The 72,089-nt window shown below is 47.4% G+C and overlaps 2 protein-coding genes across 2 annotated transcripts; one reads left to right on the top strand and one right to left on the bottom strand.

Annotated features, from left to right (window-relative positions):
• The first annotated feature begins 32,276 nt into the window (after nt 1-32,276).
• Nucleotides 32,277-34,676, top strand: LOC142579458 (uncharacterized). The gene has a single exon (XM_075689646.1). The coding sequence runs from the start codon at nt 32,574-32,576 to the stop codon at nt 33,546-33,548; it is 975 nt and encodes a 324-aa protein (XP_075545761.1). The 5' UTR covers nt 32,277-32,573; the 3' UTR covers nt 33,549-34,676.
• Nucleotides 34,677-45,549: 10,873 nt separating this feature from the next.
• LOC142579457 (uncharacterized) lies at nt 45,550-68,200 on the bottom strand. Its single transcript, XM_075689645.1, has 2 exons — nt 68,153-68,200; nt 45,550-47,431 (listed from the first exon to the last, which is right to left on the bottom strand). Exons 1-2 carry the CDS (start codon nt 68,159-68,161, stop codon nt 45,842-45,844), a joined length of 1,599 nt encoding a protein of 532 aa, XP_075545760.1. The 5' UTR covers nt 68,162-68,200; the 3' UTR covers nt 45,550-45,841.
• Between the last annotated feature and the right edge of the window lie 3,889 nt (nt 68,201-72,089).

Raw genomic sequence — 72,089 nt, 5'->3', positions numbered from 1 at the left:
CCATGCCATCTACGTATTATTACATCATCTCTAAACACAATACCACCACCTTGTAACTTGTCGGTACTTTTTTTTTTCAGAATACGAGTCAACATGTAAATATATATATGGTGTAAAACACGAAAAAGGTGTATATAGTTCAATGTGTACAAATATTGTGTACATGCGTCATCTCCTGTGTGCAAATGCAACACTGCCACCCGTCACCGTATCAGTGTTATTGTAGAATATATGCAGTGACACGTGTGTTGCGTGGCGATAACAAAATGCCAAAACGGATGGATGAAGACCTCTCTAGTGTATCTGGTGTGATTGCTGATACAGTAAGTCAACGTCAGTCGTCGGTTATCAAGCCACATCAAGGGAATGTGATTTCTGAAAATGACGACATGGATCACATTGTGCGAGCTTTCAACGCCGACCCAACTATCAAGGAAATGTTGCTGCTCTACCCAACTGGATTTGGGAAGACGCGTAAAGGTGCATTGCTTATGGAAACTCTATTGGATGCTGGGATGATAACCAAAGTTATTGTGATAGTACCGAGACCCGCATTGATTGGTGATACGGAACGCGAATATCAAAGAGTTTTTGGAACTGATATTTATCAAGCACCTCGTAGGAGTGAACATGTGATGTTAACGGGTAAACTATTAAGTGCTGTTAAAGCCTGTTCGATAATCACGCCTCGCGCCGGTTTGTCTGGTTGTAAACAGGTTACATATGGAACTGTGTTACCAGCCCAAAAGAAAACGGCAAGAACCCGGAAAAAATATTGCATAAAGTCTCGAAGTGACGGCGATAAACTAGACGATGACTATATGGTTAAGCAAACATCGCAGCAAAAGCATCGGCAAGTAAATGTGAACTCAACATTCTGTGGTGCGTCGTATAACCAGACGAAAAATGTTGTTCAGATTTATACGAGAAAGGAGTTTGTTAAACGTATTCATGAAGGGGGTGTTTGCACTACAGATGAAAATGTGGATGTATATGGATATTTCATAGACGAGTTTCGTACATTAATTTCTAGGTCAGATTTACTACCTGACGTGATAGCGTTGTTAACGTCAAGTGAAAATTCATCCGGACCGTTAAATCCGCTACAACAACAACAACAACTTCAATTTTTGCAAAAGCAGCTTGAGCAACAAATGTTGATGCAACAACGAATGCGCCGCGGGAAACGTCAAGCCATGGGAGATGAAAGTCTTAAGTTCTGCTTCCACACCAACAACGTCGACATTATGTAATGCGGCAGAATCCAGTAAAATATTTCATATGAATAAGAAGCGGAGGAATTCTACTATGGACGATGACGAGGGGTATAAAATGTTAGCCAAGCATACTATTCAGATGCTCGCCCATAACACAAGAAATAGGATGTTTGTATGTGGCACGGCTATACCTTTTTTTACCAAATATGATGAGGAATTGATGCAATGGGTAAACGTCTTTGATATGTCAATAGCGAAAAGAGAAGATGCCGAAGCATACCTTGGAAAGCGACTGGTCGTTCCAACGTCTTCCATTTTTACGGCATGTATACACGACTACTTTAAAGTTTGTGAATGAAACTGGTGAGCGGACGATACCGAATATAGTTAATGTCAGAAATTTACTACGGGCGTCCCAATTTCCTACTATTGGCTGTTGTTGTCCAGAATGCAGAGCACGTAGAGCCTGTAACACGGAACCGTATAATTTACCTTCAAATCTGACGCCAGGGGGTCGCAAAGCGTACGCAAGGACAATTAACAACGCTTCGGATGCACGTGTCGTACGTCGACTTTTGTCAGAAACTGCCCAACGCCCCAAAGACAAGCATTTCGTGGTGACTTATAGATATGAAATGCGGGAAAGAGCATTGGACGCCATGCGCAGACCCAAAATTGAAACGGCTCTTCGCAAATTCAGCTGGAATGGAATGGAAGTGTTGTTTGTGCAGCCAGATGACCCGTCGTCTAGATAGGTCAGAACTAGAGATATATACAATAATCGTTATAATGGTGCCGCTGTGATGGTTACGAATTTTTTTCTTTTGTGGGGGTCATACATTACGGAATGTCAATCACATGCGCATTCTGGGAGGATTCTCAACGTACGAATATGCGCCACGATGTTTCAGACACTGGGACGCGTGTCTAGAATGGGCTCGCATACGGGTAGAGACTCCGTCGTAAATTTGTATACGTATCACGATAGGGCTCATGACAATTGTCGTAGTAAAGCTATAGCTAGAGAAAATGTAATTAGACGAGCAGTGTGTCGTATGCTAAATCAACGAGAAAAAGCTAATGAGGAATTGCCGTCTCCGTTTTCGCGACCGTCCGGATCATTATCTCTGCACAGTATGGCTCCGGTACGAGCGGACCAGAGTAACGACATGCAGCTGAGTGTAACGTGCAAATTCCATCAATCACAATATTCATATCACGTAAAGAATGCTGGTTTATGTTTATTGGATTATTCCATTAGCCAGAATACCATTCAATACAAGAAGATGAAGCAATAGCACGGGGAAAAACGAGCACAAGAAGATGCAAAACTCGACGTGATGATAACCCGCCGTGGTTGCTCAGTGGCTATGGTGTTGGGCTGCTGAGCACAAGGTCGCGGGATCGAATCCCGGCCACGGCGGCCGCATTTCGATGGGGGCGAAATGCGAAAACACCCGTGTGCTTAGATTTAGGTGCACGTTAAAGAACCCCAGGTGGTCAGAATTTCCGGAGCCCTCCACTACGGCGTGCCTCATAATCAGAAAGTGGTTTTGGCACGTAAAACCCCAAATATTAATTAAATTAAATTATTCGACGTGATGATACGTTTTTGCACAGACAATGGATTGAAACCTGGAGATATTTTTTTTTCTTACCATGTGATCTTGATGCACAATATGGCAACGTACTCAAAAATACAAGACCCTTCAATGTAACTGAAATTTGTGATGAAGATGATGATGACAATGATGATGAAAACGAGGAAGTCATGGATAATGTTGATGTACAAATCGAAACTTCAGACGAGGGAATGAAACGAAGAAAACGTGGCAAAGTGATGGTCGCTACAAAGGCGAAGCGTCCACATCAGTCAAAACGTCATCAGTCATCGTCAGGCGTATGTTGTTAAGAACGGCCCGCTGACGTGCAAGTTTTGCCAACCAGTTGCGACCGCGGGCGTCATCTTTTCCTGGAGCGTCGCCGCAAACTTCTAGCCACGGCGTGACTAAGTCGACATTGTGTCGAGAACGATACGCGCGTCCTCCACTCTCCGTCGCTGGAGCCGGGTTCGACGAAGCAGGCTTTGTGCCTGCACTCGCCACCGCCTCCCTGGTTGGCCGCGAGCGGGGAAGTGCCGCGGGAACGTCGACGAAGACCCCTTCCTACGCACCGTTCTTGAAGTAAACCTCGAGTTCTGCGAAGACAGTCGGACCTCGGCGGGCTCCGTGAACCTGCGTGCGTGCGTGTGTGTGTGTGTGTAAGTAAGCCCTCGCGCAAAGAGGCGGCCGTTTCCGTCACCTGGGTGTCGGGGGAGGACCGAGTGTTTATAAACCGCTGCTGTACGGATGCTCAGTACGCTTTCTCTCGCAGTCATGTTAGACTGATGAACTGCATGTAAATACTGCAAATAAACCCATATTCCTCGTTCTCGATGAGAAGCAGTCCTTCCCTTCATCAACGTCCTTAGCATGGATGAGTTGGATGACGTCATGGGCCAGCTACCTTCTAATTCATGCCGGACTCCAATCTTGACAACGGATTACTATAGCGATGGGATTGAGCCCCCAATCCTAACAATGTGTACAACGCCCATCTCACTTTGAGTCTAAAATAATATGCAGATACGCCTCTCTTTGTCCCGACTGCACCGCAGTTGATCTCTCGTGCTCTTCTATATCTCTTTCTCCTTAGCGATTAGAAGCCCCATTTTTTACCAAGACATCAGAGAAACGCTATCACTTGTCACCCCCGCCAATAGCATTGCCATACTCATCATGATAGTTTTGTCATAGTTTTGTCTGGAAACAAAAGTTTCCCAGAATGCTCTCCATTACCTTATAAGTTCCTGATCATTTCATTTGGTTTGTTTCCTTTCTTTTTCATCCTCGGATTTACGTTTCCTTTAACCTCGATGTTCGTTCCGTTTATCTGTGAAGCAGACATTCTGTACCCTGTCCAACGGCACTTTTTCTAAAATTCAGCTAGAATATTATACCAGCTTGCGCTATACCCCATCCTGTCCTCTTAACGATTCCTAAAATTGCGCTTTCAATTCTCCTTTTCATAGCTGGCTATGCTGCCGCCAAGTTGCCCATCAGGCTTTTTCATTACCCTCAGTGCTTCAGACGGCTCGGACTACAAAGTCGGCACTTAATGAACTTTTCTTGTAGTTGTTGTTGTTGTTGTTAGCGTAAGAGGTAAGTTGGTGCTAGCAAGACACAATGATCTTTGCCTCATGTAGAGCTCGTTGTATTGACCTCTTATAGAAGAAGAAGAAGAAGGAGAAGAAGATCAACTGCCTCCAGGGCTAGTTCGCCGTGCGGCTGATTACGCGCTCCACGCAGATATGCCAACTACAGCTGCACGTAATCACGGTTTCACGATGTTGATGATGATGAACCTCTGTCATAGCTCTTTAACAACGTCCGCGAATGCGACCATAACTATGGTATCTTCTTCCTCAGGCCTACGCTGCTTTAAACCACGTTCGCAGACATGCTCAAGTCGCGTCCGCAGAATCGCGTGCACTGTCAAACACGCCTCGTCGAGTTAAAAAATATACGAAACAGAAAGGACGTCACTGTAACTGCGTACAAGTGGCTAAAAATGATAGCCGCGGGTATATGCACATCAATCTTCAGTTTAGAGAGTGGCATGTATTGTCATTTAGCACATACCATGTTCCTGGAAGAAGAGGCACGCGAGGAAATTCGTCGCACAGCATGTATGTCAGGCCAATATTCGTAGCAACGCTGTACTGTACCTGTAAGCGCGAGCTTGAAGGTACAGGCTGGGTTTCAACTGCTAACTGTCCAAACTTTCTGCGACTGCATGAATCGCATTCTAGAAGGCACCAGACACCGTTTATCAGTCAGTCCACTTCATTTTTTTTTTTACTGTCCATTGGGCCCGTTTTCATACGCCACAGTTGGTTTTTTCGCAGGCACTACTTGAGCGCTTGAATGTTAAACTCTGTGAGATAACTCCAGCAAATTCTACAACCGTCTCTCTAGAAATTATTTTCAATAACGTTTGCCCAAATAATGTAAAAATTTTATCTTCACGAATTGTCAATGACTTGCTTGGTGATCACTTCAGGCATGTTCAGACCAACGCTATAATAGCGACAAATGCCTCGAAGAGCAATGAAAAGGCAGATGTAGGAATTTTTTTCTCATTAACGAGATTGGTCCTATTCAATTGGGTTTCCTGATTTTGCTCCTACCTATCTAGCAGAATTCTTAGCTGTAGTTTTAAAATTGCATAGATTGAACTCCTCTCATTCATCAGTAGCTATTATCGCCCTGTCATTCTCTCTATGCTCATCGCTTACAACGTGTAGTGACTCAAAAATTTTGCAAGCATTATATCTATTGGCTCCGTCTCATTTGTGTTTCTTTCGTTTAATTTGGGTGCCTGGACACAAAGGTTTGCATCTGAATGAGTGTGCCGACATATTGGCAAAGGCTTCCCTGCGTGGCCCTTTAGTGTCTGCCGCTCCACCGACCAGCTATATCCCTGCTGCTAGGTTTCGGAGATTAACAATGATGAACGAGTTGTATAACTCTAGCATTGCCTCACATTCGGACTACTATTACCTGCTGTTCTGCCCACCACGCAAATGAGAAGTTACATTAACGACGCTGCGCTGACGCATCCCGGCACTAAATTTCTATATACACAGGGTTGGTTTGGCGGCATCGTCTTTGCTTATACAGTGTCGGGAACCGGAAACAACTGACTATGCTTTTTCCTTGCGTGCCGACGATTTTGCTCAGTAAGAAGGTTGCTCAAGGTCGCCACAAACAAGCTTGGTTTCAGCATGAACACCCCGTTCCTTCTTTCATTTGGAGCTTCCTTGTTGGGGTACAGTCACCAGAATGTTTACACACTGATGAAAGACTTTATCCTTGGCATCAATTCGGTTCCTTCCTAAAGCAGTAAACTTAATGTAATTATTTATCTATTTTTGGATTCGCTTTGGCACGATGTGCGTCCCACTTTGAACAACGAACAGAATACGCCCTTCCCTGGTATTTTCTTTTCTGAACCTCTTTCACCTATTTTCTGCAAACCACCCCATTCTTGGCCGATCTCCCACGGTAGGTATGTGCCACTTGTGCAGAGGAACAACAACATCACCACAGATTTGCTGGGTATTTACTCTTCAATCGTACATTACAAGTTCCGTTCGTTATCGCTTCACGCGACCGCTTAAAAAGAAAGAAAGAAAGAAAGAAAGAAAGAAAGAAAGAAAGAAAGAAAGAAAGAAAGAAAGAGAGAAAGAAAGAAAGAAAAGAGAACGAAGGAAGCAGGAAAGTCGTCAAATGAAACACAAAGCGAGGCTTAAGGTGCATCGCCATTTTGAAATAAAAATCGCCCTGCTTGCGTGTACGGCAGTCTGAAAAGTCATAAGTCGCGAGCACTTGTTGCGTGAGGCTGTCACAATGGCTGGCCGTTATTCAAGTGCGTTTCCAAATAACCAAAATACAGCACTAACCAGGAACAGAACGTGACTAAGACGAGAACGTCAACAAAGTTTTTTTCTAAAAAAAAAAAAAAGAACTCCATTCCGTTGCTGAGTCAACGTGCACTTTCTAAACCAGCGCATGTCTGTGAATCTTGTGGGTGGCTTGTGTCGGTATAAATAGTTCTGGAGCCGAGAAGCCCGTCGCCACAGCGAGCAAGCATGTGTGTGGGCGGACTCGGCTGAGAAGAAAGGCGCATTTATACTACTCACTGGTGGACCCCTCATTAAAATATATATTCAAAATAACTCTGGAAAGTCTATAGATGTTTGGCAGTGAAGTATACAGAATGTTCACGGGCAATTTGTGACCTCATAGCCTTGCAGATTTTGTTGACAAATGTGACTTGAGTGTCTTCGAACTCGTTTGGAAGTCCATGGGCCGCAGCGAACCGAACGAAATATATACTTATTATCAGCTTTTGTCTGTATGTGCTCTCTGTAATCTTCATACAGTCGAAAGGTCAAGGCTAAAAAGAGACATGTCTACTTCAATCTATAGAAAATCTGTAGGCTGTGTCAATTTATCTTTGTAAGGATCGGGGTGACCACCGGGATTGTAAGCTGTGTATATATATATGATCTAGGGTAGATTCTTCATCGTACCATACAAAAACGCGACTAGATATGATTTTGCATAAATGTTCTTATATGTTTGTTTCTCCCAGTAATTGCGACAGTTGTAGGAACACCTGTGATGATTGTGAAGATGAGTAACATGATAATACTGACGATGATGACGTTGTCGTCAGCGCCACCGTGCGGCCCTGGTTACTAAGGTTCAGTTCCATCTATATAACTAACCAACTCTTCAGGATATGGTCTCGTTATGTCCTCGATATATCCTCGATACATTCTCGATATACCCTCGTGCAGGGAACGTATGAACAGATATTAGGGACATGTGGTGAATAGCTTAAGCTATAGTGGGATGAACCAAAACACTAGACCGGAAGAATTTGGAATCTCATGGCAATATGTGCTGTAAGGCTAGTTGAGTGACTGATTGATAGTGTTTTATGAGGATAGTGCAGGGATTCGGAATAAATTCAGTATACTTATGCTCCGTCCCACTATACTGGAGCACTGAATTCGCAACCGGATGTGGAAGTGACCTCGTGCTGATCAGCCATAATACGGCATAGCCTATGAGATAACGCGGCGGTTCTGTGGTAAAAGCAACACTCGCACAGGCACTATATATAGAAGCGGAGATTGTCTTTGAGTATACGCAAGCGCACACACTCCATGTTCACAACGCCCGTTTCCCTCCGAACGGAACTCATTAAAGAACGCCTCCATAGAAATGCGAGTCTTGCGCTCAGAGACAATCGTAAAGAAGGACACCAAGAAAAGCAGCAACATCTTTAGTTACTTCTCCGCAGCAACAACACCGCCGCGTGAGGCAGGACGCAACACGTCTTGCACGGCAAGTGTATAGTAGACCACGCTGAAAGCATCGTAATTATTTTTCTCCGTGATTGTGACAGGCGAGAGAGAATATACTTTGTTAGAAACGCCAGACGCTGCGTTTCAGCGACTGCTTATATAGTTTCCCCGCACATCGTAAACTTGGGCTCCAGAACTGTAGCTACGGCAGGCACTGCAGGTGCGGTCGATTCGCTGTAGTTGAAGAAGTTGTTGCGACATTGTGCGAAATATCCATTTCCTTCACGCTGAGTTAAGTGCCATTTACGGAGTATATACGGCATATATGTTCAGGATTTCTTCTGATAAGGTAAAAATTTGTGTGTTCCAGGCTGGACATGCGTGTGGTGCATGCTACGTGTAGCTGGATGTCCAGGGGGCAAGAAGGTGAGTGCCTTATACTTCAAGAGATGCATTGAAAACATCCTGCTCGTCTTTAGTAGACCTTTCATAATCGCGATTACCTATAGTGGACTTTCTCACCCTAGTTCCCTATACAGCGGGCTCGAGACGCACCCCAGCCGAATGCTGCATACCTGCCGAGTTAATACATCTGATCGCGTCTAAGCCTGTATATTATAACCCCGAAACGCCAAGTATAGTACAACAAAAAAGAGTTTTTCGCGCCGTGTCGCCAAAGTCCGGAAGGCGGCGGCAGCTGCATTTCCTCCAGGAAATGTCCTCGGGTCCCCGCGGCTGCGGCGACGTTCGCGGCAGTGACCTGTCAACGCAGCATGAGCGCCCCGTCGCCGATGCCGCCGCCGTGCAGCGTGGACTCGTTGCTGAGGGTCAGGGACGTCCAGCACGGGGCGAGCTCGCTGCTACCGCACCGCTTCGGGTCGGCGCGCGGACGATCTCGCCCACCGCTCTAGTCGCCGGCATCGCGTGCCTTCCGCCTCGGAGGAAACGTACGTGCATCACGAAGCGGAGTTGCGGGCTCCCCCCCCGACGTCCGCGATCTACAACGAAGAACACCGGTAGCACGACGCCGACTCACTCACGCACGTCCGAAATGACGATCGCCGTGCGTGTGTATGAGTGGCCTAGCTGCCTCGGCTTCTGCGCCTCATCGCGCCCAGGCCTCTCTTCCTTCCTTCCTTTCTTCTTCTTCTTCCACGCCGTCTTTCTCTCGTTTGAAGCTCGTGCCTCGAGAATCGGGAAGCGCGAGTCACGGAGGAAGTGCGCATATAGAACTGCCACCGCTCGCACTGGCCGCCCCGTCGCCTGTCTTGTCCCATCCTCTTCCACCAGCTGGATATACTCCGCTTGCTTGTTTGCCTGCGCCACTTATGCTCAAGGTTTCCTCTCCGCTGATTATTTGCGTATGCGCGCAACTGGGTGCTCGCAAAAGTATTGTACATGCACTCACCGTGAAGGAGAGCCAAAGAAGAGGAGGAGACTCTGCAGGAGTAGCAGAACGCAGGCCTCGAATAAGGTTCCTGTTGGCAGCCTGCGATTCGAGCACGCATCCATGTTCGGAAGACTTCAATGTGTACGTGCAGTGACATGCGGTGACTGCAACCGGGCGCCACCGCTCCCATACTGACGAATACCCATATTTTTATTACCATTGGCGATATTTGCGAGGGCTTGTTCGTATTTCTGGAAAGGGATAAAATGGCATGCCTCCACCCCAACTTCGATGTTTGTTTACCTACCCCACCCTTGACTTTGAACGGCGGTGCACCACCTCGGTCAATTCTTTTCTTTCTTAGCGTAAACTGCTTCTTAAGAAATGGACACTAAATGGGAATGCGAAGTCGAGCTGTATTCGTACATTGCGCTCCTGAAATACCCGAAGCGTCGTTGTAGTCGTCAGAGGACTGCTGATGAGCCAAAAAAAGAAAAAGGGCGCCAAAGCTGAGACGCGGTTCAAATTCCCGCCCTGCAGATTCTGGAGACGTCGTCAGATTTGGATGGCGTCTGCTGGAAACCCGTGAATGACTTACCAGTAAACAAAAATTAAATTGCATTTTAATGGAACCAAACACACGAACAAGTCAGCTTCAACCACCTTTCTTCATAATAAATGGCCAAGAATGGGGGGAAATACTTTGAAATCCCTGACGTGTTACTGGCTGTATACCGACGGAGCGATTCGGGCTCGAAATTCATAAGAGGGAAACTTCGCCCTTAATTTCATCGGCTAATGAGCGACCCTTTCCTCAAAATTAAATGCAAATCAAGTCTTGAAGAAATGACGGGAATCAATCCCGCGACCTCTTGCTGAACAGAATAACGCCACCGCTACTGAGACGCCATGGCGGGTATGTATATATTTTCTTATAGAGAAGCTGTTAGCCTCTAGTTTATCGAGACTTCTCGAGGGTGCTCACCCTAAAGCAAACGGCAGCTGTCCGGAAGGCATTGTGTTTGCATTTCCGCGTAACAGAATTATCTTTTCTCGTATACTCGAAGTACAATCCACTGCTGTCATGTCAGCAGGTTGTGTGTAGGTCGTACTTTACGAATTTTCTGAGGCATCGTACTTTGAGAAATTCGATTAGTTCGATAACACACTTGCGCTAGGCGGAGCGCTTACAAGAATGATGACGTATGGATGGATGGATGGATGGATGTTATGAGCGTCCCCTTCTGAACGGGGCGGTGGGTTGCGCCACCAAGATCTTGCTATTATACTGCCTAATGACCTACCTAGGAAACAAAAAAAAGAAAAAAACCCCTATGAACTCCCACAACCAAAGTTTCTGATCCCCCATTGCGAACTTTGATTTTGTACGTCTCCGTTTTTTGTCGTTTCCATAGTTTTCTTCCACCAATACTCCCATCGCCTCTAACTAATCTCTATTGCGGACACGTTTACTTTTCCACTGCTCTCGCTGAACCGAAGGGCTTCAAGGAGACCAGGGGGGCCTAAATCGACCGCTGGGCAGACGTCTTCACATTCTAATAAAACATGCTCCATCTTTTCCCTGGCTTTACCGCAGTATGCCATGCTAACGGCGCCGCCACCTAGCGGCCGCGGGCACTGATACAGACCTCAAGCGGCAGCTGGAAAAGGGCTCTTCAGTTCAGTTCCCGCGTAACAGGTTTGTATTGTTACGAAGAGAAAGCGCGATGCACAAATGTATTTACAACTACTTAGATGGGGAAGAGTTAGTGGCATTCACGCAGGCTGGTACGAAGGTCACAGCTGCAGTAGACAGTCTTCCTCTCCGTCTCCCTCTTGCGCGCACGGTCCTGTCCAAATGCACCGTGACAATATTTCTCGTACATTCGAATAACGATCCGAAGTTATCATGTCCGCAGCTTGTGCGTATAAGTCGTATTTTACGCATTTTCTGACGAAATTTACTTTTAAACGTTAATTTAGTCCAATAATGCTCTTGCGCTTGGCGGAGGGACTAGAGGCAAATGAGGATGTATGCTGCACTTCCGCACGCGTGCGTGCGCGCTTGACGCATGCGTCGCTCGTGGTGGTGGTGCTCGTGTAACGTATAGTCTATAACGTCGGTTGGGCCTTGTTTTAACTGGCGCACGTCATCCTTCCGGATCGTCGCGTGAGTACGTTAAACGCAGGCCTCCGAAAGCCCAGCTCGAGGGTAGCACGAGGAGGGGGGGGGGCGGGGTGGGAAAGAGAAGCAAGACACGGAAGAGCTCAGCGCTCCGCGCTCCGCGGCAAGAGGCCGAGTAATGAAGCCGCGAATCGTCGTATATTAGGCACAGCTCAATTAGCGTATGCTGCGAGATGCCGTGAGAGGGAGGCAGGAAGGCCCCACGCTATTGCCGGGAGCAAGTGGACGCTGAAAGAAACAAGCTGGAACGGCCAGCCTGCTTAAAACGGAAACAAACAAAACAAGAAGTCAACTGACTGCAGCAATTCATCCCGCTATGCACTCCTTTACTGCGACAGCAGCAGGCTGTCACAACGAGAGTGCTCAAGAAGTTATTTGCCATTTACTCAATGGCGTTGATCATTGTCCGCTCCAGTATCACCCGTCGCGGCCTGCAATATACATGCACAGACGCCACTATATACTCTCGGAGTCTGCGTGGCGCGCAAAACGCCACGGCCATGCGCTGATACGAGGAGACAGCGGGAAACGTGAATTTATGCACACAGTTTTACTCAATGTGTGTACAAATTTTCGAGGGACATTACGGAGCAAGGCTGTGCATGCTTTGGACTGGTAAAGAGCGTCCCTTCGAATGTGTATTTCCGTTTTTATGGCGGAAAAAAAAAAACATTCCGCATACTATCGGAAAAAACGGTGGCTAAACTCCCACCGAATTTCGCTTCCGAAAGGCCGCGCCGCTACGTCCCAATGTGGCATCACGGACTTCAATGTACGTATCGTGTTCTGGCAGTTTCGGTGTAAGCTCAGGCTGATCAAGCAGATTGTCGAATTTTTTAATTTAAAAGTTTACCAGTCTATAGCTATGGCTAGGGGCGTTTGAATATTGAAATCTCCGAACAGAATTTAATACTAACTTTTCAGAAGAACAAGCTTCCAAAATCAAATCGACTATTAAATATTTTATTGTCTTAAACATAGTTAAATATATATTAGCAGCGCGTGTTAATTTGGGCTAATTGGTATATTTTGTCACACAGCCGATCTCTCTCTCTCTCACACACACACACACACACACACGCGCGCGCGCGCACACACACACACACACACACACACACACACACACACACACACATATATATATATATATATATATATATATATATATATATATATATATATATATATATATATATATATATATATATATATATATATATATATATATATATACCGAGTGTTTCAGCTACCACTATCAAAAAATTTGATTTGCTGAATACAGTTCACTGCCTGCCTGCCTGTGGCAGACAGCACAATCTTAGTCCACGTGCTGGTCTACTCGACGAGGAGGACATTACTTGCACAAACAATTGAAATACATAATGGACTAATTAAATAAAGCACTAATTAATATTTTTTACTGATTACCTTATGGCACATATTGCAATTTACAAATTACAGCGGGTGGGACTGCAAGGCATATCCACTGGGAAGAATTGTGTGGATGACACCACTGTCGAACTATTAATTCCCGAACTTTCCGGAGAAATGCATTGGTGTTCCAGTTACTTTTATGTCTGAATGCATACAACGACGTTTTGTTAAGAAGGAAAGTGGAACCACAGTGCATTATTGCCCCAAGTCTGATGGCGCATATACATACATACATACATACATACATATATATATATATATATATATATATATATATATATTACAGACGGACGTAATGCCCTTCACAACTAACCGCCTGATCAACTGAGGGGCTTCCCACTGATAAAATGATAAACAACTTTCAGTTATCTGGTGCATCACGGCAATAACGGTAAGGAAATAAGGGGAGGCAGCAAGTCCTCAGGCATGCACGCAGAGTGTTATGTTCTTAATTGCCCACACGTTTTTTTACATCATCGCTCTGCAATGTAACTTTAATGGTCATAGTATATACACGACTAGTCATTGTGATTACTTTAATACTAATACGTTTTCCACATTTTACAGCGATTCATTTTTAGGCCTCTTTACAGCCGTGTTACAGCTACCACTCACAACTCATTTCTTTTTTTTTCTTTCATTGACAACTCACCATTTTTTGCACGGCGCTCTTTAGCCATATTTTGCCCCTTCGCCAATAAAATCCATAAATCATCGTTATCATCATAATCAAAGTGTTGTGTTCGCTGAAGGACAAAGGTATGTACAACGTACAGCACCGCGCGTTGTTTTAAAGGGATACAAGCGTAGTGAGAGCCAAACTTAAAAAAGATTGCTTCGTCTAAATCACAACAAATTCGTAGCCTCTCCAAGAGCGCGACATTCTTATATCGAGTGACTGGAAAATCATTATCATAGAAGTTATCTGCACCGCCCGCATCCTCAAGCACGGTTGCTAGTGCCTATACAACTGCGGCTCTCCTGCACCAAATTAGTAATTCGGAACAGTTCCCACTTATGGCAAATCAGTTCGGCTGGAGCTCGCAAGGAGGACGAAGGTCGACAAAAGGTAAATATTGTAATCCACTCAACAGTACCACGCAACCGCGAGGGAAACCCGTACCGGTTTTTCAGGCAGAAAGCTTCGTATAGTTTCAGAAAAAGTTGTCCTGGTCTGGAGATCGAACCCAGGACCAACATCTTTGTGGGGCGACCCCCACGTACGTCGGTGTTCTCTCTATGGACTCCTTTAAGCGCCGCTACCACTCATTCTCGAACACAAACAACTGCAGTCGAATCCGGTTATAACGAACAGGCTTATGCTGTAAAAATAGTTCGATTAACCTTGACACGCCTATAACGAACCTAAACGGAATTACGGGATGCGTTCGTTGTATGCTGATTCGTTATCAACACTGAGGAAAACAAGTGAGGAAGGAATCCATTTTTTGGAAACTAAACTATACGCGTAGTGCCCTGTAATGCTTGTCAGTGCCTGGAATTGTTTCTCAGCGTTGCTCAGAACGGCGAGTCGAAACGGTCTCGCTTCGACGTGCTTCTAGCACGCTTCCCAGCATTCTCACGAATGACCATGCTTGATTAACGTGCCTCATAATCAGAAAGTGGTTTTGGCGTGTAAAACCCCACATTAAAAAAAATTAAATTAATGCTTGATTAACCGCTTCACGAGAGCTTCGCTTCAGATAGATACTAAAATTTGCGTTGGATCTGCACATTTTTTTTTGTTTTTACGTTATTATTGCTCAGTAAGTTTCGCGTGTTCGATATGGAGAAAAACTGGTTTTTATCACGGTTCGTTACATTTGGGTTCGACTGTATTCGACAGTTGTTTGTGGCAGTGAATTTTCGAATGCAAATCGAATAAAAGACTACAAAGGCTATCCGATTCCTAACCGTAAATTTCTCTTAAATTAAAAAAAAATACAGGAAGGAGAAACGACTCAAGGGAAACATCCGGAATCTCGGCGCACGAAGCTCGACCGAAAGGAAGGAACAATGTTACAACCATGGCGCATGCGCATTCCTCACAATATCTCGCAAGTGAGGCTCGCGACTGTCCCGGCATGAGACAGATGGGCAGACATCTGCACTAGTTCTCACAATAGATAGAAAAGAAAAAAGAAATACCAAATGGGAGGACGGTGGCGGAGGAAAAGTCAAAAGACTGCCTTTATTTCTTTTTTTCTGCAAGTTTGAATAAGCATAACGCTCGTGGCCCAACAATGCTATTCAAACTAGCGTGCACGACCGACCGGCACGGCATACTGCGAGTCATGGGAATAGCGAGTTTCCCGCGAGAATTTTATTTTCGTGTGCGGGAAGCGTGCCTGAGGGTCGAAAATAACCAAAAAAACATGGCGCGGCTTTTTTTTTTTTTTTTTTTTTTCGAATCGCCGGAGACGGCGACCTCGCAGAGTGAGTCGCGTGCATTCGCGTAAAACTGGAAAAGTATTAATTGCCAAACAAATTCCGCCTAAAAAAAGCGGGCACTTTCCAAATCGTGCATTTCAAGTCCCGTTGGCTGCTGTCGCTTCCTTGCATCTAGCTTATCGTGTTCGCAACTAATGAGCACCAACTTAAATTTTTTCCCTTTTTGTTTCTCTCTCTCTTTTCTTACTTTCGTCGTCTGCAACGAATCGATTTTTAGTGGGCGCTTTAGCTAGCTGCCGTCTGCTTTGCTTGAAGAAATGCTTGAACGTTCTTAAAATTCTTCGGTATTGTCATTTCTAAACAAACTAATAAAAATGAGCCCGAATAAAAAGAATTAAGAAAGATGTCTGCCTACTAGCCACTTGAATTTATCTTCTTTTTTTTTTAACACTACAAAATTAATTCAATTGATAGTTTTTCACATGACGTCATGGACGCAGCCTCTCACCGTGCTAGTACCCAAACATGGCGGCCACGATGACATCAGTGCACCATATTATCACGTGTACATCATTTTGCTTTTTGACAGGAACCGATTTTACCGGATTATCACTGTTCTCCACTTGTTGCAGGATGCAAAACGCGACTTTCGTGCTGACGTGCTTTCAAGTCGTTTTTCTTTTTTTTTTATGCAGCTTCTCGACTTGTTAGTACTCCAAGATGGCGGCCACAATGACGTCAATGCAAACTATCTGTATGGTTCAACGATTTTTCTTTTTGGGAAAGCATTTCCGCGTTTCCACACGTACTTTAATCGGAAGGATGACCAGCCAAGGCTTCCTCTCAACTTCGTGCATTTCCTCGTACACGCAGGAACTGCGTAAGCAGGCTACGCAGCCACGGGCGAGGTTCGTGTAAGATGTAGCGGAAGGATCTCGGAAGCCTCTATAAAGAGCGCGCCATAATTCAACGCGCCCTCACTGGGTCGAATGCGATGCCCATACGTACGCGCGCGGACACCCAGTGGGAACGATGATCCCGAAAGCGACTGAAGCGACCCTCGCCATGTGTCGACAGCTATCGCATTGTTCGAGAAAGAAGTAGAATACTTGCAAAGCAAAGAGGGAGAGAAAAAAAAAGAAGTAAAAAAGCGCTATCGAAAGTGTGCGGCGCTCCTAAATATAGGCCACTCACTTTCGCTCGCAAGGCGTGAGATTTCGAGGTTGTTAGGCGCAGCTCTTCACCTGTCGGTCATCGGCGGCTTCCCGGTAGCGCGGCATGCGTCCGCGCTGAAGTTGTTTTCCCCGCCGACAGAACGAGAAGAATGGAATAATAAAGTAGGAAATGGGGGTGGGAGAGGGAGGTTAAGGCGGGTGAGGGCTCAAACTCAAGAGCCGCCGTTGCCGTATACAGCGTGAGGATGCATGCGACTCCTCGACCGTCTTTGCCCGTTCAAATATACGAGGGTGCGAGCGAAGTCAGTGAAGCGATGATTGAAGGGGAGGCTTGGCGGTGGAACAAAGAGCAAACGGATCCCAAAAGGACGCGCCGGCCGCGGCGGCTTGGAGGTTGGCACTGCGGAGGCGCTGTAAGGCGGAAGTAGACAGTCGCTGTCGTATTTTTTTGTTTATGCCTTTGTGATTACGGCGCGGCCAGTCGCGTTCCCCGGAATGACCGGGTCTGCGCTAACGTCGACGCTGCCTCGTTGCTCGCGAGAGTTTCCACACGGTGGTGCTTTCTCGCGCGTCTAGCTTTCTCGCTTTATCTTTGTTTACCTATACGCATTCAATTCCACGCATGTATTCAGTAACGCGGGATTATTGCGCGGTAGCGGTCTCCGTGACTAGTCAGCTTCGCCCTTACTGTATGACGAAACGAAACGAAAAAAATAAAGAACGTTGCTCACTGTATCCGATTCTAGCCCCTGCGGAAATGTGCAGCTGGGAGCGATATGACACATTAACCACTAAGCTATATACCGCGCAACCTTTGCGCTTGGTCATTTGGGCGGGGATTGGTGAGCGTCAAACAAGGACGCCGAGCGTTGTCGCGCCTGTGCATGTGTTTCGGGATCACCACCAGGCAGTACTGTAACGGGCGAAGGCAAAGTTATGCGCACCTCAAGTAAGAATTTGCTCTTGATGTGGTTTAGACTACTCGGAAATAAGATGGTTCCATTCGGGGCATTATTTCTCCGAGAGTCTCTCCCCTCTTGGACACTCTCATGTACAGGGTGTCCCAGCTAACTTTAGCCAGAGTTTAAAGATATGCGAGCGCCACGTAGCTGTACAGAACCACGGTAATGTTGTTTGCCGTCGCTTGGAGACACCAGTGCTTCTTTCTTTCATTCTGCCTTATTAGATAATTAGTCCTAATTAATTAATCAACTTCTCAAATATTATAATTAGATGAAAAGTGTCAATGAGAAAATTGTAGAGCTGCATGAGAAACTCCCGGTACAGCTTTCTGTTGCTCAATACGGGCTACATAAAAGCGTTTTTCCGAGCGTGAAAGAAGCCCGCAAATACACCCAAAATTGCCGCGCGACTGGCCGCTCGAGGCGCTTTGCGTGTATTCGCGGGCTCCTTTCACGCTCGGAAAAACACTTTTATGTAGCATGTATTGAGCAACAGAAAGCTGTACCGGGAGTTTCTCATGCAGCTCTACAATTTTCTCATTGACACTTTTCATCTAATTATAATATTTGAGACAGATAGAGAGAGAGAGAGAGCAAATGATAAATGAAATGCAGGGAGGTTAACCAGGACTGAGCCCGCTTGGCTACCCTACACTGGAGAAAGGGAAAAGGGGAGGGAAATATTAAAAGAAGAAGAGAAAGTCCACTGGGGATATCGATCGGCCACTCAGTCTGAATCACAGACGCTGACTCAATCCTGTAGCTTTCAAATATCGCAGCAGCGCTTTTGTGGCCTTTTGTAGCTGCGATATGCGAGGCCATGGTCCCAAGATCTTGTTGAAAGTCAGCGGTTTTATATATAACTGCTTTAGAGCGGTGCAGAGGACATGTCTTTCATTTTCAAAAGATGGGCAGTAGCACAGTGGACGTTCTATAGTCTCCTCGACACTGCAGGCATTGCATTCGGCGCTATCAGCCATTCCAGTCAAGCACGTATATACATTGCTGAATGCGACGCCAAAGCGTAAGCGGCACCACATTGTTTCCTAATTTTGCGGAAGCCCATTTAACAGCCGCAGCTGTATAGATCGGTCAAGGGATTGCAATCGATGTTGGGTGAATTCAGGTGTGTGCCACTTCTCCAATGTCATACGGTGCGCTGGCTTGCTTGAGTGTTGGGCTGCGTCAGTCCGCGACAATGGTACATAAACAAGGGATACTCTTTCGTGTGCTTTCCTAGCAGCTTCGTCAGCGAGGTCGTTGCCGGAGGTACCGCAATGGCCCGGTAGTCACTGAAAGACGACGTCGTGCGCTTTCGCGATCATATGATGATGCATAAGCTGAATAATTAATTAAGGCTAATTATCTAATTAGGCGGAATGAAAAAATAATAATTTGAGCATCTCAAAGCGACGGCGAACATTACCTTGGTTCTGCCCAGCTACATGAAATTCGCATATCTTTAAACAATGGCTAAAGTTAGCTGGGACACCCTGTATATGAAGATACTTCATTAGTCGTGGAAGAACTTTCAATTGTCTCAAGGCGCTTTTCACGACAAATGCGTTGTACACCGTGCCCTTTTTCATCCCTTTCATTCTGTTTCAAAATTTCTGCTATATTTGGCAGTAAGTAAGCGCACTTACTATTCCGTTCGACTATCAGCCAACTTTCCCATACTGCGTATGCCACCCGCCCCTCTCGCCCGAATAAGTTAAAAGAAGAAAGAACCGAACCAAACCAAACCAAGTCATTGCGGGAACCAACAAAAGTTGCCCGAAAAGGACGGCTTTCCTCCACTGCACTTATCGCCGAATGGTATACAGAGGGCCTCCGAGCATGGTTGGCATACGCCCCTCAGCATAACTCGATCGCTTCTTTTTTATTACGCAATGAAGTTACCTGGATTTCGCATTGTAAGATGTGGGGCCGAAAGCCTGTCCTGAGGAACATAGTATTTGAATAATGGAAATTTCATCGCACCAAGAATATTGCAATAAATAAAACGTATATGTGTCTCTGCGGTGAAACAGACTTCGTATCCGCGCTCCCCTCTACTTCTGCATTACTCAGCAAGAGAAAACGATCAGCAACATACCTAACTAAATAAAGAGCTTTGCGCGATCAAAGAATCAGGAGTGATGGTTAGACGAAAAAAGAAAAAAAAAACCACTCAACTGGTGAAATCGGTGCTCTTTATATCTGTTCCTGCGCTCCTTTTGTAGTTTGAAACAATGCCGGCGCTGGTTACTGTCCGGCCGCATGAAGATGTCAGCCAATTCTCGGGCTTGTAATCTCTGAAATGCGGAAGCCCGAGTGAGAAGAATTTCGGCGTAAACAGCGCGCACGAGAACCGGGACCGTTTCTGCTGGCCGTCGCAATTTTCGTGCACACTGCTTGCAAGTGAGGCTCGGATGCACGCAATATTGCCGCTCGACCGGCTGCTCAAAGCACTTTGCGTCCATTCGCAGGCTTCTCGAAAAAACACTGTTATGTACCACGTATTGAGCAACAGAAAGCTGTGTAGGGAGTTTTTCATGTTGCTCTACGATTTTCTCGTTGACAGTTGATTAATTAATTAAGACTGCTTATGTAACTAGACGGAATTCAAAAAGAATTATCCGAGTATCTCCAAGCGACGGCAAACGACCTTACCTTGGTTATGTCGAGCTACGTGGCATTTGCATGTTTTTTTTTTTAAATCTTGGTGCGTGACAGGTGGGACACCCTGTATGAAGTATGAAGCGTGAAGTCGGCGCTTGGTACTTAAACGAAGATCGCGTTTGACATTTAGTTTCTCGCTCAGGTTGGTAGCACTATAGAAAGCACGGGGGACCGATGGGATCATTTTTCTATGATGACGACGATAATCGTCAGTTTAATTACACACACACAGAGTAAAAACGAATCTCTTGACGCTGGGTTATGCACTAAACTAACGCATGTGCACACGCAGTTAGTAATATGTTTGGATGCGTGCGATGCTCTCAATCTTGCGAGCGGGATCAGTTCATAATTTAATATTCTTCATTACGTGTATGTACTCGTTTTGGTGAGTTTCTTACATTCTGCGTTATCAGTCTTCAACTTTTACCTCAGTTTCCTATTTCTCAGGTCTTCCTCTACAGTGTCCTAGCTCCATTTTTCTTTTTAGGTCAACTGCGTTTCTTCTTGTGGACGGAGTCAATTTCCAGGGCTTCCTTTTCGGCGTAACTGTCGTCTCTGCTCTTGAACCCTTGGCGAAGTTTCCGGCAGTTCGACCTTTCCCGTTCCAAGCTGTCTCTGCCTTCGTTACTCTACGCGCATCCATCTCGGCGGCCTCGTTTCGACCACTTTTGACCGACGCAAACCAGTTTGTAATTTATGGAACACACCCAGGTAGGAACATCGGCCAGTCCATTGGCGATTTTCTTTTCATTGCATGATGCCATGTTTGTCCTGTCACACGAAGAATTTCTCAGTTTATTGGGCAGCGGTATCAAATAATCACGGCCGTGAAACACCGAGCGCATTCGTACAACCGTTTTCATACATTCGAATTGACTCTAAGTACCGCACGCATTGGTGGTTACAGACAGAAAACGGCAGCGTTCGAATTCCAAGATGGCGACACACAAAACGTTTGCGTAGTCTATATACAGCTGAGCAGCCGACTGAAGAGTGATGTACGTCTGCAAGCGTGCTGTCTGGAAGCTGCTGTCATCCTTCCTTGTCTTAGTCCTGCTTCGCAGCGCACTGTTCCACCGTGTCTCGGGTATACAACAGGAATACGACAAGACATTATTGCTTTCTTTCTTTCTTTTTGTTTTCCTTGAGATACGTTTTCCAGTCGAAAACTCCTCCGAGACTGAAACAAAAGAACGGTGCGCGTTTCAACCGACGACCTGGTACTTTCGCTGCCCATCGCGCACGGCATCTCTCGTAGGCAGCGCAGTCGCCAACGTTGACACGCACGAGTTCCCATTGCGCGCTCTCGCTCGGCTGCCCATCACGGGACTGAAAACTGCAGTGGCATGTGCTCTTCCCACGGTCGCCCTGTCACGAAACGTGCATGCAGGGGGGGGGGGGGGGGCGTCACCGTTTTCGTATGCACCGAGTTGGCGTGCACAAAGGCTGCGCAACCTTTATAGCTGACTGTCCATTCGCTGTCGTTTTCGAATGACCGACCTATATGAAGAATTCGCCTCTTGACAAAATCATTCAGAACGTAACCTTTTTTTTTTTTTCCTGCGATATTTGCATTTCGCTTCGGATGCAATATTTGAGGAAGAATAAGTCCTATTTGCTGTCGCTTTACTTAGGTTCTCATGAGAGCTTGTAAATTCCAGGGGATCCGTATTCACAAAAAGACATTACAATAAAATCATTCGTAAGATTAAATTCCAGTCAGTCCTGCTTCCGGACATATCAACAAAGGCGGCCGACAAATAGCAAATAGCACTTACGTACGAAGATATTTGTGAATTCGGGCCCAGTTATATGGTGCAAATGTACAAAGCGCGTGCTCATTATTCCTGCTAATTCGTTCATCAAGAGAGGCCTGAGCAATGACAGTGTGACATCTTTGACAGAAGCGCCAACTTTGACGGTGCTTCGTGCAGCGTTACAGCCGTACTCTCTTGAATATTTTGTACTTATTTTATTTTCTGGTTGCCACGACTGTGATGATGATATATTTCTTTGGCACGGTGTATAAATGTCCATAAAGAGTGAAATAAGCTATAGCAGCTGCCCTTGTGAAGCGAAAAAAAAGTATAAAGGATAAATAACAATTATTTGAGAATCATAACGTTCAAGAGCAGAAAGAGCACCACTTCGACATGGAAACAAATATTAAACAATTAACTGCTCAGCACGTAAGAATTTATATTTCTTTACGTTAAACAGTTGCACTGTCCAGCGCATAAGAATTTACAAGGCTTAATTTCCCACTTTTTCCTCAATAAAAAAAAGGAAGAAATTTACTGAAGCACACGAACGTCATGTCTGCGGCAGGAACCTAATACCACTCGCTCAGGGATGTCACCTAATTGCTCGGCCCCATCGTCTGCCTAATTTTCTATATTTCGCTGCTAGACAAAATGTGAAAGTAGTGCTGCATGTGACAACAAAGACGCAGGCAGAATAATGAAACGTGCTTTAGTGACAATAATTTCTTCCTGAGATTCGGTGAACAATGAAAAGTCTGTTTGAAAGCGCGTAGGGGTGATGGTCAAAATGAAACTGCGTACTTCGGCGTCCTTGCCAATTTTCTTTTCTTTATTTAGTTTTGGCATAGACGTTCGCTGGCTAGAACGTAGCCTTGACTTCGTCACGGTCGTATCACTTCTCTGAGACTTTTATTCTCTCAACTGTCTTTATCCCCCATCCCTTTATTCTTTTTCCCCCGCTCCACGAAGGTCCTGTGGAATAGACAAGGCCTTCTCACTAATGAACAACTTAAACGAGCGGTCTGCCCAAACAGAGGCGTATCTCAGCGCTGGGGTTCTCAGCCAAAAGGACCCGAGCGTCTTACATGAGAAGAAGCGAGACTCACGACGCAAATCGCAAAAAAAAAAAAAAAAAAAACACAACTCACACGCAACCAAACAAGAGGAGCCATCAAGAGGCGGTTTATACATGCGCTCAGTCTCTTAGAGTCCCGATGCACCGCCGCGCTTTCTCCCCTGCAGACATCCAGCAATGGATCTACAGGGGGTCACAAAGCATTGCCCGGTTGGGCGTGCAGGGCTGAACCGTTGTAACTCTCGGACGCACGCGCATCTCTGCAGAGTGGGGGTACCCCGCCCGCCATGTTATTTTAAATAGAGACATTTGTTCGGTGGTAAAGCAATGGGTGTAGTTGTTGGGGTAGTCTCGGGCGGGAAGGGGCAGATGCGTCTGCTCGCAGGTACACTCGGGCACTCGGTGTAGTTCGTATACGCGTAGAGTCTACCTGCGTGTACGCCTCGCGAGGCGATCGGCTCGCGCGGGCGATCTCGCCGGAGGAGCGGGATGGCTAGCCAGTGGCCGAAATGGGACGGCGATCGCCGTCGTCGCCGTCAGCGGCGGGGGAAGGGTAGAGCAGCCGGGCCCCTGACCCAGATGAAGCGGCCCGCGCGCGGCTGACGCGTATAAAGAGCGTCGTCCGCGCCCGGCCACCCCCAAAAAGCGGCAAAGCAGCCGGCTGGCTTTCTCCCCTCGCTCCGGACTCGCACCGCGCGCCGCGCGCCAGCATGGGCCACGTGAGTATATGAGCGCCGCCAGCCTCTGCGAGCTCTGCTTCACCGCAGCATTCGTCGTCGCGCACTCTGGATATGTCTTCGGTGGACACGCGCGCGACTCTCGGGAGGCGTCGTGTTTGTCAGAGCGGGGAAAGTGTTCGACGGCGAGAGTGGCTCCGAGCTTGAGAGTGAGCTCCGTGGATCGTGGTTCCCGTCTCCGTGATGTGTGCGCGCGCGCATGCACACCCACACGCACACGCACGCGCGAACACACGCACACACCTACTTTCCAGCGATCCCCTTACGCTGAATACGCCGGCTCTCGATAGTCAGATCAATGAAACTAAACAGCGTCAAACTGGGATCGATACTTTGGAAGGAAGGTCACCCATACATGAACTTGGAAGACGGATGGCTCCTCGTTTTGAGGCGGCCGAATAGTTCAGGTGTCCGCACTGAGAGAGACAGTTAAAGTTTCCTCGGCAGTTATAAGAATTCCTCCTCCAACTCTTCTCGCTTTGTCCCACACTAAACCGCGATCGGTGATATCGCGCAGCTGTTATTGAATGTGGTACTGGTGGGATAAACCGATGCGGAGGTGCAAGATGGAAACTGAACCTGGCGATGGCAATAACTGCGACAGACCACAGCGTACAGAGTCTGGAGAAAGTGTGCCTGCCACTTCACTTTCCATCGGCCGAAGCTGTCGCGTGGTGCACTGAGCTGGTGCGTTGGTGCCGCTATCGGCAATTTGAAGCACGAGGAAATCGTGTTTTGGAGCAGTAGCAGCGAGAACTGCTGTAATTTTAATGCCTATTAATGCATGAGATCGAGCGCACGCCCCGGTGGATTCTATACATCTGTGCTGCTCAGTTTTAACGAAAGGATGCAGCTTTCTAAACTGCGGCCTTTCAACGCCGTAGCGTTTTTTTTTCCGGTTTAATTGAACGACAGCGGTGTTCTTCGAGTTATTGCCTTACGCGCTTTAGTGCCTGGGATTAGTCTGGACTGTCAAATTCAATCGAAGCGTTCGTCTATGGCTGAAAGGATTAGCCAACGACGGCCTTCATTTTGGCCGTCAACGCACAGCTTGCCGGCTCCGCGCTTCGCCCTTTGCTTAAACAACGCAGTCGGGAACGGCGGTCGAACTTTTATGAACTTAGACTTTTGATGCAGGGCAGCTAGCCCTTATCACCATCGCCGCTGCGTTTTTCGAACGATGAAGTCGCTGAAGACGCACCTAAGAACAGAGCAAGGCGTCGGGACACCTCGAAGCTCTTCTCTCCGTTCGCCGTCGCCAGAACCGTGGACTGAACGCGGGCAACTTCAGGCAGGCACGTGCTTCCTCTACGAGCCGATCGGGGCAGAGCGTGGTGAAAGGGTATACGGCGCCCGCTACGATCAAGTACTGCGAGTCGTCCTTGCCAGTTAATAATGTATGCGCTGCCCACCGCATCTCGACAATCCAGCTTTAGGAGCTTGCGCAGCGCGTTCACTTCGACAACGCTGCCCCCTCGGTACGTCTACAAAAGCGGCTTCAGCGCATTGGTTGCGATGGAAAAAACGCAGCCACGTTTCGTTGACCCGTCTTGGATGAACGCGCTCGATGCTCTCGTTTTCGACGTCAGTTTGCGTTCCGCGATCAGTTCTGCATCGAGTAGGCATTTCTTAACGACGTCGCCAGCGGCCTTGCCTTGTTTTGCCTTGTCTTCTTCTTCTTCTTCTCTATTTAGTTGTTCGGGTGTCACTGACCGAGCTCCACCTATATGCAGACGTATCCTCTGGCAGGCGCGTGTTTGTAGCAAAGCGGGGAACCTATAATTAAGATGGTTTGCTGGAAAAGCCGGAAAAAAAGAAGGAGGAGACCCCCATTTGGCAGTTTAGAAAAAATGCGGGATTGTTTGCGCTGTAACGAAAAATAATTACCCAAATGAGCTCTTTCACATTGCGAATGCTCCAAATGCGTAAAACTTAATTTTTTCAACTCTGGTAGGGTGGCAGAACTTTTCCGTTGAGGGGGGGGATTTAGTTCTCATTCTTTACCGTGGGACAGCGCGTAACTTACCAAACTATTATGAGGAAAACTAGAGCTGATAAAAGCTATGTGGCGGTTTATCTAGTTAAAGGAAAACAGACGTGAAATATCCGTGGTAGATACCGCGGTTCTGTCACGTCAGCATGCATTACTTCAGCAGGTGGACTTTACTTGCCAGACAAATTCCAGAGTGATTATCGATCTAATTACCCATTTTTCACTAATGAACTTTGTAATTAGCATGTACCAAGTGCGACATTGAAGCCAAATATTAATGATGCAAAATAATGTAGTAGAAAAGCTATCTTTAGCACAAATTTCGAGAACCACGCTTCCAGTGAAATGCATTGGTGTTCCTGTTAACACTTAGTGGCACACAATCTTACACAGTGCCGGCGAGTGTTAGCTGGAACGCCAGTGCATTTCACCGGAGACATTGAGGGTCGCATTTCTTCAAGCTGGCGCTGAGCACAAAATTTGTGCTAAATGAATATTATATTTCATTACCGCCCGATCTTCAATCCCCCAATAAGGACATGTGCTTTGAAGCGATTAATTACGAGGTTACTTTCTGAAATTTTGTTGATCAGCTAATCTCACTCTGCGATTTGTCTTGCAAGTGGCGTTCAACTCTTCAACCGCCGCGGTAGCCTAGCTGCTATGGCGTAACATTCTGCTACCACGCTCGAGGTCGTGGCTTCGACTCCCGGCTGTCGCGCCGCACGCTCATGTACTTGCTCGTTTAGCAGCACGTTAAAGAACCTGAGGTGATCGAAATTATTTTGGAGCCCTCCGCAGCGGCGTCCCTCACAGTACCAGAGTTGCTTTGCATGGGACATTAATCACCGTGAATCGATGAATAAGTGTCCACCCCTTCAAGTAATCCAGCTGACGTGGCAGAATAGCGATATCTACCACAGCAGACGTTTCATTATTCTGTTTCCATTCATCTAGATAACCCGGTATATAGAAAATCTGACGAGAGCGACGTCACGGAAATGCGGCGACGCTGTCGCCACCTTTCGACAGAAAAGAGAGAGAGAGAAAAAAAAAACCATTCAAGACACCGATTAGCGAGAACGAAGAAGAATCGAAGTTTCAGTGTATTGTCGCCTGTTCGTTACTAATGCCTTATGCTTCGTCACGCCTCATTGTTCAAACACACACATGCCGTCCGGCGACGTAAACCGAAATCAACGATCTAAGCGAAACCTGCCACTCTCGGGCTGCGCCACTCGGAGGAAGTTGAATTTCGCGCTTGCCCAACCACTATAGCGCATATGTCACATCGACTGTCGAGTCTCATCTCGACCAGCCAGTGAAATCTCGCACATCTCGCAACTGAATGCGCACCGCAGGGTAAGAACTCGAATCGGCGCTAAAACCGGCGGCCGAGCGGCAGCTTTATAAAGCAGCACGAACAGAATGAGCCACACTTACGCACGACGGAACGGATAGAGTGCGGCGCGTTCGACGCCCGCCCAGCCGCGACAATCGCATAGCGTCGCTCTAGGTCACCGCGCTCGTGTCCACTCCCGCCGCCCTCCTTTCTATTCTTTCGTTCTTTTTTTTGTTTCGGGAGCAGATTCTCTTAAATGGGCGACGGAGGAGACGCACTGTCGACTCTTGCCTCGTCGAGAGGGAAAAGCATTGCGCGGTGGCCGTGCGATGCGAGATAGGAGTGCAGAGGCTGCTGCTGCAGCAACTGGCGCGCGCTCTTGCGCGTGACGCACGCCTTTCGCTTTCCGCGCTTTCCATATCGCGCGTCCGCGTCTTTTTTTTTTTTTTTTTTCCGCGTGCCAGCTCTTCGAAGCCCGAGTCGCTGGCCGCCTACGGTGGCAGCCCTTGTCGTACTCGTCGTGCGTGCTCCCGTATGCAGTACGCGCGGCGGGCGTTTCGGTGTGAATTTAACTAACTGAGTTTAACTAACCAGTTGTGAAATTAATTGCTTTGGTTAGCGGACAGTCCTCACTCACGGAGTAAGCCGGTTCAGACGCGTATCTATACACTTGGTAGGCATCTCTGGTTCGGCACAAGCATTGAAATATCTGTTAATGCGCGTAATGCGCGAGTGTTACTGTTAATAACTTCTAGCCCTCTTCCCCCTCTTCATCCAAGCAAAAAACAGCAGATAGAGAGAAAGAAGAAAAGAGAAAGCTTTCCTTGCTTACTGCTGAAGTCAAAGGAGAAGAACGCTTTAAAAACGCCATTGTGTATCGTGGCCGATTTTGCTGTCGAATATTTCGATGCAGGTGCCATGGTCTCCGCATAGCTACGCGAACGTGCTTTAAATATTTGCAGACTTCTACTCCGCATTTGTAACATGCCCTCCGAAGTATTCAATTATAAAAGGTAATTAGCGATTTTTCTTAACTTACAATGTTAGGCAGTGATCAGCGCACCGTTTCAGATTGCCCCTGGCTCGAATGATGTGTCAGCGAAATTAACTTCCATACGAGAAGAGAGAGAATAGGGAAACGAAAGGTGTAGAGGTCAACCTCACGCGCCCGGTTCGATATCCTACGTATATAGGGAAGATGGTTAAGAGATGGAAAGAAAGAAAGGAAAGGGAGCACCCAGAGGACCGCTTCATCAGGAGAGGTACATGGAGCTTACGATTAGTTAATAATTAATGAAACAAATTCTGGCGTTTTACGTGCTAACTACGATCTGATTATGAGGCACGCCGTAGTGGAGAACTCCGGATGAATTTGGACAACTTAGGGTTTTAACGCTTGGGGCATTAGCGATCAACGTGCACCTAAATCTTATTAAATGAGTGATTTCGCCTTTCGGCCGCATCGAAACGAGGCGTCGGTATTGAAATGCGGTATCGAGCTAGCGGCTTCCGAGCAATCTGGCTCGATATGCCGCATCGCCCCGTGCCCATATTCTTCACCCGAAGCACTGAAATAAATCTGCTGATCTTTACCTCATCCACATGAAGCCCACATCGCCTAAGGAATTCAGGAGCAGCCGAGACATCCTCCTCCCGAATGTCCCCTGTTCTCGCGGGAATACTACGTTATAACCTGTTCATGTGCTCTGTGCTGATTTAGGGTTTTAGTTCTTAAAGAAAAAAGAGTGTAATAAGTATTCGCGTACGTGCGGGCATGCGCATGCAACGTTAATATTCAATGCGCTGACAGAAAAAAAAAAAAAAACGTTAATCTAAACGCGCTCCGTGTCCACACACCTGAATGAGTGCAATTTGGCGTCTGCGAGTGGCTCCCCTCATAGTACGCGTCTGCATTCTGCTCACAGTTATTTGGAAAAACGCGCGCGAAATCCGTTGGCCACGCGTCAACGGAAGATAGGAAGTTTGACGATTACCTCCCTATAACGTAAAACTATTCCAATTTGTTTTTGTTCCACTCTCCTGGCGTCAAATTTGCGTAACCGGCGACGCAAGCATCGGGCGGTGACCCGCACGGTTGTCTGAACAGACCAATCAAACGCTCTCCTCGTTCATGGGAGGTCACTTTTGCTTGCTTGAAAAAACGAATAACATTGCCTACACTGAGCGGCTTGTCTTATATAATTGGCTCACAAGAGGCGAGGAGCATGCTCAAGCGGAGAGGGATTCGATGAGGCGGAGCCACTGCACTGAAAATCGATAACCGGATGAAAAGGGTGGTGCCGAGGTCTGCGATCGGTCTGCTTTCCTTTACTTAGCTTGCGGTGGCTGGTCAGAAATCGCGGCGGCATGCAACGGAAGCTTAAGGATCACGCTAAAACGGATCCTCAGCAAAGAATAATTGGCAGAAGGAGGTCATAAACGTGCCGCAAGTGCTCAAAAATGTTACACGGCCACGCAGAAAGTTTTATTATACGCAAATAAGCCCATGCTTTCCGGCAGATGCGAGTAGCCAGTAGCTGAGCGATCGGCGGCAGCCATCTTTTATTCTTTCGGAACGGGGCAACCTGCGGCTATTCAGAAGAAATTTCACTTTTCTTTTTCAGCATATTAATGCATCTTTAATGCGTACACGTCACTTTGACGCGGTGAATTTTTGAGGTTTTGTGATGTCGCGTGACAGCCAGGTGAAGTGGGTGCATCCCGAAAACTTTTGACCAATAGCCGAGGGCTAATGGCGAAGAGGTGTCGAATCAGAAATAACTACTTTTGTTTTATTTGGTCAAATAATGCATAATCAGTCTGTACACGTGATATCAGTAAGGGAGCTATCGTGGTTTTCATGACGTTGCGTGACCGACAGGTGAAGTGAGGGGTGGTCCAAAAAGTTTTTGACCAATAGCGGAGGGCTGATTGCAGAATTGGAATTGAAAAGTTTAGAATAACTTTACGTTATAGCGCCCGAAATTGATGGTTTCACCCGAACCAACGTGCACACAGGTACAATCGACACCAAAAGACCATCCTCGCGTTCTTGATTTTTCTTCCATGATAAGAAAAAAAAGAAGAAAAAAGAAAAGCCCCGTAACGCGATATTGACATTTGCTGAGTTTACCTAGTTCCGTCTCTCGTGGCGTCACGGTCGAAGCTTCCACGCGCCTAGTTCAGCCCAAGCCTAAGTAACTTCTAAATAAGTGTCGCTGCTGTCAGACCCCGTTAACATGGTATGCCTGCCTATGCGCTAGCCTGTCACGCCAGAGGGTGGTGCCTCTTTAACCGCTGCCATTTCCAGTACTTTTATGAGGAAACGACGCAAGCTTATAGCTGCGTGCGGAACCTTCCCCACTCTTGGTGAGGGAGGTTCGCAAACTTCGGCTGGAGGCGTGCAAGTGGAGAATTTGGAACGTATATACACACCGCGGCGACAAAAAAGTAAACAAAAGAACATTGAAAGAGAGAGAGAGAGAGAGAGACGGCGGAGGTTATGAGTACGTTTACGGCGTGAACAAAAATGTGAATGTGATGCGCTACAGCATCATCGTTAAGCCGCTGTTTATGAAACGGTGGTCCACGGATGCACAGTGATGCCACGTTGAACGAGGAGAGAAGGGAAAAATGAAAGGGAAGGACTCCGCCACGCGCGCGTCCTGTTTGTTACCCTACGTAGGGGAAGGGGGCTAAGGGATGAAGAGAAAGAGAGGAGAAAAGGGGAAGCAGTAGCACTGCGATCACGAGGGATTCTTCATCACGGCAACAGTCTATCACTGAGGCCGGTAGGTTTCATAAGCTGTAGTAATGTCCGCGTATAGCGCGTATAGCTCCGGACAGGCCGCCATTGGAACCTGAACCTGGCAACGTTTAACGTTAGAACGTTATCTAGTGAGGCGAGTCTAGCAGTGTTATGGGATGAATTAGAGGGTAGTAAATGGGATATAATAGGGCTCAGTAAGGTTAGGAGGACAAAAGAACCATATACAGTGCTAAAAAGCGGGCACGTACTGTTCTACCGGGGCTTATCGGAGGGACGAGAACCAGGAGTCGGATTCCTGATTAATAAGGATATAGCTGGTAACATACAGGAATTCTATAGCATTAACGAGAGGGTGGCAGGTCTTGTTGTGAAACTTAATAAGAGGTACAAATTGAAGGTCGTACAGGTCTACGCCCCTACATCCAGTCATGATGACCAGGAAGTCGAAAGTCTTGTCTGCGGAGAAAGGAACGTGTTAGGATGGCTGCCCACTGAATCCTTACGCGCACTTAAAGACGGGTCACAGCAGAAGACTGAACAACGATATAGTCAGCTTATGTTGATAAATGAACTGTCTCTAAGTTCCACGGGACCGTCACAGAGTCGCACCTTTACCTTCCAGCATCTGACGAAAGCCCGAGGGATAATACTGGCGGCATATTTTCGAGTTACTCAGCCTATCTGTGTAGAAATGCGGTTTCTACAACCAGTCAGACCGAGTTCGCAACACGAAACAATATTTATATTGAACGAGATCCGCATGTTTTACATGAAATTATGCTTAGCGCCCTTTTTTTTGATATGCTAAATACTGTTAGTAATAGATCGCAGACTGCGAGTGAAAGCATGTGAGTCGTAATGATGCCAGCAGCCTTAATTAAGGTGCACAGTTACACAGTAACATCATTTTCCATCAACATAAGTTATACACAGGAGTGAAGACAATTTATTATTTTTTAACATAGTTCCATGCGCGTTTAACGTGTTCGCCAAAGCTTAATTAACGTTTGACTAGCGTACCGATGCCAATGAAAACAAAAAAAGAAAAACAGAAATTCTTACGACGTCATTGTGCAGCCGTTGGCAATACGTCGCACGGTTCCATAAGCACAAGTCACCTTGTGTAACAAACCTACTCTAAATTAACTATTTTCCTTGTGGTGCACGCCGCGCGACGGCACTCGCTATTCTGAAGGTGAAGACGTGAACAAAACGTTCTTGTGTGAACTCATGAAAAAAAAAAGCGATAGAACAAGACAAGAATAACACTTCAAATAAGACACTCTTCTACTGTGTAGCTTTGTCGCTGTTCTTTTCACTGGTCTCTTTTTTCCTAAGCATCGCCGTGCACTGCGTTTTTGTTTTGTGTTCACACAATAGAAGAGCGTCTCTCTTCTTGGGTTCATCTGCGCATGCTGCCTGGTGAGTGCGGATGACTTCGCCTGGGTGACCCACGAGCCGTTCGCCACGGAGAACCTGGTGTCCATCGCGCCATCAGGGCCGCAGCAAGTGTCCGCCGTGGCGCCCTGGCCGCAGCAGTGGCACTCCTCTCCGATGCAGCAGCAGCAGCAACAGCAGCAGCAGCAAAACTTCAATCCAGTGAGGATGCTGTTCCATTCTTCCGCTCCGTGGAATAATCACGGCGGAGGTGGAGGTGGTGGCGGCAACGGAGGCGGAGTGAACGACATCACCACGGTTCACCTCCAAGGTCCGGGACCTGGCTCATGGCAAGGAGGCAACGCTCCTTGGCAAACCAACAGTGTCGCATTCCCTTGGCAAATGCAGCAGCACCAACAGCAGTCTCAAAACCACCATCAAAACCACCATCAAAATTACCATCAAAACCACAATCAAAACCACGGTGGCCCGCCCGGAGATATCTCGCTCCCGTGGTCCACCCAGCAACAGGGTCATGTCGCCACTTTCACTTCCCTGCCAAGCCCTTCCGTTCAGCACCCGCCCAACCCGTGGCAGAACACTGCTCCCATGGGCGGTGCTCCCTGGCAGTACCAGCAGAACCAGAACCACCACAACAACAATAACAATAACAACCATCCTCATCAACCGCACCAACAGCAGCAAAATCAGCAGCAGTCTAATCAGCAACAGCATTCGCAACAACCACAGCAGCCGCCGCCTCCTGAACCATCGCTGCCGAGGACCCAAGTGAAGCTCATCTACGTGCCGATACCCATCGTGAGGTCCGTGACGCAGCAAGCCGTGTCGTCGCAGCAGGGACAGTGGCAGCAGCAAGGCGGCGGCGGAAGTGGTGGCGCTGGAGGGGCTTCCGTACAGGTCATCTGGCCGCAACAGCAGCAGCAAGGTGGCTCCCAGAGCGCGTGGCAGCCAGGCGTCAAGACAAGGGCTTTCTCGGTGCCGGCCAAGACGATGGGCAGCGCAGGCGCTGTTATACCGATCGTCATCTCGCTCCAGACCACGAGTTCGCGGCCTTCATCTCCGGCCAAGTCCGAATTTTCGCCTCGGGTGGCTACATCTCGCGCGGACACGCCCAGAAGTGCATGGTGGTGATGAACCGTTTGTTTGCAGGGTGTCACAAGTTTGGTCGATAGCCACCGACAGGATCGAAATCGAAGGTGCGTTCATAAGTGACGATCGGCCACTGATTGGTGCAAGCGGCCCTTGCCACTGACAAAATGGTACTCCTAAATAAGGCTTATATGTACCTGTTTATTGTATTTCATCGCGAATCACGATGTGCGAATTGTGTGCGCCGATCTTTCACTGACGCTTCGCTTTGTAGATATACCTGCGGAAATTGGAGCGACATACGGTGGTCACATTTCGAGTGTGAAGGCCAAACATCCACAGACGTCATCAGAAAAAGAAGGGAAGTTATACATATTGCCCATGGTATATACGCTTGCTCAGCCAGCGCGCTTTTTCAAAACACTCTAGGTGTAAAGGAAGAGACGAATTGTACCCGCGAGCCTTCTACCGTATCCCTATTTGCTATGTTCATTACCACAGACTACATGCAAAATCTGAGATTATTGGGCGTTCGGCACTACAGGACCTGAGTATTTGCACGAACAATCATTCTGCACGATGTATAGGGTTTCTGTCTTTTCCTCCCCCGACCTTGCAGCCGTTTCGAAGCCATTTCATTTCTTTAATGCGCCAATTGCGACGAGCACGAAAGTTTACCTTCTGCCATGTCAGTGTATACGGGATGAAAGGGTTGTCCTCATGCCTGCTGAATTCGTGACGTTGCAAAAAACAAAGGATGTGGCTAAGCGCCAGCTAAAATGAGCAGTGAGTACTAGTCAATGAGGAATTTCTAAAAAATACAGTTTTCTTTTTATCAAGAAAAAGAAAGAACCTAGCGTGCATTGCCCACGAATTTATTAGCGTTCATTATATCTGCAAAAAGTAGTTGAGTTTCTGGTTGACCATCGAATCGACCCGTGCTACGCACAATATAAAACTACTCATTGTGATATCACGCTGGTATATGAAACCGTCGCCAAGGGACTGCCATGTTCACACCCGGGTCAAATGCACGTCTCTGTGGCATCTCAGCTTTAGCCTTGGGACAGCTTCTTTGTAGCCAAGAGGTACGGGAGGACGACACCACAGAATAAGACTAAAACTAGCAGCTCGTTTGTATCATACTGGCATTCTAAGAACGAAAGAAGTCGTCCGAACTTTCTTCTTTTTTTTCTTTTTGAATGAGGGTGGGGGTGCGAGTAGATTCTTGTCCGAGAGCTGTCGCACTCGAGTGACCACAGGAGTACATTTCCTGTGACCGGATAGAAGTGGAGTAAACTAACGTGCTTTACCGAGGTGCACGAGGATGATCTAAAATGGAGTTCAATATGGAACAAGCACTTTCTCTCTCCCATAAAGGAGCTGCCAGCGCTCCATTGTTCTTAAAGTCTAGCGAGATACAAAAAAAAAAAGCAGGACTGAAAGGCAGGGAGATTAACAAGGACTTAGTAGGAGTGAATCCACTCAGCTACGATACCATGGGGGAAAGGGGAGGAAAATATTTAGACAAGGAGAGACAGCCAATAGTTAATGTTCATTAGAGTCACCGACATAATGCAATTCTCAGCGCTGCGTCACAGACGGTCGATAGCAGCACAGAGGTCACGGGCTTCATACTGTCTGTGGCAGACTTTATTGAGAGTAATCACAATCTCAGCGGAAGTTTATCGCGCACAATTAATATAATTGTTCAAAGGAATGAGACAACGCCACCGTAAGGACTCCGAGAGGAGTTTCCACCCAACTTTCATGCATCGCACATAAAACGAATCGTTATTGAAACTTTATGCTTGCAATGCAAGGCATTCACTTTTTTGCACTTCTTTCGGGTATGCACATGGTGTACAGAGGTACTTTATAAAGAACGAAACGTATTTATATGTGACTTTTTCTTTTTCATTCAAGCATCGCTTTTCGTTCATACTCTTGAGGACGCTTTCGTGAGCAAGTTTAGTTTGACTTCTACTAAATAAGCCCGAAAAAAAAAAGAAAACGCACCTTAACAGAAGCCCGCTAGGCTCTACTTGCATGACGTGCGTGCGTACGTCATGTATTGAAGCTCGTTTCTGCGTGTTTCAGGGACCACACAAAACTCATGAATGACGAATAAGAAAAAATATGATTTCTGGGTCAGACTGTGTTCTAGTGCGACCTTGAGAACTGAAGAGCCGTCTAGGTGTGCCTGCGTGAGGGCCGCGGTACCGCATCAACGCACTCGGCGGCAGTTGCCAGTTGGCTGCAGTTGGCCACAGGGCAGCGTCGTTCTCTTTCTTGGTGGGTAAAGTCCCTATAAGCGCAGCCTCTGTCAACAAAATTTTGAAGCCATTGCGCGTGTGACGCGAGCTCTAGCTCCGTTGCAAGGCTTCTGTAATGGACTTGGCACAGCGAAGCTCAGTACTAGAACGAGAAGCGCAGTACATTTCATTATGTGGGTCTTCAGAGCGAGTTCAAATGGTGATACCTGTGTGCCCCTGAACGCCATGTCCGGTCACACATGGAGTTGTTCCAAAACATTTGACGAAGGCTCCACAACACAGCGTTGTCGTTTCTTTCTCTTCCGGGACGTCGCATATTATTGCTCTCAATAAATTCGTGCGGTGGAACTGTAGGCAAGTATTTGCAATTCTAGCTGTGTGTGAAGCATATAATTTCCTGTTCTCCCTTCTCCCTTTGCTCTCGAACATTCATTTCAACCTTAACCCGAAATACCCAGCATGTCGTAGACACTGCAGTATATGAAAAAAGAAAAAATTCAAGGTGGGGAAATAAGCAAGCCACGACATTTTATTTGCGTTTCTGTCGTTGACAGCACACCAAATTTAAAAATTTTAAGGCTTGTTTTGAATTGAGAATGTCGCCCAATTTTACGCGACAGAAGGTTACTCTGGGTGTGGCAGAGATATAAGGCGAAATAAACTCCTTGAAGAAATGCCTCTTATAGTTGCACTAACATAGAAAGTTACTGATTCTGTAAAATGCATATATGTCAACTTCTTCCCCCTATTTGCCCACGGAAAACTAAACGACGTCCTCCTCTTTTGTAACAACATAAAAGCTCATCGACTTGCAACACCTGGCTATGTAAATAAGCGCTTATGCAAAAATTGTAATAAAGCACTTCATCCTGTATCACAACCGCCAACGAAACTACGCAATAGTTGTATTACTTGGTCATCAGCATGAAGACTGTTGGTTAAAGTGTCAAGGTAAGTACAGTGACGGAACGTAAATAGGAGTAGTTGCTGGTTAGTCAACGCGTTGTTTTTCATCAAAGGTCTCTGAAGGGAACGACTTGTAAGCGTTATAGTTAGCACACACTATTAAAGAAGTGGCGTTTATTTTCTGTACGGTTATTACTCTACCAAACGAGATACTTCCTTCACGAAGAAAGGAAATAAAAAAGAACTGACTAATAGATGTACCAACCACTAAATGTTTAACACTTCGGAAATACTGGTACCAGTTTCATGTGTCATCAAGTATACTTGATTACATGGTACAGGCGATGCGGATCAGTCGTAAAGGTGAGTGCTTCTTAAGCATATTTACATGATAGAGAAATTTGTACCACCCCACTGGTCGGACGTCGTGGTTTAAAGCCAACAAGCAGTTAACTTTTGCTGGAACCTTTATGTTTGCACTATAGTATACGTCACCGAGGAAACTTGGAGAAGTTTTTAAGAAGCAGTTACTTCGTTTTTCCTTTGGCCACTGAACTTGGCGAAGGTCCCGATTTATGCAGTGTTCCGATAATTTGATTTTATTAAAAACGCAGCATTGAAAAGTGCCACATTTACCGCCTGCTGCAGAATTCGCCTAACTGTGGATTATGGCGTGTCACATTGTCCAGGTGTCTACAAGGTGGGGCAACCATTACACTTCCTAAACAGTGTCAGCAATTTCTACCACACGTTCATTGAAGGTCAACTTCTTTGATGCCGGGAATTTTGAACTGAGACATTGTTCGCTGTGAACAAGACCCCCGTAGCAGGGCCGAAACGTCTTTCGTTTTCAGCGATTGGTCGGCGCTCGATATTTTTGGTCAAGAAGTTTCCTGACCAGACAGATTTCCGCCGAATCTGGATTTCGGACGCGATATTGTGATAGACAAATGTTAGTCTGAATCTAAAAAAAAATTGAAGAGATAACGCACTGAAAGACTGAACCTGACTGCGCACTGCACTGTCGAAATAACCGATAACTCCTTTTCTCTCCTTGGTTTGTTCTACAGTTGCAGTGGTACCTTTGTTATTACTATTTGGCGCTAGCTAGTTCTTAGCCACGACAACCTAGGCCGTATGCAACACCAAACAAAGGCGGCCTTGCCCAAATAAAAAATATAAAGCAACCCTCGGCGGAGCTTTCAGCACGGTATCGCAGCCATCAGTGAAAGCAATTTTATACACATTGAGCCATCCGTCATTTCTATTGTCACATCAGTACTTCGAAGTCAGTATCAAAAAGAAAGGAAGAAGAAAGAAAGAAAAGATTGAGGATGCTTGAGATCAAGATGGAGCGAGTTCTGTCAGGAAACAGATTTTTTGTTTTGTTTCAGCGCATCACTGGCTTTAGAAATACTGCGCTGAGACTCGGAAGATATCCGACGGTTGCTTCAGCCCGTGCAAGTGCAAGAACTTCTGACGGCAGGCGAGGATTATTGGTGAAGGGGGTTTCAAGATCATAAACGTAGCTTTGATAACTAAACTTTGCCTTCAACAATATCAGGAAACGGTGCATAATCGCCGTTTCGGTGTGTGTTTCTTACTACCTTTACACTGCAAAAGTGTAGTACACAGCGTAGCCATTTAATTGACGAAGGCTGCGGCTCATTTTGTCGACAACTGTCACGGCGCTGCTCCGTCTCTAATGCGATCGGCCGTCGCCAACCATACACGTAGTTTCGCTTTCGCCGTGCGTTGAACGGCCGACATCACGATGTTGTCGCCCATCCGCCTCGCACGAAATTGACGGAGAGTGGTACAATCGAACCTCCTGATGCAGTCCTTCCTGTTCGTGGCAGTTCATGGCGTAACAGTAGCGTCAATGACGGCGTCAATTGTGTCGCAGGGCGCGTCGCAGCAGCGTTCGTCTTTCGCTTTCTACGCGGGTCTGGCGAATGAGGCGATTAAACGTTCGAGGACGGTCTTGCGGCGCCTCTAACCAAGGAGACAAGTTGTTAGCTCGCCTTCTAAGTGCTACAGACGCAATAAACACGCAATACCCGCCAGGGGCAAGTGAAATAGGGGCTTCGTGTTCGATAGCTATACGCAGCCAACTGAGGCAGGGAGTCAGACCAGTCAGACTCCGCGTACGACTCGATTCAGCGCCTCGCGCCTGCAGGAGACGCCACGCTTCCTTCAAATCTCCAGCGCAGGGATATATACCCATCGTTCCCATGGTAACTGAACGATCGAAGCACCAGAGTCCCCTCTGGAAATTTTTTCTTATAAACTTCATGGGTGGCAGAAATTCATGCTGTAACTCTGGTTGTCCAGTTACGTGGTTCGATGTCGGAACTCTTGTGTGTTAGCGTCCTGGGTCACGCAACCCCAACAGGACCGACCATTGTTTACCGGATAACGCAGGCAACGGCGATACTGGAGCACACAGAACAAACCTACCGGGGTCATTGGTACTACGAAGAATATGAAATAATATCATGAGATATTGGTACACAAATTTTACTCTGAATCTAAAAAAAAATATGACGACCCTGAATGTGCACTGCACTAGCAAAATAACCGACATCTTTCTCTGCTTGGTTTGCTTCCCAGTTGCAGCGGTACCTTCGTTATATTATTGTTTAGCGCTGGCTAGTGCTAGCCACGCTTATCTAGATCATATGTTCAGGTTGGGGCTCATGCGCACCAACCTGAACCCGTTGCGCCAGCGTCCTTTCAAAGTCAGAAGTAGACACGCTATTAAGATTTCACTGCAAGTCTAGCGTTTTAGATTGAGATCAGTGCTTTGTAGGAAATTCTAGGGACAACGGTATATAAAGGGGGGGGGCAGGGGCACAGAGTTGACTTCCACTTATTATTCCAGTTAAACTTACCGGTGCTCGCGGCGGAATAAAGTCTTTGACTCGTCTGCTTAGGTGAGACGTGAGATACACGGGTAGCTTCTTTGAACAGATACATCGAGCAGCATTGCATCGCTGCGAGTGCGGCCATTTACGGTCTTGCGAGCTGGCCTTCTTCATCGGCAACAAAGAACTAATTTGAGATCAACGCCATGTCGTCTTGATTATCGTCTTTTAAGGAAAAGGCACTTCTGTCTTGGAGGTGTATCCAGAAGCGTACAAGGCCCTGGCAATTTTCATATCCACTGTTAAATGATAATCACTGACAATAACTAACATTTGACAATAACAGTGGATATGTCAATTTTTATATCCGCTGTCATTTATAGTCACTGACAGTAACTTTGCATTGCCTCGGTTTATTGTAGTGCTTATTATTTCTTCAATTCCTCGCGGTGGGTATCTTTGTACTCTTTCAGTCGCAATTACACACTTTAATGAAAGTGTTCGTTTCTTATGTTGTGTTTTAACCCCTATGGTTAGTGCAAGTTTAATCGCTTCTATTTGAATCTCTCCTTAGACCGCTTAGAGCGAATCCTTCGTTGTTGTAGGGTGTGTCTGTTGAAATTAAGTTTGCCCGTGGAGGACGCATAAATGAGCTCAGCAATGCATAGGATCAGTCCTTCATCCTCGAAAGCAATGCGCGTGGCAGTTGTCGACTGCAATCGCAAAATAAAGTGTGCTTCTAAGGTGCGGACTGAATGATCAGCCCCGGTTTGTCATATTCTCTTTATTTTCACTGTATAGTGCAATGAATATACGGTGGTGCGGCGCGTAAATGTTGCCGCCTCTTAATTGTAAAACTTCGCTCCACGAATTCCAGGCTTAGCCGACAGTCGAGACCTAGTAGAGGGTTCTAAACCTAATGCGAATTTCTTCGGCACCTTGAATGCTGAAGGTTACAATGAAAAGACGTTCTGGGGTTCCAATCTCCGGATTTAAGAAACGAAATCGCCTGAAGTTACTTCGGAGCATTTTCTCAAACTGGAAGTTCTGACCCCCGAATGGGTCATGAGGCTTTAACGCGATAGTGCTAAGGGCCTCGTGTAGCAGAAAATCTGGTGTCAGTGTCGGCGTCGGTGGAGTTGTCCGTGAGCGAAAATTTCCGTATCTATTTAGGTATATGTATATGCCACACCTTGCTATATGACATGCGGTATATTTGCGAGTTATATATTGCCACACTATTCTATCGTTAATATTGCTCAGACTTTGTCTTACATTCTTGACAAAGTTATTCCTCTAAATTTTGAGAATGACAGCCCACAAACAAATGTCATGAAACAAAACACCGACAGCGCATGCCTTTTATGTTAAATCTTCCCATAGTTAAATATTTAAAGTGCGAAACAATAACAGAAACCTGAAAAATTGTGTTGTTTTTCTTTTTGGCGTGGCTGCGCACTCCCTCCGGGATCGGCCCACGCAGGAGGCCGCATTTCTACTAGAAAGCTTCCCTTTGTGCATAGCGTTCGCCGCCAGTGTTTCCCGGTAAGCATTACGGTTACATAAGCTGCTGTTTTCGGAATGCGTGAGATGCAGTAGTACTTGAATGCTATTGCGTTCCACTCTTAAACGCGAAGCTTAAGCTTCTTCCAAATTATTTTTCTGAAGGTCATGAAGGGTCAAACTATCACAATTACCAATGACAACAATGCATCTTTTAAACCTTTGAGGCGAAGCTTTGAACTATCCACTTCTCTCTTTGCATAATTTCGTTTATCGGTGCGAGACGACGAAATGTTGCTTGGGAGGTAGCCAAAGAAATTATATCGCATTTAAGGTCGAGGCTTCAAGGGCTAAAGTGCATCCTTCTCATTAAAGTACGCGATCAAACCAATCCTTGTTAAAAATCATAACTAAGCATTTTGGTGACTCTCTGATGTGGTTATTGTCTTTTAAATAAAATAGAATGTAAATGTATACGTGTCACTCAACTTTCTTTTTCAGAAGGATTGCGCAGATGGCCATATATACAATCGCTCTGGAGGCACACTCTGCTGGAATGTCCGGTGTGCAAGATAGGTCACATTGAAATTTGAAACAGACCTGAAGATAGCTTCTATATATAGTTTCTTTGGTAATACAGCATTCCATACAGGTAGCTTCCGGGTGCAGCTGATCCTTCAAATCGGTAACCATCGCCTGTTGCTGCTATACAAAAAGCAACAAAACAGACAAGGACAGGCGCTACCATCTATTGTTTATTCACAGGCCTAATCTGTAAGTAGACAGTTTGCGTGTACAAACAATTTTCCCGATATATGCATGGCTATTTGGTGTCTATGTCCGCAGTCACGTCATCGCATCGCAGAGAGAATAAACCCTGACGTAAGTTCGCAGTTTCATCATGAAGAATGCTGCTATTTGTATCAGCGAAGCTTCCATAAGCCCGCACTCTTCCGAGTACGATTTTATGCAATCCGCACTGTGGCATGCACGAACTTTATGTCCCGGTTTCTTCACCCGATGATGCTACGACGTGACACGGTGGTCATGTGCACCAAATAGTACATATATCGGGGGTTGCTATGAATAAACAGTACTTTGCGTTAAGCCACCATACTTTGTATGCAAGGCAAGCTATAAGCCCAACAGTTAAAAAATAAGTTGAATTATGGGGTTTTACGTGCCAAAACCACGATCCGATCATGAGGCACGCCGCAGTGGAAGACTCCGGAAATTTGGACCACCTGGGGTTCTCTAAGGCGCACCTAAATCTAAGTACACAAGTGTTTTCGCATTTCGCCCCAATCAAAATTCGGCCGCCGAGGTCAGGATTCGATATAGCCACTACGCAACCACGGCGGGTTAGCGCAACAGTCAGCGCTCCTGGACGATTCTCGTAGCCACGTAATGATAGGCGTAAATTAGCTATACGAGCAGTGGATTCATGCTGCTGAGGATAACAGCAATGTAATTACAAATGGCTGCCGACTTGACGTTTCATACTTCAAACAATCTTCCTAGCAACAAGCATCCGGTTCCAGTGGTCGAAAAATGCTACAAATTGTTAAAGAGAGCAAGTTATTCCTCAGCAATGGCTCCGCATCAGCAGCGTCAGCGTACTGTCTAGCAGCTGATAATCGAATTGAGACCTTTTTCTCTGTCTGCACGCTCAATAATTTAGAAGCGAAAACTGCTCCTGCAGCCATGGTCAACAAGTTCCTGACGTTTCGGGACCGGCTTGGTGCCTACTTCAGGTGGTGACTGAAGCGGCCGAAGAAACAGCGTTGGTGACGCCTTCTCCTGTGTACGCCCACGGCCTTCCCCATCTTTCATCGCCCCCATCCCTATCCCATGTGTAGGGTAGCAAACCGGTTAAGCTAAACTGGTTAACCTCCCTGCCTTTCTTTCTCCACTTTTTCCTTCCTTCCTTCCTTCCTTCCTTCCTTCCTTCCTTCCTTCCTTCCTTCCTTCCTTCCTTCCTTCCTTCCTTCCTTCCTTCCTTCCTTCGTGATGTTATGGAGAGGAGGAAACACAACCCAAGGAAAACAGAAGTTTAAAGAGCGTTGTTTCTTCGGCCGCTTCAGTCACCCCCTGAAGAAGGGACAGCGCCAGTCCTGAAACGGCGGCAACTTCTTAACCTCAGCTGCAGCAGTCCTCGCTGCTAGTATTTCCCACGCAGCCAGACAGATCCCTGTCGTAAATGTTAACCTTTAATGCCCAATTGTTTAGTTATTGGCGCCGAAAGAGGTGTAGTAGCACTTTTTTCATGTAACCGCTTTTGTACCAGGACATCAATAAATAAATCACCGTGAGTACGTGCAACGACGATGATGAGTCATCATAATCATTCTTTTCATCATGACGGTGATTATCGTCATCATCTCCATCATCGTGGGGATCATATATTATTATACAATGCCCCAGGGGACAAAGGCTTCCCCCCAAAATCTTGAATTACCTCTATCCTGTCTCAGCAGGATAGACGTAATTGGAGATTTAACACTCTAAACTAGGTACCACTCAAAATGGCAAACAGAGCACGTCCAGAGTAACAAGCTTTATTTGCGCAAGATTAGCACTGCAAGAAACGTTTCAAAAATCTCAGAATGCTTTATTTGTGCAGCGTTCATTCCCTGCGAAAGGCGGTGGGAAAAACTTGGCGCACGTAACTCTTCAGCAAAGTCCATGATCCCAACACATCCACATAGATTTATATTCAAAATTGTGGTATTGTGTACCTGAGATGTAGATGTACAAAAAAATTCATATAATGCCGAAGTGATCCGCCGGATGGCAGATGTCACGTTACAAGCGACATCCGCGTTTAAGCTTGCTCGAGTATTATACATGCACGTGTAAAAAACACAGTTCCTCCGTTTAAAATTTCTTAATAATGCACGTGCTTGATGTTAAGAACGTGCAGTATTTATGAAGCCTTGAAAACGAATTTATTAAAATGTGGCCCATACAAAAACAAAATGGCTCACTTATGAAGCTAACTTAAAAAATGGTTCTCGTCTTCACGATTAAATTATTTGGAGAGCACAGCTGTGATTATTTAGTACTCTTGTATGGGGAGCCAGGTCTCCGCTTAAGTAAAAGGAAAAGAAAGTGTTAGGAAGAAAATTGATAACAAGATTTTTTAGAATTTCAAGTGCAGAAACATCAGCAGATTGGCTCGAATGCATTTTAATTATCCCTAAACACTTCCTGATTCGTTGCTTCACTTTGACGGTACGAATATGTGCGCCCCTTGTGGAAGGTGCTGCTTTGTTCGTTATACGTATCCCCTTCAGTCACGAATCACGAAGTACTATCGATGAGAGTCCTTTTTTTTTATTAAAGAGTAATTAAATCTAGTTTAGTGTAAAGTTAGTCGCGTCGCGTTCTTCTTTCACCTTTTCTCGTTTCGTAAGAAGAGCCGAGTTATTGGCACGAGACACACGCGCAAATCAACGCTTGGCTGCAGACGTTCTGCGAAAGGTAAAAAAAAAGTTATCCCTTTAGGCTAGCGTTGAGAGAGGACGACACGACGAATTTCCCGTCAAACATGCATAGTTCCACATAGAATTTGTCGCATGAAGGAGCCCTTTGTGCACTGAACTGAAATGAATCTATATTAGGTAATGAAAGGGTCCAGTTTACATGCAGCTCAATGTCTGTGATTTTTTACGCTTGCCGGCAATGCGCGGAACTCTAAAAAGTAAGTCGCTTGAAGTAATCACGGAGGAAGGAAGAACTAGGAGTAAGCATCATGGTACGCCTCCAGCCTCCGCTAGTCAACTCTCCGCAAAGCCGTCTCCATAACTTCTTTCCCATGCCTCCAAAGCAAGGAGTTCTTTCTTTCCCTCCTTGCTCAAAAAGTTGGCCAACACATGACCCTGCGCTAGACAGATTCAGCCCAGTGTGCTTGGTACACGGTAGGTTTTAATCTGTGCGCACTTGTTCCGATATAATTGTCTAACTTCGTTCGTTTATTACAACGTATATGTTTATTATCATCCTTTGCAACGTGCTAGTGAGGAAGCTGCACGTTGCTGTCGCACTCATTGTTTTTTTGGAAAGAGCATGCACTGAGTGCCGTGGTGGAAGATGCTAAAACCTACCGCAACATGATCATGTGCTGGGCAAATACGTACAAATACGTAAAAATGTAGGCATATACGTACACAGTGACTGAAGGGGACATTGTTTGTATACGCATTTAAAGGAAAGCTACAGAGAAATTATGCTAACTTGGTTGAGTAACTTCTGCAATTGCAAATTGGTTAACCTTTTTTCGAGCATCGGTTTGGCACGCCAGAGAGGATGCGAAATCAAAATACACGTGGCGACACCATCTCAATATTCTCGCTGGAGCGTCCCACGCCGTGACAGATTTCGGTAGGATTTGTTCGTATCTATATATAATACCTTCCCGATCATGAAAAGAAAGGAAAAAAAACTGAAAAAAAGCTCAACTAAACAGTTTCTGCACAGTAAGTACACAAATATGCGAAAGACATCGCAGTCACCCCGGAACAGCGTGGTTTCGGGAGAGAAATTCGAAATCTTTGTTTTTCTCTGGTAGTAATGGAACCATTTTTCCATAGAACATTTGCCGATAAGGTTTTGTCACAGACAACCTCTTTCCACTCTTTCACTCTATCTCTTTGGCGACCTTTGAAAAAATAAAAAAGAAGGAAAGGGTGGGGCGCGTTCATGTCTTTAATGGTTCGCATTGTGGTGGAGGAGAAGGGTGAATGAAGAGTGTAAACCGACGCTGCTGCTCGAAATGCTCCGCCTACCTCCACGGACTCCAGGCCGTGGGTCCGCGCACCGGCGGTGGCGCTGCGGGCACGTTGTAACCTCCAGAGTGATGCTGATGATGCGAGTGCTGCGGCCGACCGGCAGTCTGTAGTGTCTTCTGGATTATGATGACGGGGATCACCGCTCCCGCCCCTCCATGAGTGTTGCGAGTTGACGAGTCATGGCTGTGGTCGGCTGGGCGTTGGGCCACCTGTTCTTGATGTTGTTGCGGAGTCACTTGGTGATGCTGCTGCTGCTGGTGGTGGTGGTTTTGCTGCTCTTGGCGGTGGTGAGTTTGCTGGCGCTGGTGGTGTTCCTGGTGAATTCGCGGCTGATGTTGTTGTGTCTCTGTTGGTGCCCTGTTATTTAGGCCATAACTCGGCTTGGTGAAATCTCCATTTGATGTCAAGCCCTGATCGCTCTGGGAGCCCTGCTGGTTCTGAGAGCCTTGCGATGTCTGTGTCTGGAACGAACTTGGCTGCACGCTCTTCGCGCCATGGTGGTGCTCCTTCTGAATGATTATAATTGGTATCGTGGCGTGGCCGCCACTCGTGTGACCATGGGGCTTGCCCGTTCCCACCGATTTGGCTCCGTAGGACCCAGTACCGGTGGCATATGATGATGGCTTGGTGATCTCCTGTTGAGACGGTCGCGACTGTCCGCCGCTGCCCGTGAAGTAGGAGCTGGTGCCGTCCTTCGCGTGAGCATTATCGCCAGTCAGTTTGCTGAGGCTAGAAGCCTTGATGCTTGTAGAGACCACAGGCACGTACACCACTTTCACACTCGCCGGCTGAATTGACACATGCGGGGCGTCGGAAGTGCGTGGAGGAGGAGAAGGACCCAATTGGCTACGGAGTCCCAAGGGTCCACCGAGTCCACCCTGAAAGCCCCGCTGATCACCGGTAAAGCTGCCCTGAGGACCGCTAACTCCACCTTGTGTTTGGAAGTTGCCTTGTCCCTGGAAGTTAGACTGTCCCTGAAAGCTAGACTGCCTAGATTGCCCCTGGAAGTTGGACTGTCCCGGGAAGTTAGAGTGTCCCTGGAAGCTGGACTGTCCCGGGAAGTTAGAGTGTCCCTGGAAGCTGGACTGTCCATGGAAGTTAGAGTGTCCCTGGAAGCCAGTTGGCCTTTGGAAGTTTCCGGGGTCTTGAAAATTTCCGGAGCCCTGGAAGTTTCCGGGGCTCTGGAAGTTCCCTACCCCCTGGAAACCTCGAGGGCCCTGGAAGCTGTCAGCGTTCCTGGGGTAGTTTCCATTTCCATGAAAACCACCTCCTGAGTCTCCGAACTTTCCATTGTTTCCTTCCTGGTTTCTGCCTCCGTGAAATCCTCCCTGGCCACCCTGGAAAGGCGTAGGTCCCGTAAAAGAGCCCGAAGCCATCTGGAACGGTGTCGCCGAAACCTGGTAAGGGCCGGACACCCGGAATCCACCGCTTTCCTGGAGAGCCTCCATCAAGCTGTGGGGAGGCGCACCCTGGCCTGGAATCTGATTGCCATTGTTGTTGCCTCGATCGATGCCTCCGCTCAGGAACCCTTGGCGGCTGCGCTGGACCAGGGTTCCAAGAAGGATTAGGAGAGCCGTTGTGAACTGCAAGAGATGCAAGGAACTTGCATTAGAACATAGCGTCTTTTTGCGAAATGACTATAGGGATCATTTTGTTAGGTTCTTTAATTCTCAGGTTTCGCACCTAAGTAAAAAAGTGGTACTTGGTCCTCACACCGAATGCTTGGAGAAAAACATCGCGTTCTCGAACCTCAATTTCATAAAAAGCGCTGATTGCAACGAATTTAACTAAGCATAGCGTAGAACAAGGGGATACATATTTTTCGTTGTCATTAGGAAACAAGTGGGGCAATATAACATTCTTGCCTTTTCTTCTATGTTTTCGTATGCCACGTTAATTTTTCAGTGATCAGATACTCAAAGACATTGAACGATTTGACAAGAGCGGGCCATCCTGAGCTATGTGGTTATGATATGATACGTCTTTATAATGTAGACTACTACTTCGCGAGTGAGATTCGCGAGTTGAAGCATACAGTACTGAACGTTTCCCGTTCAGTAGCATATGCGGAATGAAAGTGGCGTCGCTAAAAGAGCTACAGATAATTTACCAGGAGAATGTGGGCCGGGAATGTGAAACAGGCCACCTATGTGCAGAATTCCCTAGACACAGTATAGATAAAAATTAGTTCAGGCATAGCTTTGGAGCATTAAACCCAATAAATTAATCGCACTGCTTATAAACTATCGTGTAACAACAAGTATTATCAGCTAGACCGCCGGCGGCATCTTCTAGCTATTACATTTCGGGAGCTTCGTTGCCGCTCATAAGTAAACTTATGAGTAGTAGGTATGATGTGCCATTACGTGCGTATATTACGCAGAAAGGTGTTTTTGGGCCCGCTTAAGGGAGTTCTTCTGCACGGCTTACTCGAAAATCATTTATCATTGTTGCTATAGACGTGCACCTTACATTGAAATGTATGTGGGTTATTTATAGCAAACAAGACTTAAGTGCCAAATCAATAATGTCAGTCATGATAAATTAGGGCAGGATTGACGTGGCGATCTCCCGTAGTCCATAGAATGGCCGGCGTCTGCATTTTCTAAAGTGATAGCGTTCTTTAGCTATGCTTATGCCACATTGAATGGTTGGACGATCTCGGAAAATAATCAGCGCCACGTAACCAGTCACTCAAGTTGTGTACCAGCTTGAGCCACTAGGTACGGGCTGGCTACTGCCTGGCCTTGTAGACAACTTGGGTTAGTGGGTATGTACGCACCTCTGTGTATGGGCCTGAACCAACAACGCCGGCACTGCATATGTGTTGTTGGTATGTGCGCACATTTTTGGTGAATCCCCCAGAGTGGAAGTGCCAAGGTGACTCGAGGGGTATGTATGTAGCCTTAAATATATTAAGGCGATGGCGCCCCATCCGCAACAGATACTTCGGTGTCAAGCGTGACCGCTCGATGTATAGCCATCAAAACTTGGCCAGGATATACCAGGGATACAGTGGGGGTTGTTACTAAGTTTCCATTGAGCTGCTCTTATTATAACAAGGTATACTCTGTTGTAGTATCATTCGGTATTGTGGTTGGCAGCGACATTGCCCTTTGCGTTTGCTGACGTGCCCATAACGTTTTGTGATTCACGGATTCACGGATGTAGCAGGTTACACAAGAAAGCTGTCGCTGCCTTTGACAACGACCTTCGGCCGTTTCTCCCACGATTCTCTCGCTCTTTATTTAGCGATCTCAGTTTCGTGCTATTGCAAAATGAGTTTAATCCGTAGTCCTGCAATCTACAGGTGTAGTTATGAGTTTAGGGCAAACTTAGTGCAGGGAGCGTGATCGCGGATGACCTCACGACGCAATCGCGCAAACGAAGGACGCAGCCAAGGATATAGTGCGAACCGGAAGTTTTCCGAAGATGACTAGCGAGCGCTGCTCACTTTGAGCATAGACATCTTTATGTAGGAACCGAACGTGGCGACTTCGAGCTCTAAAGCAAAATGTTTTAGCCACTAAAACAACCACAGTAAATGCGCTCCGCTGACGTAAAGACTATTAAACGCATCTGCAATCACTTTATAGGCCATAAGGGAACGAGGAAGAAAAAGAAATGTAAGGACGCGTGTTCCCATCATAAACATTCAGAGAATGTTCCTGCGGTCAAGATTCGCGGCATGGTTTGCCTCAGAAGGAAAGTGTGAGTTGGTCTTTGACTCGCAAGTATCTCGGGTTATTTTCGATCGGAACGCGGTTCGCGCGCGCTGCCTTTTTTAAAACTGCGCGAGAAGCCGTTGCCGACGGCACCTCGCGGCTGCATCGGGGTCCCGCTCTCCGCACCGAGCGTATCTCTCTTCCTGGGCCAGCCGCTCCGGTGACCGGGTGGCGGGTGATCGCAGCGCGCGCTTTTTCATTCTAAATAAAGACGCGCGCTTCCTCCGTCTCTTCCTTCACGCGTCTCCGCGCGCCTCGTTCCTGCTTGAGCGGCGGACGTTCCTTCGTACTTCCGTTCCCGCTCGCCACGGGCCCGTTTTGTTTACTAATCGCACACAAAGGGGGGAATGGGCTGCTATAGGAGTCGACTATCCTGACACGTATAGTTATAAAGGTATAACACCAACCTTCGCCCCTTTACTAAATAATGAAACAAAATATGTCGGAAAGATAGCACGCCGCATAAGCCACAGAGGGTTAAGAAGGGTAGCTTCAGGCTAGACCCACTGTTCCTGACGAAAGTAAGTTCGCTGGTCGGAACATTCCTGACGTAAACAAGTCTTCTTCTCGAAACATTCCTGACAAAAACGAGTCCAATTGTCGAAATATTCTTGACGAAAACAAATCGCCTTGTCGAAACCTTGTTTACAGCTTGAGGCTCTGCTTGTTCGCCCACTGTCGATCACCTCAATGTCTCGATTTTCCTGAGAACCTTCTATATTGTTTCGGTAAACACAAACTAGGCATTACTACCATATGCGACATACACCACATTTGCCAAGCAGTATATAAGAAGAAAGCTAGTGTAAGCATATCTTTTCGCAAGAGTAGCACTGCATTTCCCGCATTTGACTCCATTTTCTACAGAACTCGCATACTCCACGATCTAGGACATCTAAACTTCCAATTAAATATATTTACTCAGCCTGAGGCCAATAAAACTTGTGGCTAAAGAGAGATGCTGATTTCAACGACGTTGTGTGCGTCAAACGTCCCACATGCTACACAGGATATATGATGAGGGTATAAACATGACACACAGTGAAAACAAACACCCAACGTACAAACGCGTTCGCACCCACGCAGTTAAAGCTCGCTTGCAACGTTTCTTCATCTCCTGTACACTTTTTAAAAGGCAAAGACGCTTTTCTCTTTTTAGCCCGCAAAATGTTTCTCTCTAGTTGGTAACTTCGAGGCACCACTTGTGATGCAAATGTTGTGCAACTCTTAGAAATTGACTGTGTGCTATGCAGCGGTTGTCGCGGATTGACAGGCGTCAGGTATCACTGCTCTCGACGACGTTCGCGTTCGCGGGAAAACACGCTCCTGCAGGGGGATGGGAAAGGAAGCTGTAATGCCCTCTCTAGTACTGCACATTTCTCCCTGTGTGAACTTGCAAAGTTCACCAAGACACAATTCATTACGCCTAAAAGCAGGTAGGGCAAGTGGGCGTCCGCCTATATTTTATGTTTTCGTTATCTCTCACAGCTGACAGACCATAGCAAGTGGTTGCATCGTCATCCATTGTCGACGTCGAAAGCACCACGTCGTGACGCCAGCCTCTTGAATGCGGGCGGATTTGTCACAACGGCTGCCTTCGCAGTACGTCTGAGATGACAGGTCAGACGCTGTAAAATCTCAGTATGGCTCGGACAGGGTGTAATACCTAACCGAATCAGTGCTTTGCACTGACCAAGTTCCTCCGAATAGGTCGCATAGGGACCGTGAAAAGGGAAGATTGATTAGTAGGGAAGATTGAGTTAGATTTTTTGTTAGGCACAATTCTACGAGGTCTACTTACAAGGAAGTCAAAAGATGGGACACATCCGCCGCCACGACTTTGAGTGGCGGCAGATGTGGCACAACCAGTGCCACACACCCAGGGCCAGGTCGAACAGATACACGAATGCCCAAGAAAGGGTACGGGACGGGAGCATAGCCGCCCCTTCGCCCGCGAAAAATGCGGGAGATTTGGATTCTGCTACCAACGGCGGCAAGCTCTCATTTCGACCGCGTTCATTTCCCTTATTACTTCTTCATGTCAGTGAAGCTACAGTTAATTACCCCAATGCTTTCCTTGGCTTCGTTGTCCGTTGGCTTCATATGGTCGTACATAGTGCGAGTCATTTTTTCTGCCAGTTCTCCCTGCATACGCAACGGTACAGCGAAGCGCATCTTACCAAGCCTGAGTTGTTGTCTAAATGTCTACTTGTTAGCAGTGCAACGTTCTCATGACTGCAGTCGCTAATACACTTTGCCAAAACGCAGTGCATTGCAAGCTGCTTCGCTATCGCGTCTTGCACCATTTCTCCCCCTGATGGCCAGAGAGAGGCAGTACTTCCTAACCCCGAAGCGACCGCGCGCTGTTCCTCTTGCTTTCGTTGGTCCCGTCCGCCTCTCCGACGGACCCGCAAATAGACCACCACCTCGCTCAAGCGCGCGCGCGTCGCGCGCATCGTTAATAAAGCACGCCGCGGTCACTGGGGCCCGCGTGAAAGAAGGCGTTCGCTTTCACCCGAAAAAAGAAGCGGCCACCGTGAAACGACGGTGACGGGAAGAGGACTGTCGCCGCAGCGTTTACATACGCGGGCTTCCCCGTCTCCATCGCGAAGGAAGCGGTCTCCGCGAGCAAACTCTTCATCGCCGTCTTTCGTCTAGCCGCGCGCCGACGAGGAAGAAGAAAAAGAAAGGAAATAAAAACGGAGCTCGGCGAAAGCGAGCCCGCCGATCGCCACGGCACCGTGCGCAGCGCGCAGCGACGCCTTTCTCTCGTTCCCGCCTGTACGCACCAGCGAGTGCTCGCCGCGTACGCGCGCGCATACACGCTGGTGGAACACGCACACGCTCCTTGTCGAGACGTCGGGCGCGAAGACGCCGCCGCGGCCACAGACAATGGCCTGGACTCCCTCTTCTCACCACCCACCGTTCTTCCTCGAAATAGCCGCTCCGTCCATGTGTGAGCGTGCGCGCGCGCGTACGTGCGGGCGCGAACCGCCGTAGTTGAGGCGACGCGCCGGCGACCTTTGGAGGCGACCCTGACTGGAGCGGCGGCGGCGTGGACCACCAAGAGCCTCCCCCGGCGCCTCGAGAAGCGTAGCAGCGGCGGCGAGCGCCAGAGAACCGTCACTTGTCGTGTTTTGTCGTAGGCGGTGGTGCGCGCGCGTGCGTTATGTGGAGAAGCGGTCCGGTTTTTCCCCCGGCCTCGCGGTGGTGCCCCGCTCTTTGCTTCCGAAGCGCTCAATAGAGAGAGCTGCCACCGCCGGTGTTCCCGTTTTCTTTTTATGTTCTCACCTCCGCGAAGCGCGAGAACGTTTTGTCCTCTGCCCCCCTTCCTTCGCTCGTTATTTCGGTCGCCGGCAGCTCCTTGATACGAACCACTCCATTCGCAGCGCCCGCCGCATTGAATTTACTCCTCGTTCGCACGTTATCATCCTCGCTTGATTATTCTAATTGCCGAGGCAGCGCCGCCCGCCGCCTCGCGGTGCTTCGCGTGCTGAGCTAGCATTCGCGCTATCCTTGCGTGTGGCTTTGGTGATTGTGCCCCTTTTTTATCCACAACGCCGTTTCCTTCCTCACTTGGGCTTTTCAGCCTGTCGCGTTGTGTTCCTCTCGGTTATCACATCTTTATATTTTCCCGGATATTGTATCGCTCTCTGCACCTCCATAGACCGTTGCTTTTGCTCTCTTTCTCTTTTATTTTCGGGCTCGGCCACATAGAAGCTTTCACGAGCAACCTGGTGTATTTCGACGCTCGCCTTTCCTGCAGCGCATAGACCATCAGTCATTTTCCTGGCTTATAGCAAGGAGAGCGTGAGGACTGTGACAGAAGCGGCTGCGATCGCACGCACGCACGCACGCACGCCATACTGTAGCAGTCGTGAGAACTACAGCGTCAGTTGAGTCCTCGTACAAATCTGAGCCGCTTATAAATACGAATTACGGCAGCCACGACGTGTGCTTACTGCGTTCGCACTGCAGAAAATGGTGCTGCCAAGAAGCGAGGATGCGCGACGCACCTATCAAGCACACTCGGCGATGACGCGAAAATTGCGGGGAGCGAGTCAGTCCTGGCGTCCGCTGTAATTTGAACTTTGCTATTATTCATCGTAATGCTTCCCCGATGAAGACGCTTAGCACAGTAGAGCAATAAAGGATGAGCGTAGCGATCGTGGCATGTTTGCGGTGTCTTTACGGGTGATTACTATAGGGATTATGCATGCTTGGAGATGTAATTGGCAGGCCGTTTTTGACCGTAGCTAATGGCCCGCACTGCACGATGGAACGTACGCTAATGGTGACTGCATAACTGGGGCGAATGCTCGCACATCACTTGCCTCGCAGTTTGCTAAATGGTGCTGATCTTGACGGTAATATCTCCCTCGTTGCCTCTTACGGATACTCTCAGGAGAAATGGCGTAGTCCTTGTCTGCGGAGAGATTAACGTGTGCCCTGAAGATTATGCGGAGAGTGCACACAACAGAGATGCGAGCTCGTAATCGCTCGCATACCTACCGCAAGGAGTCCGTTGTAAACAACCACCGCGGCGCCGGTCAACGTAAACAAAATATCAGGGAGGGGGGTGGGGTGAGAACATTCAAAGTTTCAAATATGAATCAAATAGTATTGGCTGCTTGCTTCGTATTCGTTTCGACAGGCTTACTGTTCTAAGCTGTCAAATATTTGTTTCTGTTAGAATGTAAGGAGTAACAACACTTCATTTGGAGCTTAGACAGAGAGAGAGAGAAATGTAAGTGGTGACTGCTTCGAATGGTTCTGCAGCACGAAAGCCGCACTGGTTTTGGAGCGAGCGCCAATTCAATAGGAATGTTTCGTTTTTAGGCAGCCTTATAATTTTTTCTCGATTCAAGCAAATTATTATTCTCTCATCTCACCATGTTTGTATGATGCTGTATTGCATTAGCCCCCTTCTGCTAACACAGCATGCATGGGTGCATTTGGTTTGGTGCTGTCTCCTTGTTCCATTACTGTGCAATGTAATGTCTCCTCTATTTTAAACTGAAAGCTGCTGTGTGTCCTACTCATCGATAGACCGTACGTCCAGTAGTGGTCGACATTACTTGCGTGTGTTGAACGACGGAAATAAAAATTTTTGCCAAACGGTCTCCATGCCAGTTTAAATATTTCACAATTGGTTTAGAAATGAGGAAATGTTGGGGTATTCGAGTCGATAAGTGAAGGCCGTTCTTTTTTTTTTTTCATTTCTGGAATATTCGGGTTCGATTCTATTCGAAAGCAACCCTAATCGAACACCCTTGCAAGAATACAAACGAAACAAAACCAAACGCAAAATACGTGGGACTTGCGGTGTTTGGCGCAGCAGCAGCCGTGAGTTGCGAAGCGCAAGCTTCTTTCAAAGTTAATAGCTTCGCAGTGTTGCAGCCAACACATTAAAATCGCGCAGCAGCAACGTAAGGATTAGCGATGGATGCACATGTTTGTCGAGAACGTTATTAAAGTGCTGTTGAAACTTAAAAGTGTGGCTGACTGACCGTCCGGGGGCCTGTTTATTGCATTATTATTATTATTATTATTATTATTATTATTATTATTATTATTATTATTATTATTATTATTATTATTATTATTATTATTATTAAATATATGCTTAAGAGCAGTTGGCCTCTTTATCGATGCTAGCTGCTTCTCTACTGCTAGCTTTATGTACAAACGTTATAAACATGCTGCCTTTATTGTTTCCTGTGCGGCTTTTGCCCATATATATTCGTTCAGTAGCTGAGAGAAGGATGTAGTATTCGCAGCATTAGCCATGGTATCCTCCTCTGGCGTAGGTCATTCCACCTAGTTTCGCTAACACAGTGCACCTTAAAGCGTACCTACATAAAGGCTCGCGTTGACAGCCGGACTGAACGGCAAGGACGATGGTGTCAACAAGACTGTTGTAACTGGAATTCCTGAGACACCAAATGTGTCGCAGTTGGAAATATATAGTTTGGTCTGGCTACGTACCCTCGACTTGCGCAGGTGAAGAGTGTGGAGATGGGGGCCCGGGTTGAGTGTGACAGTTTGTGACAAATAGGCAGTTGTAAAGCATATTGGTGGCGCCATTAATAACTATATTTAGATGAATGATATTGTTACGGTGTTGTGAAGAAGGAAGAGAACGTCGACCGACACAAACACGACGAAAAATCAACAGAGCCTGCCGCGGGCTGTATTCCGTCTTCGTCTCCATCAACGTTCTCATTTTGTAAATACGCGATTTTGTACTTTAAAAAGAAGTTTTGTAACTAGCATTTCGATATCATTGAATATTCCGTCAGGAGTCCTTACAGAAAAGCACGGACTATATACGTGGACATCCTTCACTCTCTTGTCAAGCTCCTATATTTTATTTTCTCTACTGTCAAACTTCGCTCTGGATTTTCCGAACCTATAGCAGCGTTATACTTCTTATTTTACAATATTTTTATTATTTATTATTACTGTTACGTGAAAAGGCGTAGCCGTCACTATTATGGGTGACTGAATCTATTTCTTTTAGTGGGTTTACAAAAACTCAACCGCCCTCAAAACAATAGAAGAGTGATGTATTCCGAACCTATAGCAGCGTTATGCTTCTTATTTTACAATATTTTTATTATTTATTATTACTGTTACGTGAAAAGGCGTAGCCGTCACTATTATGGGTGACTGAATCTATTTCTTTTAGTGGGTTTACAAAAACTCAACCGCCCTCAAAACAATAGAAGAGTGATGTATTCCGAACCTATAGCAGCGTTATGCTTCTTATTTTACAATATTTTTATTATTTATTATTACTGTTACGTGAAAAGGCGTAGCCGTCACTATTATGGGTGACTGAATCTATTTCTTTTAGTGGGTTTACAAAAACTCAACCGCCCTCAAAACAATAGAAGAGCGATGTATTAGCACCCCGTGTGCTTGTCCACCTCAGTCAAAGTCTGACCGCAATTCGGCTTGCTTCGGCGGCTAAGTTCGTGTATTTCTATCAATAAAACTTAATCGGCATTTACTTGGCGTAAATGCTTTTTCTTGTGTAGGATTCCTTTTTTTTTCTTGATCAATTAAGCAATATAGACTAAACAATGCTAGAAATAAATAAAAGACGAATTCTAAAGTGCTCGGCGCCATTTAGGGAACCGCGTTTCGCGGCTTCTGCGATGTGTCAGTCATTTGGCCAGCCCAAGAAATTTGACTACGCCTTTACCTTTCGCGTACAAAGAGAACCGCTTCATTCGTATCTGTCTTCGGTGAATGACAAACCCCTCCTTATCTGCTTTTTCTCAGTACATCTCCACAATGCTTGGGGAAGCCCTCAGTAGTTATCTTGGTCCAAACAAGCCCTGCTTTCAACTAAGATGACAGCTTTGGAATTTCATGCGCATTTTGGAACGCGCTCTTAAAATGCTTGCGTTCGAGTGCCGATGTACTACGTAAAGCATAGCCTGCCGCATGAAAGAAAAAAAAAAGCACTCAACAAATGAAAATAAAAGATATGTAGGCCAGTAATTGTCTCAAGAGGGACATCGCGCCCACCCGCGAGAAGAAAGAAATGTAAGAAAAAGTTGGTTGCTGCTGGCACTGGTCAGTTTCGCACAAACGAGATCAGCACCTGGATACAAGTTCCCATTCGCTGCCTGTCACGTATTGTTTGAGAACAGCGCACAGTGAAGAAGAAGCAGCAACAACTAATGCATTTCTTTCTCTGTCGGCCTGTGCACCTGACTGTGCACATTTCTTCACCACGCACCTCTGCAAGCACACAGATATACCCAGCTCACTCGTTCTCACCGGGCTTCCCACACACGCGATCTTTCCTTAGCCGAAGTCGGCCGCGAACATTAAACTGCCGCTCTGTTTCGGTTTCTCTCTCTCTCTCTCTCTCTCTCTCTCTCTCTCTCTCTCTCTCTCTTTCGTCGGGCATACTGTGGAACTGGTTACTCGGCCGCTCTTCGGGCCGTCTCTCTTTTCGTCGCCGTCCTTTCCTTCCGCACGCTCTGTCTTTTCTCGTTCCGCTTTGTTGATCTGAAGAAAGATTGCCTGTCCGAACAACTGACCGGCGGTCAGTAACAGTATACAGCGGCGGTCAGGTAACAGCTGCCGGCCGTCTTCGCCGCTGCTGTCTGTCTGCTTCTAAGCAGCACTCGTATATCAGATGAAACGAATTGTCTCTCGAAGCAGGCGTCGCCTCAGTGTCTGCCGTCGCGGCTGTGGAATATCCCGCCACAAACGCTTCCGCCGCAGTGCGCGCTTTGCAACGTGCATATCTCGTTAGCTCACAAAAAAACGTCGTTAGCCTCTGTCCGCGTAGCAAGTGTTCCTATTGCGCTCCTGCTCTTTCCTTTCACTGTTCTTTGTCTTACGCTCCGGTTTGGTCGCCGCGACGACATTGCAAAGGTCGCCACCGGCGTCTGCCCGCGGCAGGCCTCGCTTGTCAAAGCTGGTGGCCCGTATCCAATACCCGGCGCGGCGTTGGCTGAGAATTCCGGGTGACTTACTACATATGCGCTTGTCGTGCGCACAACACGGACTGAGTGCCGCTCTCCGTTTATGAGCTACTATTTCCTTGGAAATTTATCCACGCATGTCCAAGGGAGACCAGTGACGTCACGGCTGTTCACATTGGCGACCGCTACGTCAACGTGAGCGCTATGCATCCGCAGGCGGACCTCGGACCCGGATTCGCAACGCTTCCTGTATGTAAGTGCGATTAGGAGTTCACTGGCCTCATTCGTGGCTGAGGCCAGTGGCGTCGCCTTAATGGCTACCATACCGGACAGCACCCGCACCCCGTTCAATTACAAAACGCACTTCAGCAAACGAAGTTGGGTAAACTCGAGCCTTCATTGAGCGCGGAGCCGTGCTATTGACTGCAATCGTCAAGTGTCGCCCGCAGGGTGCGTTCTCCGAATAAAAACGGACTTTGGCTCAGTTAGCGGTTGAGACTCTTGATGTAGGACGGCGACCTACGGCTCTAGCTCCTCTGGTGTTTTTACACGCAGCAGCCGTCTGTTTAGAAAATTAATTAACACATACATCAGTAATCCTCCGATGTAAAAAGAAACAAGAAAAAAAAGATGCTGCCATTCGTTCCTCCAAACAAGCTGCATAAAATCGCGCTTGAAGCCACACACAGTCGACTTTCTTTCTTAATTTACTCGGAATTATGTTTTTCCCTTGTGTTCTGAAGTTTTGCGGCTATGTTCACATACACATCCTTACAAACCAAAAGCAGTGCCAGATAACAGGTAGCTTAGAACGGCGTCCCCCTTATAAAGGAGAACACACGCGCACACACACACAAAAAAAAAGAAGAAGAAAAGAAAAAACTAGCCAACTTTTGTCCTTTCTCATATATCCACGGAGGCGGCTGTAGGTACACACAGCTTCGACCTGTTCGCTTCCGGCATGCCCCATCGGGTAGTCTCGGGCCACTCAACAAAAAAGATAACCGAGAATCGACAGGTTGAGCAGGCGACGTGAAGTGGATGATCATCGAACAAATGCGCTGCCTCGCACCACACACTCTGAAGAAGCCTCGAGGTGGCCGACTATAAGGGCAGCGTTCACCGCCGGTTCGCTCAACGGGGCTCTCTGTTCACTCCGAAAATAAGCGGGGCCAACCTTTTGTCCGAAAGGCTGACCGCTCTTCATCTCGGCGTTTTCGGACTGCAGGCCTTTCAGAGCAGATCGAGCGAGGCCTCGCTCGGTCCAGGAGCCTCTCAGTTTCTCGGGTCCATCTGCATACGCCTTTTCTACGGTGCTGCTTCGTTGTTGCCCTTATTGTTCTAGGCTGAGGCAACCCCCTCTCCGCAAATCTATACAATGCACCTTCCTTGCCCGACCTGCTGCTGAGCTGACTTCCCTTCGCTGTTAATAATAAGCAGCGTGCGTGGATCTGCATTATATTCCGCTGCTCTTCCTGCTTAAGTGGGCGTCTGCTGCAGGAGTCAGGACTACGGATGAGCCTCAGATTATACAGTCCTTAAGTTAGGGCAAGAGATAGCGAAGCCCACGTCGTTCCACGTGAGTATAGTGGGGCGAGGCTTGCTTACAATTAGAATCGGTGCAATGGCACGCTTGCTGTTAGAAAAAGCTGCCTCCTGAGCTATAGAAAACGGGAATTATTAGTGTTGAACTACAGAGAGAGATAGACAGAGAGAGAGAGAGAGAGAGAGAGAGAGAGAGAGAGCTATTATAGCGAGGATCGTGTTATAATCGACAGGATGCGTGGCGAGGAAGCCGTTTCAGAGATGCGTTTGCCACGTCTTCTTCTTTCTTTCTTTTTTTTTTTTGCGACGGTAGCATATTAAGTTCCGATAGTCGCGGGGGGACACGTTTGGAAGTCAGGTGTCTTTTCGGATGGCTTTAATGGCATAGAGCCAATGCATTGTTTGTTGTGACGTTGAGCGTACTGCACCCTTAAGGATATTCGCGCGGGAACGGAAACAGTTTATGAGTTCAACTGTTTCAATGTGAATGTAAGAAAACTGAACGTCGCTAAGCACTTTAATTGCCCCAGATAATTCTGACAGCAGTACAGCAACACTGGCAAAGCATTAAGCCGCGCCGACGCTTCGATGTATTGGAATTGAGTGAGGCAGGACTTTATTGACGTTTCGACCGGGGTCTGGCCTTCGTCACTCTTATTAATGAAGACTCTGGCCGAAGCGTCGGTTATGTCCTGTTAGTCTTCCTACGTGTTTCTATTCCTTGAACGCTCTCTCTCTCTCTCTCTCTCTCTCTCTCTCTCTCTCTCTCTCTATATATATATATATATATATATATATATATATATATATATATATATATATATATATATATATATATATATATATATACACACAATGGGTATTTGCGCGCTGCATGAAGTACCCTCGAACAGGCGGATATGCCCCTTGTATGCTGACCAAGTATGCGCACCTTTGTTCTGCGTAACAACAACAACAAAAAAAAAACCTTCCTGCGTTAAACCAGAACACGCAATGTCCGCCTACAGGCATCTCTAAGCACACCGATGTTTTAGTGGAACGGTGAATTATGTTTAACAGCCTCTTTGATTTACTCTATTTTCTCCGCTTTAGCCACAAAGTATGTGCCCCTGGGTGTGTGCCCGTTCTTGGCCAAACTTCCGTAATGGGCATGTACCACTGTACGTTTCCTACATAAAACAGGAACACATAATGTCGGCTCACAGATAGCTCCAAAACGCCCCGATCTGTTAATATAATGGTGATCGATTCATATTTTACGGATTATTTGATTTACTTCATTTTCTATGATTTAGCCGTTCGGCATGTGCCACTGGAGGTGTGCTTGTTCCTGGCCAATCCTCCAGGATGCGCCTGTCCTGCTGCGACACGAGAGGTACAGAATCCTTAAACGTTCCCTGATACGTGTCGCACTTTTCTGCGCATAGATCTGCCATCACCATTCTTCCCTCGACGAGCGTCATACGTCGCCTTCGTCCACGTGACATCGCTGCGTATACGTCTCACAATGCGCATGTGCCGTATTTGGAGTTTGTGTTTCGCCATGGCTTGTGATCAATGTAGTGCATAGACAAAAAATTGCACGACAGTGATGCTGTGACCTTTGTCGCGGACAAACATAAACGTCCCACGAGATTACACCTTGCATAGCGTGAAAGCACACAAAATTGTATGCATCGTTGATAGCTACAAAGCATTTAATTAATCGCTTCACTGGAGCTTCGCTTCCCACAGATTCCAACACGTGCCTTGAATCTGCATGTTTTTTTAATGGAATGCAGGTGATTCTGCCGGCGTCTATGTAGCCACCTACCGGCTACTCTACATTGTGTTGAAGTATGGAAAAAAAAAAAAAGCTAAGCAGCTGAGAGGCTGCGATAGGAGGCAGCTGGGATAAAGTACAGTCGTTAGACACTTCCGTCGTCATTATATTCTTTACTGGTGCTTGAAGGTGAAACTACACTTGTGCCATCCAGCAAGATAATCACGTCGTGAGGATAACTACGAAAGGAACTGTGTGTATTTTTACATCAAGCTGATCACGCCGGCTTAACTGTCGTTCGTTCGTTTGTTTCTTTGCCTTTATGTTTGTATGTTTGGCTTGTTTGTGTGGGCGAATTAAATTAAATACGTTACGACAAGGAGTTCGTCTTTGGGTTGGTTCCTGTGTTTTGGAAATGTCAGTGGCGACAATCTGCATAACGGCGATGTTTGCTGATCGAGATGTAAGCCGGCTCCTCGGAAACATGTGTACAACGGCAATACATGCTCCCATCTGCTTCGAAATCGGGGCTACTTCAATCGCGAAATGAAAACAAACTTAGTAGGATAAAGATACGGGAAAACTTGCAGTGACTATTACTTCGAACCAATAAAAAAAGCGAAAAAGAAAGCGGGCATACAACGATAAAAATGGAAAGAAAAAGAAACATTTAAAAAAGCTTAGTCGGCACGCATGCATTGGAAAGCACGCCGCTGATCCAAATACAGTCCCAGAAAAAGCGCTTTGACCATGAGGAACTGGAACGGTGTCTTCGCCGTCTTATTGCCCAAGGAACTGTGAAGCCGGTCTTCCAAGGTCACTGGTAGTTACCGCGACCAACCGCGCAAACGATCGGGTGCGATATAGGCCGGGCATTACGCGTATAGTGCCCGAAGGGGAGCCGCGAATAGTCCGCCAGGGAAAACGCCACAGCGAAGACTAATATCAGACTCACTGATTTCCTTATGGCTCGCCAAAGCACAGCGCGCCGGCATACCTTTTCATTTCGCATCCTCCAAAATGCGTTCCGTCCTAATCGGTATGGAGTCGTGCCTCCATACGTCCTCGCACTAAACTCCTTTCCCTTTCCGTCTTTCTGTCCACCTACTATGTTCCAGTCAGAGGCAGTGGCCAAGACTCACGTTCTTCTGCGCTTTCACATGATTAGAGCATGCCTCAGGCCACTTTCGTTCGTTGTGGTCTTCACCGCACCCCCCTGGTGACACTATCAGAGGCTATGCACAGAATCGAAGCCACCCTCCACTATTGCACATCTGCACGGGGTCAGTGCAAAGTACAGTGTGGCAGTGCACGTCATCACCGCGCTTGCGTCGTCAAGCTTTTGGTGACGCCGAACATTATTCGTTTGAGCATCTTGAATTTGGTGCAGAACGTAAAGTGGTCAGTAGATGGACCCGAGCGCAGAACGGCTCCGCACGCAAGCGCAAGGGACGTTTTGTTCTCGCGAAGGTACTAAATGTTTTTAGCAATAAGACGGTTTGGCTACTGCTCAAATTCTTTCGCGATACAGAGGATGCAAGGTGAATGACAAGCTCTGTGGGGAGGCTATAGCAGTGCGAGATGGAATGAATGGCGCGCAGCATGTTTCGCCCCGTGGATCAAATTTGCCCTCGCCTTTAGTTTAACCTGCAAGCGTTATGACGAGCGTTACGAGGACTCTACATTATACCGCACTCCATAAATGGCGCTCTGGCGGAGCAGTTGCCGGCCACTTTGAAGGCTGCAGACCCACCTGCAGCCAGCTATTTCCTCCCAATCGCGGTTTCTGGTTCGCTCCCAGATACATGTAGTTGCCTCCATGTAGCTTCGTGTTTTTCTGCCGCAGTACGAGCCGCGTAACGCCCAGCCAATCTGACAATGCCCCGATCTTTTCGCCCAAAGCCCTTCGCTGTGTGCTAACGTTGTCGGCTCGATGTACGCTCGACGGCTCCTAACGAACTCGAACTGCATCATTCCCTCCCCCCCTTCCTATTCTTAGCGGTTGCAAGAAAAAAAAAAAAAAAAACTCGGATGGCGCTTCAGCTTCGCCTTCAGGAGCGGAACGCGATAGCATTCAAAGATTCCTGATTTCTCACGCTTCCCAGAAACTGCAAACTGCAGCTTATGTAACCGTAATGTTTACCCGGAAACACTGGCGCCGAGCGCCATGCACGAAAGCGAGCTTTTCGGTAGAAATGTGGCCTCTAGCGTGGGCTGATCCCGGATGTAGTGCACAGCCGCGCCAAAAAACCGCATAATTTTTCAGGTTTATGTTATTGTTTCGCACATTTAATATTTAAGCCTGAGAAGATTTAACATAAAAGGCATGCGCTGTCGGTGTTTTGCTTAATGAAATTTGTTTGCGCGATGTCATTATCAAAATTCCGAGGAATAACTTTGTCAATATAAGACAAGATATCACCAACTTTAGCGATAGAATGGCGTAACAGTATAACCCGCATGTACCGCATGTCATATAGCAAGACGTGGCATATACATATGCACAAGTATATGCGGAAATTTTCGGTCACAGACAACTCCGCCGACGTCGACGCAGACACCAGATTTTGTGCGACACGGGGCCCTTAACCCTGTCGCGTTAGAACCTCGAGCATATGTCTAAAAATTCCCAAGGAACAACTTCGTCTTCACTAAATTGGTCAGTCAGGGTGCCTGTCAGCTCAAAGCTGACGCATATAGACGGCGGGCTTCACAGTTTAACTGTGGTTTAACCGCTCTCCGCGTGCCTCCTTTGGCGATACGGCTGTAAAGCTCCAGGCGAAAGTTCATGATCAAGGTAACAGCAAGCAGATTCCGATTTGGATTTGGCACCTACGGGTAGACGACAGGGAAGGAGAATGTTTCACCGTTCAAAGAAGGCAGCCAAACTTACCAGTTTTGCATCTTGCTTTTGGCAATGAATGCCGCTATCGCTTGTCAGAGCCGGTGCCCCGGTTTATTCGTTATCGACACGCTGAACGCGTTACGCAGCGGGGTGCCGTTGCGGCCGAGCGCCAGTGAAACGAAAGGCTCGGTCGCTGTCCGGTGGCGCTATTTTCGCGATCGGTTCTATATAGCGTACGGTTCCGTATGGGTACGTGTGCCTGCGTTGCTTGCTGTATGCATTTCCTAGTCTAAGCTCTGTGTATTCGTTCGGTATTGAATGTTACCATCCCGAGTATAGATTTCTAAATTTACATCTCGACGTCGCCCGCACTGAACACTGGTACCTTCTTAAACTCTGATCTAATTATGTGCAGTTGAATGCCCGTAATTAAATACTTCACCCTGGTCTTCGTTATATATATACTCTCGACCTACTTTTAAAAGAGGCAGCCGACTGAAGTGGACTCTGCGCACGGGCTCTCGACCAACCGTAAACGGGGATGTTATCACTCTCGCATGACGTCATATGTAGTGAGATGCCTCACTGAAGTGACGCGTATCCTGTCAATGCATTCGATAAGATATCGGCGTGAAGCTGTCCTAAACAGCGTTTTTCATGGTCACCAGCAGCATTTCATTTGTTGGTGTTTGCTGCAAAATAAATTCAAATTCAAAATTCAAAATAATAGCAGTGGAAGGTGTAACGTTCCCTTCGCCACATCTACTTCTGTTGGCTTAGCCAATGGGCGCGCGCTGGAACATAGGTCACCAAAAGGTACTGATCAAGCAACGAAGCCGACAAACGGTGAGGAATTATGAGGCAGGTGGTTATGTTGCTTTTCGCGGAATTTGCTTCGCAACTCGAGTCGAGAACTAATGAAGGTATTTCATTCCAGTGAAGGACAACTTCGAAGTTCAACACTCGGGCAAAGAATTTCGCCTTGGAGTAGACGGGGAATAAAATGACGGCACACGCAAGACACAGATACCGGAGTCAGCTGGCGAGGGTGCAAAATTAAAATTGGAGTGCCTGGAATTCCGCGCGTGGTAAGGTGCAGCAGAAGATAAAAGGGCAAATAAAGAGAGCAAATCGATTTGCGCGAGGATTTGCCCTGACACAAAAAATCGAAAAGAACACCTGGGCGAAGGTTTGCACCAGCTACCAGGGCACAATAAAAGATGTCTATTTCGTCCGTCTACGAAAGAGAGAAAGAAAAAAAAAGAAGGAAAGGTTTCAATGTAAATAAGAGCGAAACATCGTGTTAGGCAACTCTGACAAAAAGATTAGATGAGTGATTGGAGGTGTTAGATAAGCATACGTATAGCCGTCATGCGATAGACACAGATCGCCTGTGGGCTGGCTGGTCGCAGTATAGTCATATAACTAGACAGATAAGGCGAGTTCGGCAGGACTAGCCTCCCTTCATGAGTAGCGCTCACTTATCGATAATTCGATCCGGTATATAAACAATATAAATTCACTGTAAGGTACTTCCTGGGCTACATGATGATACTATAGACGTTGAAAAAGAAAGTGTCTCAACGTGTAAACGCAAATAAAAAAAGAAAGAGAAAAAGAAAGAAAAAAAAAAGAAAAAAAGTGATGGTCGAATGGACTGGTCGCTCCGTACAAGTGCCACAGCCTCATCACAGTCAGTCACATATCGGCCAGGCGAGCTACAAGCAAGAAGCAGAACGCCAACTGTCGGCCGCGAAATGGCTCCTCGTCTTATTCAGACCACCACGCAGGCTTCCTAATGCATAATGTGATGTCGTATATACAGCGCGATCACATTGTGCTGACCGCCCTCGTCATCACGACCAGAGCCTCACTCTCGGATCGCGCCGTGTGAATGCACTACAGAAGGGGGCAGCGCCGGAGGTCATGCGCCGGCCAGCTGTTGGCCGCCAGTGGAATTGCACCCGGTGAATCACGAACCGGAGTGCGAAGGCCATTTATAGCTAAGCCATTTCATTCGGAGCACTTCGTGTGTGTATAAGGCTACCTGAATAATATATATACACAAACTCCTACCAGCTTCCTCGTCACGTCAAATTGCGGGTCAGCCCTCAGGTCAAAGCCAAAGCCAGTCGCACGCAAGACAGCTGCACTCAACTCATCTACCTGCGGGCCCACGCCAGGCGACTCGTTACGGGGATAATTGACTTCGCCGCAATTGGATGCCGCCACAGGTATTCACGATCGAAGCTGCGAAGAGTCACGTGTCTCGTTCATCGGAGCGATGCGAATGGTGAGCGTGCCAAACAAAGATGTCTTGCGTCACTTCCTTGCTGAAACCGCCGGAAGGCTGTTCCTCATTGGTTTACACAACAAGTTATTTATTCTGTGCGCACGTGCTGAAGAAATTAAGCTAGCGTACTTCCCCTGGAGCAGTTTCAAGATGGAGTAGGACAGTTAAGATGCAGTGCACCACGAGAGGAGGTGAACAGTGGTTGAACAAAAGAATGTCGCTCTAGTCAACGTTTCGGCAACGGCACTCGTCTTCGTCGGGCCCTGTCGAAACGTCGACCACCACGACATCCCTTGTTCGACCACTGTTCCTCGCTTCATGCCTCCATCTTGTGAATTTCCGTCTCTTTCTGGATTTTGTAGCGCGGGGAGGTAGGATGATAAGATACCCAGCTGAATCGGCTGCCAGCGCAATCTAAGGAAGTTTTCTGAACGAAGTCCCTGCAGGGGGGGCAACCGCGTCAGGTGGATGAGGCGATGTACGCAAACCAGTGTATCATTACATTCACGAATGTCCACTGCGAGTTGCTCGTGATGGCGCGGATACTCCTGACTAATAACGACGCCTTAATTTTTAATCAGTCGGAAGTATCTGTATTTTTGCGCCTCAACTGAATGTATGCTAAGTACTGAATTCCTATTTACGAGCGCTGCTAGTTCTGTCTTCCCAAACTTAAGTGATTTAATTACTTCGTAAGTACAACAGAAATAGGTGGCTTTATAAAAAAATGGGAACTTAAACTTAGCAAAAGCAAGAAAAGATATTGGTACTCGTTGTCTTTTTCAGTCATCGTCAATTCCGTAATACTTTAATGTTATGACATGGCATCGATCTTGTTTTTTCATATGCTTAGACACTGCCTCCTATCTTGTTCCGTTTCGTAAAGTTTTTGCCGCTAATAGTTACCTAGTAATATGCCGCTAATCGTTACCTCTTCGATATTCCGCACCAGCGCAAGTTTACTTTATGAACGATTCGACTTGCCTTGCTGGGTCTGCATTAAGGAAGCAGTCCTTCAGACATGAGTGGTTCTACGAGAGAGATGCCGGTCATGAAACGATAGCTAACATGTCATAAGAGAAGAGACGAAACCTCCACTTATTCTTAGCTGAAGATTCATTCTCACATTGTCCCTTCGTGCAGCTCAGCCTGTACAGGAATCCTCCTCAATATGAACGCGAGAAGCGGTGGGGAATTCTCCTCTAAACAATATTCTCTGCATGACCGCTCAGGGAAAGAATCCAGGCTGGACGTACGACTTCCCGGCCATATTCTCACGTGAGGAACACTTTCGGTAGCCAACCTGCGCTTCGTGACCGACCTCAGCTCCGCGGGCAGCGGCGGTCCTCCGATAAGCCCTCATTTTCTTTCACGACTTTGAAGCACGCGCTTAATCCATCACGCTTGTCGAAGCGATCGTTCGGCCGCCTGCAAGCGTTGGCCACGAGCTCCCGGTTCATTCCCAGCTCCGTCGGTGCGGCGAAGGTGACAAGGGTCAAAGGTCACCCCTTACGGCCGTAACTACGTGAAGTCGGGGCGCCATTTCCTCGTCGCTCGTCCACCACCAGCAGGAGCACGGAGGCACGCGACACTCTACTGCAAGCGCAGTCTCCCGCGTATAATCCTCGTGGTACGGCGTTCCTTTGGGATTGTGCAGCCCCGCTGTCCTCCAGGTCTGACTCACCTGAGCCATGATGGTCCTCAGGAGTCGGGTCTTTCGCGTCCTGTGTACTGGAAGGGAGGAGGACTTGTGCCGGTGGTCTGGCGCGCGTCCAGCTTCTTATGGTGCGCCGCGCGGCGGAGGCGGAGCCCCCCGGCGTCGTTGTCGAACGGACGCCTCAGCTCACCCCCCCCCCCCCCCCCAAGCCACCATCACCTCACCCCCGCTCCCCCCCCTCCCGTCCCCCTTCCTCGGCGACGGAGCTAGGGGTTTGCTCTTGAACCGAAGGGTCGCGTAGAACGATGACCTCCGGCCGCCGGATTGAGGTCGGCCGAGGAGAGAGTGAACGCATAGCGCTCGCGCGCGCCCGTACAGCGCCGTCGTCGCTGGCGCGTTTGTTCAGCGCACGCCCTTTCTTCATCTTCTTCTTCCTCCCGCGCCGAAGCGGCCAGCGCTTCTTCGAGAGCACGAGCATCATCTTCCGCTTCCCGCGCCGGTCCGCCAATTATCGCCCGCCCGCCCGCTACGGCCGCGCGCTACTGCTGCGCCGATGCTCGTCAATTGTGATGCGTGCTTGGGGAGAGAAGGGGGTATACACCGGTAGCTCGCCATCCATTCTGCGTCACGAATGCAGGCATGCGGGATCTACCGAAAAGCGACAGCTTCGGAAGGAAGCGCGCCGTTAGTGTGTGCGCTCCTCTGTTTAGACGAGCAACTATGCGAAAGAATGTGCCCAAGTGGAGCGCTTTTTTTTCCCCCTTAGCATGAAACCGGGTACAGCAAGTGCACACAAAAGAAGAGTCCGTTTTTGGGAACTCGGCCCTGTTCTGCATTTCTGACGGCGTGGTAATTTTGCCGGTGGGATTTTACAAACATGCTTCGTACATGCGGACCTTCCATGGGGAAGAGATTTTTTACAAGTTAAACAGAGAGAATTACGCCTCGTCCCGAAAGAGAGCTTCGCCTTATTCTGATAAGCTATGTTGCAGTGAAGTGTGCAACCGTGGGAACGAGGAAGAGATTAAAAGGAACAGGTCATAAAGAAAACAGCTGTGCTTCAACGAGAACACGTATTACGCCAAGGGTCATTACTTCCTAATCGTCCAAGTTTTGACTAAGTATGCAACCTAGAAACATATGTGTTGATGAACAGCACTATTGGCATGCTATTAAGGCAACTCAGCAGCCTAATGCAACGTCATATTGCACATGACTACTATATACGGAATCAAGAGAATGCAAAGAATGATAGTCGACAGCGCAGGCTGATGGTCTACACCCGCCTGCGCTTTTCGGTTATCACATGTGAGGGCTTGACTGGCTGCGGTGGATGAGGGCACGAGCGTGGTGGGTTATCCACAGTTCACTTTCTTCTTTTTTTAAATCGTAAGCTTCTCCGTGTAATATTAGTGAGTATATAGGCTTCAAACAATGTAGAAATCACCGGATCAAACAATGATCGCTTAAGAGCGGCGAACTCTGATCTGTAGGCGGTCATTTCGAATTCGTTTGGTGCAAGACTGGTTGGTGTTTGAACTTCACGCCATATGCATCCTCTTGTTTGCACTGATTGCGTTTTAATATAAACGGCCACTCAAAGTCCATACAATCAAATGAGGGATTCGGACTTCGCTTTTTTTTTTTCTCGAGAAGTCACCAGTTCATTGTACGGGCCGTTGCTCTTGTGTGACTTGTAGTGTTGGAGCAGAAAAAGGCTTGTGATATCGAAGTGGACTTGTATCAGGCTGTGTTGGCTTGGTAGTGACGCCGCCTTTAAGAGACGCCTGATGATGCGTGGACAGTCCGGTCAATTCTCGATCGCGCCCTCTAGCAAAGAGCGTCCATAGTCTCAAAATGTACGAAATACTATATGTCGTCTCTTCCTTTCCACAACTTCATTGCCCGCACATCCGTTTGGCCATATATACCCGCCCTTTGCTGCCTCTCTGTTTCTGCGCGTTTCCTTATCGTGTGCACTTTGCCTGAAACGGCGACGACCTTCTATTACACAGCGGCTGACCAATCTGCCGGCCGCTGCTTCAGGCCGGCAGCCAGCTCGGTCCTCCGTTTTCCTTTTTTTTTTTCGAATCCTTCGAACACACTCGGTGCATCTAGGTCGCCTGCAGACGTGTCATCAATGTGCTATATTCTATGTCCGTTCGCACGCAACTCTCCTCACGCGCTATCGCCAATAGCGGAAGAAGCCAGGCGCGCATATGAATCTCCCTTCGGCCTTACACGTGAATTCGACGCTGTTTTTTTGTTGCGCAACCCCGATTGCACGCGCAATCGCCGCCATATATGTGCAACCGGCATCACCGCAAGCGTGACGGATGGCCAGAGGCGGCGGCGGCTCGATCCGCTTCTTTCCGCAGGGCATCACTTTCTCGCCGGAAGCAGTTTCGGTATGGCGGTTATTCTGCGGCGGGGCTGCTTTGAATGGGCCGAAGCGCGCGCAATGCTTGTCGGAGAAGCGCTTTCTTTTTCTTGCGCACACTCCCTCGACCAAAGATGAGCGCAAGCGCCTTCGGCGCACGCGTTGAGGCGATGCCCGTTGATCGAAAGCCACCTCTCAGCGCGACAGGTTCTGAGGGGGGAGGCGATATATAGCGTATACACGGTCGGTTGACAGACGCGGCGCTGGAGTGGTAGGACAGGACCGCCGCGATGCCGATATCTGGGACGACGGCACAGCAGGGGTGGTCGCGAGGACCTATAGAGTGGCTTTTACATTCTTGGTCTACACTCACATAGCCCCGTTGAATGGTGACGCGAGGTGTCGAGTATGATCACTGGAGGGGACGCGAGAGGTTGCCGCAACGCTTTGGCGCCGCACTGATTGGTGTTATTTCGCGTAATCGGCCGCAGCCTTCGTATATTTTTTTTCCCACCTGTTCGGATGGGCAGTCGCGAAGATTCACTTCAAAACAGTAAAGCTCAAGGGGTATGATGCTAAGAGTAATGCATAACTTCTGAATCACGAGGGCATCGCGGCCGCCGCTAAATGCGCGACCGGCTCATTTTATTTGAGTGGGTTGCCACGAATTCGCTTTTGCGTGGGAATCGACGATGTAGTCAGCAGTGTTTGAAAAACTGCGTTGACTGATACTCTTTCAGTACCAATGCCCCTAATAGCGACTCGCGATACCAAACGTCGCCACTGAAGACAGCTTGAAGACTGGAAGTGGAGCTATAGCGTTAATTGAGGTACACGTAGTCTTTTATTTTTTTATTTTGCGGTGCTTCTTACACGTCTGCTGTGCTCACAAATAATCCCCAACTGCTTGGGAGTTAGGATTCAAACAATTTAATTTGCTCTATAGAAACGACCTTGCTCGCTGAGTTTATTCACACACACAAAAAAAAAAAAAAGAACCAAGCGCACTCGTTACATTTCTCTTGCCAGCGTGCCGATGGCATCTGTTACTTGCGGGCCCTATAACGGCTTCACCTGTGTAGATCACAGGCATAGACATAGGGAACAGAATTTATTTAGCTCAGCGATCGTACTTTCGATCGAACCCATCTCAAAAATAGGCATAAGTGCCAGAGAGGCTGCCCCCTGCCATTTATTGTCGTTGGCAAGGGGCAATGCGACCGCCACTTGTAAGCACGGCCTTCGAAATTCGGTGGCACGCCGTTTTTAGCGCGAGATCTCGAAGGGAAATCCGCAATGGCGGAGGTCGTTGCGTGAAATTTAATAAAGGCTCGCAGCAGGTGGCCACTTGTAGCACCACGAGTCACGTGAAGCCAAAGATGGCAAGTTGGAACAACATTGTTGGATATAACCCCAGCTGCTACAACCAACGGACCGATGTAAGCATATAAGACATGTAGCCCCGGCCTTTTATTACAAGCATTCAATTTCAAACGCACACTACGAAAAGGTCTCAGCCACTCTGTATCTTCGCTTCGAAGAGAGGTGCGCAAACGGTGGGCACGTTGCTTTCCGAGCGTTGGG

This window comes from Dermacentor variabilis, chromosome 4 (assembly GCF_050947875.1).
Source record: "Dermacentor variabilis isolate Ectoservices chromosome 4, ASM5094787v1, whole genome shotgun sequence".
In the NCBI taxonomy this organism is placed as follows: Eukaryota; Metazoa; Arthropoda; class Arachnida; order Ixodida; family Ixodidae; genus Dermacentor; species Dermacentor variabilis.
This window is presented reverse-complemented; position numbering and strand designations above follow the sequence as displayed.

What these genes read in the sequence shown, in the direction of transcription:
- LOC142579458 (XM_075689646.1), top strand. Translation starts at nt 32,574, where the DNA reads ATGCAGCAGCAGCAGCAACAGCAGCAGCAGCAAAACTTCAATCCAGTG.